Source organism: Polypterus senegalus, chromosome 4 (genome assembly GCF_016835505.1).
Source record: "Polypterus senegalus isolate Bchr_013 chromosome 4, ASM1683550v1, whole genome shotgun sequence".
In the NCBI taxonomy this organism is placed as follows: Eukaryota; Metazoa; Chordata; class Cladistia; order Polypteriformes; family Polypteridae; genus Polypterus; species Polypterus senegalus.
Window position 1 is genome coordinate 223,676,857 of NC_053157.1, and position 72,089 is coordinate 223,748,945.

The following is a 72,089-nucleotide window of genomic DNA, read 5'->3' on the forward strand; positions in this document are numbered from 1 at the left end:
TATATACACATAGTAACCAATAAAATTCTCCAAATCTAATGTATTGTATATTCCGTAGTACAAGATTCCAGTGTTCAGCCAAGAGGACCCAACCCACGCTTACCACGGGGTATAGTACAGTATTCGCATACTGGTTTAATTTACTTCACCATTGTTTTGTTGCTAAATAAAACATGCATGGAAAGTGTAAAGAAGATATTGGCTTACTCTCCCTCTCACTCTCATTTTGGAAAGATTTTTTTTTCCTGATTTCGGAGTGTTTTCCATTATTCTTTCAAGATATTATGTTTAGTTTTCTGTGAGTAAAAATGGAAAATGACGAGGAATACTGTTTAATTAATCTTCTGATTATTCTGTCAGATATCACATGTATTAACCAAACTTGGCAATCAGAAGCCATTACATTTGAAAATGAAGCCAGACAACATGTCGATATTGCTTCAGCTTCAAATAATAGTAAAGCGTTAAAAACGGTTAACGTTGTGTTTTATTTTTGTAATATTCATCTATATACCTCGGCCAATCTGTGCCAATGTGTCCCAACGATCCTGTCTTGCGTTAAGACGGGAAGATGTGTCCATTTACATTTAAATACAATTTCACTGAATACATCGACTGACATTGAAAAATATGTATGTAGCGCCATCTACGGGCTCCCTACGCAAAATACAGCAGCATGTAAGATGAAACAGAAATTGCGAGTAAAGTAGGTTGCGAATGGCCATCAAGCGAGTTAGGGGAAAGAAAACGAATAACATTAGGTGAATAAAGGGAGCAAAGCATCATATTTTGTCCATGCTCTGGAAATATGTGGAAACCTTCCCACATGTCAGAGAAAATATATATTAGGAACACACTGTGCTCAAGACTAGTTAGCAAGCTGGGTCATTACGTGAATTTCATCATTATGTCGAGTGCAGGTAAGGTTCAACCCAGATTTAGAAATGTGCCCCTTCAAGTTGTTGAGACACTTGTGTTGAAATTATAATTATATTATAGGGCTGTATAGTGAGCACATGTCTTCTGTCAGGTCTTTTCGTTTGCCTCTGCCTCTTGGATGTATCCTTTACGTAAACCATGGAAAGAATAAGCCTGGAAAATGAAGCAGCTGGAAAGTTGCAGAGTGTTCTCATGTTCATATCTCTTGTGGTGTAGCCTGTCACGACATAGATGATTATCTTACACTTCCAATTAGAAAATTCAGGTAGTTGGTCTGATAAAATAACGCAGTAAAATTTCGCCAGTCCATTTAAGGACTGCAACACTTCACTATTCAGTGACTGCTTTCCACCTACATACATTTTCACATTTAGTGACATTATATTTGTAAAGCCTCTCAGTTTAACAGTCAATATCTGTAAGACAAACTTCCAACGCACACTGCGTTCAAGCAAGGTTGGAAGTGAAGAACGGGCTGAATCCTATCCCAATAAAGCTTTTCAAAAAAAGTGCAATGCGCATGCGTTGCATTCACGCAGCCGCATACATTTAGGGGAACTTTAAAATTTCTTCTTGTGGTTCCAGATCCAACATCCCGTGGAGTTTCCGTTAGAATGTTCAGTTGGTGAAAAGGTACGACTTGAGAAACTGCAACATAAGGTCGGGCGATTTGTATGCAAGTGGCAAAACGCGAGAAGTGAGGTGCGTAAGGAAAAAGGAATATAAACGATAACGCTTCTAGAAAACTGATCTGTGATCCAGCACAGTAAACAAGAAACGTGAATATAACGATCTGACGATAAGGCCATCATTAATAAGCACTATATGAAAAAGAAAGACGCTTATAATAAAACCTTTACTTTCACTTTTATTTTAAAGAATGAGTAATTTGTATCGTATGCCTGTGTAATCGAATTCAAGCGGTCGCCTATCCCGTCCGGCAGCGCCGGCCAAAAGACAAGGAGCAGCCCCAGTTTGGGCAGTTATCCATTACAAACCCAATGTGAAGTTTCTTATTGACAACCGTCTTTTTTTACGTTTACCGTCCGCAAAGTGGTTGAGCGTGAATGAACACATGGCTGTATGTTGTGCTCACGTGGTGGTTTAGCATCCAATCCGTGTTCTTGTTATTGCTGGTTCTAACCATACTTGTGGTTGGCTGAGAACTGTCAGAAGGGGCGGGCTTCTTGGAGAATAGGCAGCTTTTTTGGGATGGTCTCAGGCGTAGAGTTGATGGATGCGTAATGCTTTCGAGGCTTGTTTTTGATTGTGGTCTGTGTGTGTGTGTGAGAGAGAGAAACGTTTTGATCTTAGAAAAATAATGAGCATATTGAGGCGACTTACATAAATCACAACAGATGTCAACTCGTGACTGCAATAGGAGCGGGTGAATTTGTGCTTGATTACATAGCAGTAAAAGACTAACAATAATCTGCGTACTTATTTTGGGTTTACGTTAATAATGCTGTTTTTGAAATGCTTCATTAATACACACTTGATTCATAATTATGTGGCAACGTTTTCACGTGATGGGATTTGTGTTCTAAAGTTTTCTAGTCAGCGTTTGAACAATGACAGCTCTCAGCAAGGCCAGATTAAGTTCCCCCACGAATCCTTGGATGTTGTCGAAGCCCAAATCCACTCCTCACTACCCCCACCGGACACACCCAGTGAACATAATCAATGGCAATAATATACCAGCTAAACGGACTAAAGATGAGAAATCTCCAAAGCTTTATTCAAGTTAAGCTTTACTTTAGGTTTTTGTTTATTTGTGTATTACAAGGAATGTGTAGTGCATCTTAGCTGTCTTCCTCGGTGTTCCCGGACTGCATGTTGCTGTTAAAGTGCAACTGCAGTTATTTATGGCTTTCTCAATTTATCATTTTGGCTTGTTTTTGAAAATGGCAGGCATCGGTTTTAGAAAAACAGTGTTCTTTGCTTCTCTCTCTCTCTCTCTTTTTAATTTTCTTTTTGCTGCACCAGTTTGTTGCCATTTTGAATGACCTATGTGGACTTTTTTTGCGTTGTGTTAATACCTCAAATGTACGATTTCATAAAAGTGGACCGTGAGACACCTGCTCTGATCGTGTCCCACCCATATAAATCAGTTGGACACAATCTCATAATTGTGAATTGCGAAACCCACTAAAAAAGTTTTTGGGTTTAGAAGGGTTTTTTTGGGGTAGGAAGTGGTTCCCTAAAGCCTCATTCACACTTCCATATTTTGCTGAATTCTTTTCTGCAGCTGTACTAGCCAGATTAGTTCTAGTTTTGCCTCTCATCACTGTATCACTGAGGAGGAGCTTTTTACAAATGCTGTATGCTGCGTATTTTCTACACTAGCATAGTGAAATGCCCTTTTATTAAAATGAGCTTATTGGTACAATGATAAGATCATCTGCTTCGATTGCATCGTGCATATACAACCTTCTGCTCACAAGATATGCCTTAAATTCCTCTTTTTTGTACATCTTCTTGCCTTTTTTCATCAGACATTATAGCCCTTACATCCTTTTTTGTGCTTCTTGTTACCATTTTTTCTTGGGATGATGTGATGCACAGACACACGGTGCACAGTTTGCTATCCGGCACCTGCTACTTGTCTTTGTTAATCGGACATTCCTGCCCTCTTATGGACACTGGACGACGTTACACTGGAGCAAGAGCACCGATACCAGATGGACAGACATGTTATTGCTTTATATCTACTCTCTCTATAAATTGGGCTTAAATATGTTTGGTATTATTCTTTTCAGAATTTATTTAACATTAATGTGATGCTATTAGATGTTCAGATTCTTATTCCGTTTTTAAATTATAAACTAAAATATCAAGAAGGTCGTGGTTTTTATTTTTGATCGAGTAAACTTTCTTTCACAGGAACAAACTATTAAAAAAAATATCTTTTCATAACACCAATGTTTGTATTTAGGTGATTTAGTTAGCTGAAGGTTGAATTAAGATAACCATACCACTGCGATGCATACCACTTTAGTTTTTATGTGAATTTTTACTGTTATTTAAATGAGTAATTTTTTTTTTAAAGTTTTTTTTTTATCTAGTAGAATTTTAGTTAAAACGAATGGAACGTTAATTTAGTCTCGTATAAATACTCACCGATCATAGTGGACCTTAGTTTAACGGGAATACTCCGATCGGTAAGAGAGTACATATTTTATTCTCATTTCATGATTTTTACTCCGTTAAATAATAATTAATTTTTCTTTTATATATTTTTAGAATTTCATGATTTTGAGTCCAATAAATAATCTTTCTTTTGTACATTTACAGATTTTGCTAATGCTGCAACTGGGGGTTGAGCACCGAAGGCACCAGGGGGGCTTGCCCCCCCTAGTGTATGTATGTGTATATATATATATATATATATATATATATATATATATATATACATACATTCGTAGTCTGAATCACAATCTGACTGTATGGGTGGTTACCTATACCAGGTAACGCTTGTGGTTGGTCTGCAAGTCGGCAAACATCCGCCACAGTGCCCTCTTTTAGTTGCGAGAAGCAGATCATACAATGGTTGAAATAGTTTTACTGTCAAATAATGCAAAGAGTACACGACACGTGTTTCACCCTAATTCTGGGCTCATCAGATCTATCTATCTATCTCTCTCTCTATATATATAATATATATTAGAGTCAAAGTAAAAAGTATTTAAACTCCTAGGAATTATCTGTATCCATCCATCCATTATCCAACCCGCTATATCCTAACTACAGGGTCACGGGGTCCCAGCCAGCACAGGGCGCAAGACAAGAACAAACCCCGGGCAGGGCGCCAGCCCACCGCAGGGAATTCTCTCCATTTATGTCTAATTCCCATATAAAACCTGGCCGTATCTTCATGTCAGTCACAATAATGAACAAACACAGTCTCCTATAACTAAAGAGCCACAGATTTTCAGAGTATTTTTGACCATATTGAAGAAATCATTCAAACTGTGATACTGAAAGTTGGAAAAAGTAAGTGGACCCCAAGCTGATGACTTTTTAAAAAGCTCATTGCAGTCAGAGTTTAGCACACCTATGGCCTCATGTATAAACGGTGCGTACGCACAAAAATGTTGCATACAAACATTTCCACATTCAAATCGTGATGTATAAAGCCTAAACTTGGCGTAAAGCCACGCACATTTCCACGGTAGCTCCAAATTCTACGCTCGGTTTTTCAGACTGGCAGCACCCAGCATCAAAGCAGTGCTATTGTTCCTGTGGGTTACCCTTTCTTTTTTAGATCCACATCCCTGACGCGGCTTTATAAATACACTGAAATTAACCGCATATTGTTTATTAGTTTAAGATATCTGATTGTAATTAACCTGTAACAATATAATGGTCCACAGAATGGCCATACTATTCCAAATATCATAACTGCTTTAGCGTTGTTACTCTCACTGCACCTTCTTCTTCTTTCAGCTGGTCCCGTTAGGGGTTGCCACAGCGGATCATCTTTTTCCATATTACTCTCACTGCATCACTCAGAGTATTTATATCACTGTATCTGAGTGTGAATCAGAGCAGCAGCTGATCGGATTGATTGATACGGTAAAGGAGGGGGGGGTGTAAGGCGAGACCTGGGGGAGGAGGGCTGGAGAAGGTGCTAGAAAGTTGTGTTTGGGGTTACGAAGTCAGCGATTGTTCAAGTAAAACTTTTGTGACACTTTATCATGTCAGTCACTACAGTATCAAAGAAACGATAGAAAAGATTGCATTACCGCAAACAAAAGGTGATTAATCATCAGAACCAGGTGTAATTGAAAAAATAGCAGGACAAATCGAGGTCAGAAATAAAAGGCAAAGAGCAGAAAACAAAGTCTTTTCGCATTCACATCATTCAATGCACAAAACATGGATTTACACAAAATACGGACCATAGGCTATGAGAATCTGTGGTCCCAGAACAGTTAAAGCAATGACAAGCTGAATTTCAAAGAATACACAGTTCGGTCAGGTGTATATTTATAATCACGGAGAAGCAAAGCAAATTTTAACAGGCAAAAAGAAAGGTAATGTATACATTCCGGGAATAACATTACACAGGAAAGGAGATCATGATATGCCATTCGTATTAAAATGTTTACAGTTTACCGTGAAAATAGCTTTTGCTATGACAATCAATAAATCACAGGAACAAACATTAGAAAAAGTCGGATTATTTATTAGAGAAACAGAAACAATAGTCACTCACAGGCAGTTATAGGTTGCGTTGTCACAATGGGTCTCCAAAAAATATTGTTTTTCTAATGAAGCTTTAAAGTACAAATGCAAATAATGAAATTGAAACAATTCCAAAAAAAAAAAAAAATTAAATTGTATATCCGATTAACCAAACATAGGGGTTGGCAAGCAAAGCGAGCAGGGGGTGAAGCCCCCTAGTTATTTTACATTTTTCTTTAATTATTAGGTATTTTTGGCCCATAAGGGTTTTATTTTGAAGAATTTTGATTCTGAAATTATTTCATACTTTTTCATTTTGACCAAGTTAATATTTTTTGATGTCTTTTTTGATATTATGTAATGCCAAATTTTATTTTTTTTTTTTGTGGACTTTTGTGTGCAGTTGCTGCTTCATTGCTATTCTTGAACGACTGGAATTGTGCAATGCATGATATCATCGTCATGATAATATAATGATCAAAGATGTGTACTTCCAAGATTGTGAATTCTTAACTAAACTATTGGTTTAGGACAAGGATTTTTTGGCAATGACTTTTAAAATGTACAATTTATCATCCAATCTACCCTATGTTTCACATCCTGGTGGACTTTAACACCTGCCTTCTAAATTCTCTGTTGCTTTCTTGAAACAGAATAGTTCTTAACTTTTCAAAGTAATTATCGCTCTTCTCCTCTCCTAGGTAAAAAGGAGACTGACCCCAAAAAGTAAATGGCCTAATATGTGATCAGAGTCCAGAGACTTCGTGCAGGTTTCACCAGTCTTGTTTAGTGATGCATATTGAAGAGGATTCTTCCAGGGTGAAAATGTTTCCCTGTCTTTAAGGAGACCAAGGCACACAGATCGATTTGTGATAGGAAGCACTGAAATCTGGCAGGTGTCATCGTCATCATCTACATCACTATTTGTCATGGTTAAAGAGGAGTTTTTTGAGCCAGGATTAATGGCCATCAAAGAAGAGGTTAGTGACCCCAGATATGGAATCGATAGAGTCATTAAGGAGGAGATTTATGACCCTGCGTATGAAATCATCACAGCAGGATGTGAAGCAGAGAACATTTCATTTAAAGCGGCTCTTAAGCTCAAGGACTGTCCCGATCTGAAGCACACAGTACATTTGGGAAATGTAATGGTCAAGAAGGAATTGATTGAGGAGCTGGAGGACAACTACAACTGCAGAGGACCAAAAGAGGATGCAGCGTCAACTTCGATCAACAAGTCTTTAATAAGTGAGTTCAACAGAATATAATGTGTTAGAATGAAAGAGAAGAATGCAAGGTTCGTTTAACATCAGGGGGAAACTCTTTGCTTTTTACACTGATATTTAACCTCCGGTCCATTGCTCTTTACACATGTATTCAAGTATGAAAACCCCTTCACTTTTTCACATTGTGTTATGTTGCACTTTAATACTAAAAATCATATAAACTAACCTTTTTCCTTCATCCAGCAAAACTCAATACTCCAGCATGACAAAGTGAAAACAGGAGTTAAAAATTTGCAGATTTGTTAAAAATGTTTAACAAAAAAAAAAACAAAAAAAAACAATTATCCTACTAAAACAAGCATTCAGACCTTTTGCTTCTTACTTAGTTGTGGCAGTGACTCCAGCCGAGAGTCCTCTTAGGTCTGATGTGACAAGCTTTGCTCACCTGGATTTGGGGATTATTTTGCCATTTCTGCCATTCTTCTCTGTAAATCCTTTCAAGCTCTTTCAGGATAGATGGAGACCATCGGTGGACAGCTAGTTTCAGCTCTCTCCAGAAATGTTCACTTCCAGGCTTTGGCTGAGCCACTCAAGGACATTCATAGAGTTGTCCTTAAGACACTCTGAAATTGTGTTTTGAAAGGTGAACTTCCAGCCCAGTCTGAGGTCCAGAGTACCTTGAAGCAGTGTTTTATTAACAATATCACTGTACTTTACTCAGTTCAGTGGTCCCTCTGCTCTGACTAATCTCCCCTGATGCTATTGCCACCATGCTTCGTCATTGGAATGGTACTGCACAAGTGATGAGTGGTATCTGGTTTCCCCCAGATGTGATACTTAGAATTGAGGCCACTCTTAATGTAACCAGACCATACCATGTTTTTTTAGAGTCTGAAAGGCCTCAATGTGCCTTTTTGCAAACCCTAAGCATGTTGTCATGTGTCTTTTACAGAGGAGAGGCTTCCATTTGGTGATTGGTGGAGTATTGGAATGATGGTTGTCCTGGAAATGTCTTCCATCTCCACACAAGTTCTCTTGTACTCAGCCAGTGTAACCATTGTGTTCTTGTTCACCTCTCTTACCAAGGGTCATTTTTCCCGAATTGCTCAGCTCTAGGAGGACTTCTTGTTGTTCTAAACATATTCCTTTTAAGAATGAAGAAGGCTACCTTCTTGGTATCTTGGTAACCTTTGGTACTGTATCCTTCCTTAGATCTGTGCCTTTGCACAATCCTGTCTCCAATCTCTGCATGTAGTTCCGTTGATCTCATGGCTTGGTGTTTGCTCCTTCTGTATACAGTGGGCATCAAGAGAAGAGAGGGAAGGAAAAACAGTGCTTGTTGCACAGTCTACAGAGAGCTAAGAAAAGGAATTAAGATAAGGAAGTTCAGTCAGGACAGATGTAGAAGAGGTGGTAAGGAGAAAGATTTTATTGCATTTTGAAAAGTGAATGATGGGGAGGAGGTACAGTATAACAACAGCAAAAGAAATAGAAAAAGTGGTCTGAGATATGTAACGGAGTGAAGGATGGGGAGGTTGTGACTGAGAGAAGGAAAAAGAAACCAGATAAGCTGTGAGAGTCAAGGTTGATGTTGAGGTCTCCTAGATGGAGAACAGGATCTGATCATAGAAATACAAAAGAGAGAAAGAAATTCAATTCACAAAATTTGCATGTGGGAGGATGATTGATCACAATGAGAAGCAAGTTACAGGGCAAGGTTGCTTGAACAGAATGACATTCAAAAAGTAAAAAATGAGAAGGTGCAGTAAATATCCAGTTTAAAGACAAGAGAAGACTAGTGACACCACCTTTCCCAGAGGCATGTGGAGTGTGAGAAAACCTGTAAGAGTAGTAAAGTGCAGAAGGAGTTACGAGTTGCATGAAGTGATCCACGTTTCTGCCTGAACCAGGAAGTCAAGATTTAATATGAGAGGTTTAAGCAGTGACAAAATCCGCCTTGTTGGAAACTGAGTCCACCAGATATCAAAGGCCTTGAGGGAAGAGAGATTTGGTTAGAACGAATGGAGACCTACCAGCATGAGAGGTGGATATGGCAGCGGGATGAAATATCAGGAATAGGGGTAGTGTAAGGGAGGAAGACCTGCTGGAAAAACAAAATGTCAGAAATAAGAGAGAATTGAAGATAAGCTGGATATTGAGGACTATGACTACTTCACTGAAGGTAACTGAACACTACTGGATCAAAAAGATATCCGACAAAGACGGACAAAATAAACCACTTGACAAACATTTTAGTAGAAGAGCATCCTCAACAGCTGCTTAAATAGGTAAAATCACTCTATTGCTAACTAACCTCACTTAACAGATAGTCACCAACACTGGGCAGCAGGCTAAGTGTCTTGATCATACCTAAATCGGTCATCAACAATACCTTGCTTTGAAGCTAAAGGAGACACAAAACACAGCAAAGACCTTGAACAGTAATGCCACCACAGCAACAAATGCCTGAATCCTAACCAAATTCCTATCATCAGTTTCTGTACAAGCTTCACTTTTATGCACTGGAAGGTGCATTGAAAGGTGTTAATCACATAAGAAATGTACTTTTTACCCTTGTTATATGATAAATGTTAGAATTAGAAAAAAGTATTGCACTACAAGCCAAATAAAACACCCTATCTAAGAGGTGGATCAGCCCAATAGTTTGAACAAAAATTGAATTCAATTGAAGTGAATTGGTAGAACTGACATATGGGCAGCTTCTTAAAGATATATGTAAAGGGCAAAATGTGTGCCAGTGCTGCTGGGATACTGTAAGAGCCTTATCTATCCCATTTCCTAACCCACTTACCCATTGAGGGGTGGCAGGCTAAGCTGGATCAGTCCCATCAGTCATTTGGCGCAAGGTAGGAACAACAGCTGGTCAGGGCAAGCACACACACATACATTCTGATTTTTATTTGTTACTTACACTTGAACTGCGTTATACTTGTAGAGTCTAATAGTCAAAGTAGGAAAAGCTAGAATATTATATCTCATCCTATTGCTACATAATCTTTTAATAAGTTATTTTGAATTATGTATTAATGAACATAAAATTTGTAAAATATTAGTTTGGTCCACATTACATTTTTACTGGTCTCAGACGTTTATATGTGGGGAGTGTCAACCTAGAAGTTTAATTGAATTGTTAAAGCAGGTTTAGGGACTGGTAACCAAACCTGTTAAATATTAATCACCACATGCTACGCCCAGAGGTCTGGAACTGCAGAGTAAACCTTAAGGGCCTTAATGTTGCCACTGCCTCCAGATAATCTCACCCCTTAGCCTAAGGAAGAGAGATGGATAATCTGGGTGTACTCCCTCACCCATGCCCAGTTCTAGCCACTATAAAAGCCAACCACAAATGCACAATTTACACAATTTTAAGCGCAGTTTGACAATAACACTTAATCGTTGTAATTTATAATGCCATTCTGCAGTCTGGAGTGAGCCTGTAGTACATCAGATTTTCCAGGAATGCAATGGTCCTGTCGGCCCTTTATGCTACCCTGTTGCTTTTCCAACCTGCAAAGTTGATAGCCATGTACCAAGATAAACTGGGCAAATGAGGACGCAAATATCCAGCCAACGGGTAGGTGCAAAAGTGACAATGCTTTTATTAAAAACAATCAAACACTACTCAAAAAGTGCAGTGCATTACGTTATTCTTCCATAAATAAATAATCCATAAAATCAGTGAAATGTGGAAGGTTAAAATATCCAGTAAATAAATATTCCATTGAAATGAGGTTAAAATCCAGCAGGAAGCAGTCCTATAAATACTCATGAGCCCTGATGCATCCCTCTGAAATCTGACATCTTCCCGGCTTTCCCTATACAGATCTCGCAGCACGAGGAGAAGTCAACCGTCAGACATGGACAACCCTTTGATTCTGTCCTGTGTTCCACGGGGTGCCTCTGAGCCCAGCTCCCTCCGACTCCCACTGCCATTCCCCAGCCTTGTGGGGAAGAGTCCTCCGGAAGTATTATTGGTTGCTCCTGCTCCTTAGCCGTGCAAGAGCAACCATCAGTCCCTTCTTGAGCGCCGGCCACACAGTGTATCCCCAGGACTCACATTCCCATCTGCCTACTCCTGCCCTTCTCTCCATCCTTTAACCTCCATCTCTCTTTTTGTTTTCTCTTCTGTTCTTTCCTTTAATGTCCCCCTCTCCGCCCTGCAGGCTCCTTATATTGGCTTGATAGGGCACAGGTGTGAGGTGCTGCTACCTCTGAGTCATGAATGAGGCGCCTGACTGATCTGCTTGCTTTTACAGGTGTATGTGCAATCAGCCAGCACACCAATCACCCCCGGAGTGAAGAGTGCTCATGCACACCCGTGCCCAATTCGAGCCTGCACACTATTGGGATGCAATTACTTAAAGTTTGCACAATGCCACGGACCGCTTATTACAAGGAGGCATAAGGGGACATGCAGTGCCATTGAATGTATACAGTGCCTATAGAAAGTATTCATCTCCTTGGAAGTTTTTAGAATTTTTTGTTATTGGTGATACTCTGTTTGATCAGCCACTTTGCTGATTTTCATGCCAAATGACATCAAATCAGTGAAAAGCATCAGTGTTTATAAGTATTATGTAATGTAACTGCATTATTAGTATTAATGCTACTTGAGGAAGCGTGTCGGTATAGTTTTTGTTGTCAGAACATCCTGTAAATGGTGAGCAGGTAGCCTGACTTTAGAAGAGGGAGAATGAACACAGGAATATTGATTTTAGTTTTCATTAAAAAGGCACCTGAGGAAATCTCCTGGGTATAGAGAGGAACAGCAGACATGTATGTTGTCCAGCAGAAAGTCTCAGGTGCACCTGAGGCAAAACTTAGAGAAACTGTTATAAAGGAATACTACACATATTGGTTCAGCAGTGACCAGTTCTGGACAATAGCAAACAATGTGACAAATGTCTGTGGAAAACAGAAAAAACGCTGAAGACAGGATTCCTGGTGAATGAATGAGGGGGAGAGATGGATCTTCTATTCAAATGCACAGTATTTTGGGAATAATTTCTTTCCTTTTGATCTTCAATGCAGTGTTAATAATATATTACCAAAATATGCAAACATTTTGACCGCATGAATGGATAATGGACACGTGAATTATGCAAAATGGGTTATGTGAGATTTTTCTTTTTTCCATGGATGTTTTTCACATTGTTTACCGTTGGTCACCACTGTGTCCCATTCAAGCTGATTCTTCATTATGTCCATTCAACACTAAAACATGAGATTGAAAATTTTTCTCAGCCACCACTGCAAACTATGGAAGCCGAGAGAGGAAGTGTAATATCATTATTTTTTTTAAACTATCTACTCAAGATAACAGACTAGACTAATTTTATTGTGATCTTGAGAAAATGAACTTTGTTTTCTAATGATAATGGAACAATTTTATCATGATCTCGAGAAAACTAAACCTTTGCTCCTGGCATCAGGCTCGCTTACATTGGAACGCCTATACAGCTAAAGCCTTGCTAATCGTCTTCTTAAATGATGGACGCTAACATTAGTACTTTCTAAACTAAGGCATCAACATATTTCAGCCTGCATCAGCCCTTGATTGAACAAAAATGTGATGCACTGATCAATACAGTTCTGCTCTTCTGCCATTTCAAACACGACGTGGCTTCAATAAGCTAAACATTAAACGTTAGATACAATTATTTCATAATTTTGAGAAAACAAGATCTTCGAGATAAAATGAGTCCGTTATATCTCAAGGAAACTATTTTAAAAAAAAAACGATATTGCACGTCCTCTCTCGGCTTCTGTAACAAACTACATGGGATAAGTAACATTAAATTATATATATATATATATATATATATATATATATATATATATATATATAATTTTGGGGTGGCATATTTCTTTACCGAGTTCAGACCTTTTCATTTTATCCTTTAATTAAAATGGACACTGCTTGTCTAAAGGTGGATGGTGAGTGAGCTTGTGTTCAGGCACACTGAATTAGGAAAAACCAGAAGAAGGAGAATACCCCCTCGCTGATTTGGAAACAGTAGGTTTCTTAGCAGTAGAGACAAATGGGTCTGTTTTATGTGTGCCTTCTTAAGCCTGGCAGCCTTGTATCTTCTTGATAAATACCGTATGACCATTTTATTTGAAATGTAAGTCAAGTCAGTAAAAATCATTTATAAAATACCTATATAACAACACAGAACATAATGAAATATCAAATATAAAATACAAGGACAATATAAAAGTCATCAAATCTACCCAAAAGGCTGTCTGAACAGATGCATTTTAAGTTAAATAATTCAACAGATTCCGATTTCAACATCGATAACCTTTAATGTAGAAATGTGCAAAGTGCTACACGTAGGCAAAAGCAACATCAATTAGGAGTACAAGATGGGAGACAACGGAGTTACAGGAAGCAACCTCTGAAAGGATTTAGGGGTTTATGAGGGCACAACATTTTGATCAACTAAGCAATGTACATAAGCAACTAAAAAGGCAAATAAAATGTTAGGTTATATCATAAAAACTGTTGAATTTAAGTCAAGGGACATTATGCTCTATATAATGCGCTAGTGACCCCTGTTCTGGTCACCGCATTACAAGAAAGACATAGCAGCACTTGAAGCTGTGCAGAGGAGAGCAACCAAGTGCATCCCAGGACTTAAGAGACTCAGAGAATTAAACCTGTTTAGTCTCGAGCAGAGGAGACTTCATTGGGACCTAATCCAGGGATTTAAAATTCTCAAAGGGATTGATAAAGTTGATCCAGAATAATTCTTTCAGGTTAAGAGCGAATCATGTAGCCAAGGACACCAGTAGAAATTAATGGGACGTGCATTTAAAACTGAAGCCAGGAAGCACATCTTTACACAAAGAATTATGGGACTCTGGAACAAACTACCACGACATGGAGCTGAAGCAGAAACCTTGACAACCTTTAAGAAAAATCTGGTTGAGATAATGGGGCAGATTAGCTATTAGTTAAACAAATGGGCTTGCTGGATTGAAAGGTCTCTGCTTGTTTGTCAAATTTCTTATGTTCTTAACTTTGGAATAATTGCCTAAGAAAACCTGATCAAAGTACCCCTAATTTCAACTGTGAATCACGTTGGCCTTCCTTTTTTTTGACATTAACAGAAAGACGCTTTAATGTTAAAGTGAAAACAGATCTCTACACAATGATGTAGTTTAATTACAAATATAAATTGGAAAATACCTGATCACAGAAGTGTCCACCCCTTTAATATGACCCCCTAAATCATCATTGGTGCAGTCACCTGTGTGACTTTTCAGTTGACTGTAGTCTAAAGGTATCTGACTATATGTGGAAGGACCAAATTGCAGTGAGTATGTAGACAACCAAGACTATGGAGGAATATTTCGGACAAAATGAAATAAATAAATAAATGCGTAAATAAATAAAAGTACTGTGAAATGTGAGCATAAATAAATAAATGTGTCATGAAATGACAGCCTTAATAAATAAATATGTCATGAAACGAGAGCATAAATAAATAAATTTGTCACGAAATATGTTTTTCGTTGCTTATTTATTTATTTCATTTTGTCCGTAACATTCCTGCAAACCGTCATGAAATACGGCTTGAAATAAAACTGTCACCTTCACTCGTCAAAGTTGAGAGGGTGGGCTCTAACACGCCCTCTAGTTACTGATTGGTGAATCGATAGCACAAGAATTAATTAGAAAAATGCTTACTACTGCCGATGAAATGGATTCTGCCGAAGATATTACGTATTTCAGAGAGAGAATTGAAGATTTATCGGAAGAAATGACAATGTTGGCGGCCCTTTTAGACTCCGATATAGATGAAACTATTTTTGAAATTAGCAAAGAACAGGTGAAACGGACTCTACTACACTCCAGTTCAGGTGACGCAGTTCCCTGCTCTGGACGTCCATCCTTTGACATTCCAGCTGAGTCAATAGAACACCTTCTGTTATGCGGTTTAAAAGTACAACAGATTGCAGATCTATATGGTGTATCGGAGAAGACGATCACAAGACGAATGAGCCAGTTTGATATACAGTAAGCTGCAACGGCTGTATTAGTTTAGGTACCTTGACATGGAATGCCCAAAGCAGCTCCACCTAATATTTTGAACTGAACAACTTTACCACTGATCAGAGCTGTACAGTTGTTTGAAAAAGTAGCTGCGAATATGCAACTGACTTTGTACTCGTAAAACAAGGGTCAAATACTCAGTTCTAAAAGGGCCGCCAACATTGTAATTTCTTCCGATAAATCTTCAATTCTCTCTCTGAAATACGTAATATCTTCGGCAGAATCCATTTCATCGGCAGTAGTAAGCATTTTTCTAATTCATTCTTGTGCTATCGATTCACCAATCAGTAACTAGAGGGCGTGTTAGAGCCCACCCTCTCAACTTTGATGAGTGAAAGTGACAGTTTTATTTCAAGCCGTATTTCATGACGGTTTGCAGGAATGTTACGGACAAAATGAAATAAATAAATAAGCAACGAAAAACATATTTCGTGACACATTTATTTATTTATGCTCTCATTTCATGACATATTTATTTATTAAGGCTGTCATTTCATGACACATATATTTATTTATGCTCACATTTCACAGTACTTTTATTTATTTACGCATTTATTTATTTATTTATTTCATTTTGTCCGAAATATTCCTCCATACAAGACAAAAGAATACACCAAGCAACTCTAATAAAAGGTAGTTGAAAAGCACAAGTCCGGAGATAGAGACAAAAAAAATCTCCAAGTCACTGAGTATCCTGTTTAATCAATCATGAAAAAATGGAAACATGCACAGCTGGAGCAGGTGGTCCACAAAAACTGAAGACGACAAGTGAGGGAGGCCACCAAGAGACCTCTGAGAACACCGAAGTAGTCACAAGCTACATTGGATTATATCGGAGAGACCGTGCAGATAACTGCACAAAGTCACAGATCAACGATAGTGGCAAAGAGAGGACATCTTGGCAGAACGGGGGAGACTCTGGGAGAAAGTTCAGTGGTCTAATGACTCTTATTGACATCAGATTAAAAGCCATGTTACACTGCACATTATCAAAAACCTGCCACCCCCACCGTGAAGCATGATGGGAGTAGCATCAGGCTGTGGGGACGATTCTCAGCATCAGGTCCTGGAAGGGTTGTGAGGTGGGAACTGAATGCCCCAAAATACACAGAAATTCATCTTACAGAAAAAATACTAATTCATTCTTCAAGAAACCTGCACCTTGGGAGAAGATGTGCTTTCCAGCAAGACAATGACCCCAAGCATAAAACCAAAGACACAGAGAAATGGCTTCAGAATAACAATTTTAATGTTCTGGAGTGGCCAAGTCAGAGTCCAGATCTCAATCCAATGGAAAATTTGTGGCTGGACTTGACAAAGGCTGTTCACTCACAATCAGCATGACACCTGACAGAGCTGGAGGAGTTTTGGAAAGAAGAATGGGAAGAAATGGCAGAGCGGATATAAACAGACCTATCCACAAAGACCCCTAAGGCTGTCATTCCTGCCATCTACTAAATATTGACTTGAAGAGGGGTAAGTACTTATGACATTAATTATTTTGTATTTCTGTTGAACTTAAAGCATTTTGCAGAGATTTGGTTTCACTTGGACATTAAAGAGTCTTTTCTGTTGTCTAAAAGCCAAATTAAATCCACTATGATTCAAAATCCGCCTTAATAAACAGATCATGTGTCTGTGTGTGTATGTGCCTGTGTATATGTGTGTCCATCCATTTGCTATGTTTCTGTTATATGCCATTTGATGTGGGGTTTGTAAAAGCAGTGCTAATGTTTGTGAAACGCCATCTGTTGGAATTGAAAAATGCAGTGCATTTTATTAGTACAAGTATTACCAAATACATTCCAGTAGATGGTGTATTGAAAACATTGAATACGCTGAGATCTACATTGATTACTTCAATTTCAACCTGTCTATATTATTATATAGATGTATAATAATAAAATGTGAAAACTTCCAAGGCAGTTACTATAATAGATTTCATACCGAAAATGACTGGTGTGAAAATGGTGGAAGCCATCAAACTGCTAGTGATATTTTGCCACTGATAATACTGAGCACTGAAGACAACAGAAATTATTTTCAAATCACGGACATGTTATTAGCCTGTTTTTTTAAGTATTTTTAATCTTTTATCTGTTTGTTCTTTTTAGACAGGATGTTCTGGAAATATGACAGGGAGGATATGCAAACAATCCAAATTGCATCGTCTGACTTTCCCAGTCTTCCTCTTGTGAAGATGTACATCAATTCAGAAGGTCTAACCCAAGGAAAGTCAAAGAACAGCTCAAGTAAATCAACCAGAGATGCAGAGGAGATTGTTGAACCAACAGCCATAATGATGCTGGAAACAATCCCCAACAATACATCACTTTGTGTATGCACTCACTGTGGAAAAAAGTTCACAACTAAACTAAAACTTGAACAACATCAGAAGAATCACAGCAGACAGAAGCTTTATAAGTGTACCTGCTGTGGAAGGAAGTTCACATCCAAGTTCTCTCTTCAAAAACACGAGTGGCTTCACGCCAGAGAAAAAACTTACAGCTGTACCAAATGTACAATGACATTCGCGAAGAAAGACAAACTTGAGCAACACTTGCAGAAGCACATTGCACTTAACTTTTGTTGTCCCGATTGTGGCGTAAAGTTTATAGATAAAGTTAGTCTTGAGTACCACCAGAAAGGTCACATAAAGACATCTCACCGCTGTACAGAATGCGGTAAAGGATTTACAAATAAGTACTCCCTTAAACGACACAGTATGGTTCACACTGGTGAGAGACCTCATATTTGCGGTGAATGTGGGAAGAACTTTGTCAGGAGACAACATTTACAGATCCATCAGAGAATTCATACCGGTGAAAAGCCATATTGTTGCAGTAAATGTGGAATGAAGTTTGCGTGGAAACATCAGTTTCAGAATCACAACATTTTTCATACTGGAGTGAAGCCACACTGTTGTAAGATATGTGGAAAGAGATTTCGTGAGCAATATCATCTCCAACGCCACTATCAAAATCACATGGGGAAGAAGCGGTTTGAGTGCACTGAATGTGGACAGAGGTTCACCTTAAAGACCAGTCTTCAAAGTCATGAAAAAATTCACTCTGGAGAGAAGCCCTATTGCTGTTCAGAGTGTGGGAAAAGTTTCATACAGAAGAACAGCCTTAGGCGACATCAGATGATTCACACAGAAGACAAGCCCTACTGCTGTGCGGAGTGTGGGAAGCGGTTTATACGCAACAGTCAGCTTGAGGGGCATCAGAAACAGCACACCGGTGTGATTTTAGTTAAAATGAGACATGGCAGCAAGCCTTGAGTGGCAGGCTAAAAATCCAATATGCTTTCATAAATTGGATGGTCACGTAATTGAACCTAAGATAACTCATTTGGACCGTTGTGTCAACAAAGTAAAATTTACTTAAATACTTTACTAATATGGCTGTTCAGCGTATTTGGTTATTACTTTTCAATTCGTTCAAAACAAGGCAATATAAAAGATATGGATGTGGCCAAAAGTGCCCTTTCACAATTTGAAAAAGAATCAGTTTTTCAGTGCAATAAATTGAAACTGGTGGAATTAGTTTGCATTCACCATTCTATAATCCATAAATCAGACACTTATCTTTTGATTTAGGACTTAACATATTGTTTTTAAAAAATAAATATGATTGGGACAACTAGACTTGTACTTTTTAGCACGCCAATAACTGCAATCCAGCATTTTCTATAGCTCTGAATGAGACTTCCCTTGCAAAATAAAGCAAAGGACATGGACAAAATTATTGGGGCCCTTTAGAAGACCTCATTGAATAGTTGTGATCATCTCAAGCAGAACAGTCACTCTTATTAGCATCAAAGGAGACTTCAGTCTTATGATCAGTCACTCAGCTTATTTAAAGGTTTCCAGAAAACACTGGACTTGTAACTCTCCTTCAGGACTTGACCATCTTCTCAGAGGCCAACTGGAGGAAGCAAATAAAATGAAACTTTAAAGTACCAGGAGCAAACGGAACAATGTCAAAGGGCAGGCTCTCAAACCCCCCTGTGAGCCCATTAGGGTGGGCTGACTGGGATTTGTAGGTCACTCACTGTATAAAGCCCAAATGCTCTTGGGCCTCACAGAGGTGAAAAGGAAGGTCATCCAACTATTTTTTTGAAGCTGCAGAAAGCCACTGTGGCTCTGAATTAAGAGGGCAGATCCATGGTCATTTGCTGCTTGGAGGCAATTCAGGATTTGATCAACCTTGGCTGGGTCATCTGGGCTATGAAAGACTCTAAACACCAGATGACCTCAGGTCCCATCACTGAAGATGCACCCCAGAGCATCCATAAGATGTATTTCACAACAATGGAATAAAGTCCTCACTCGACTGTGTTGCGTTATTTTGTGATCATCACATTGAACATGGACAAGTGAATTTGGGTTTGTACTGATAGTTTGAATACTGGAGAAAGGACCAAAGACACATCAAGACAAGAGTAAGAATGACATCCAGGATCAAGCATATAATATTTTCATGTCCCATCATCCATTGCTGTCTGGATAAAAGGGTTCCATAGTAGAAGACCAAACTTCTGACAGAAAAAGCCAGACAGAAGTTTGTAAAAATGCATGTGGACAAACCATAGAATTTGTGAGACAGATGAAACTAAATAAGTGTTTTTGAAAGATGCAACATCTCTATATTCACAGAAGACAACCTGAAGCTTACAAAGAAAAAACAAAGCATGAAACATGGAGGATGCTTATTAATGTTGTGGGGTTGCTGTGCTGCTCTGGCACCAGATGCCTTGAATCTCTGCAGGGCAGAATGAAAGATTATCAAAGCATTCTGGAGTAAACATTCTGCCTAGTGTCAAGAAAGCTACATCTTAGTCACAGGTCCTCCAAAATATTCATCCAAGACCAATTAAGAAGGAGCAGAAGAAAATACTGGAAGTGGTCTGCTATGAGTTCTGATCTGAATCCTATCTGACATGAACTGAAAGAGCTGAATCTCACAGTTAGGAGAAGGCAGCCATCAAACCTGACAGAACTGGAACAGCTTGTTTAAGGAGAGTGAGACACATACAAGTCTCATTCTGAGCTGACAAAAGCACTTGATTGCAGTTGTTGCCTCCAAAGTGTGTGCTAAAAATATTAGGGATAGAAGTCACAATATTTATCAGTGTCATTTTCATTTTTTTCATTTGTTTTTTTAAATAAAATAAGTCTTAAATCCAAAGCAAAGGATCTGCTGAATGAAATAAAGAATGGTGGATACCAAATATCTTTGGCACTTTCAGCTTATTTCATGGGAAATGGTGATTCTTTTTTAAATAGTGGAAGGGTACTAATACTTTTGGCTGCATATGTAACTCGAACTAAGAAATACAATCTTATATAACCCAAGTTGTTAAGTGGCTACACTGGTTTCCAGCAAAGTTTAGAGACAGTTTTAAAATCTTCCATTTCATATATACAGTTACACAACATATTAATGCCTGTATTCCAGTTTTCATAAAACTCCCAGGGTAAATACAAATACAGTAGGAGATGAGCCTTGGATGATGGGGCTTGTACATACTTGAATTGAGCTCTCAACACTAATATTACAGATGCCTCATCGGTCTTGGCATTTTAAATTTGAACATTTCATTTTTATATTAATGTTTCTTAAAATGTGGGTCTGAGTCGGGTCTGCCGACCCTCTGGGACGACGACTGACAGCAATTCCAAATGGGGGATGGATATCCTGCATGATACTTTGTGGCGATTGTGTGTCACAACACAAGAAAGGCAAAACTGGGACACTGATTTATATATTTTTAGAACTGCTTCTGGGCTATCCATGCTGCCGTTTTAAATAAGGGGTGCATCTTTAGGATTGCTGCTTTGTTTTTGTTAGTTTTGTTTTAGTGTCCACTGGTGACCAACAAACCTTATGAATGTAAGAATGTCCTGGGGGCTGAATGACCAGCTGACCAAGATGAAATTTTTGTTCTCTCTTTTACTTAGATTAATACTTAACTATTTAATTATTAAAGATGTGTGTGTATTTTTATACACATTTTCATGGTCGTTGTGTTTTACTACATTTTATTTTAAATATAGATTTACATTTTTTTACTTAGTAGATACTCTTATCCAAAGCAACTTGCGAAACAGGATAAAACAACATCAGTCTGGGGGACTGTGTGAAATGTGTAAGAACAAGATTACAAAATTGATTACCACAAGTAAAAACATCAGAAGAAAGACCACCACAAGACTAGCAATTCACATTAAATCTATTATTACTTATTACTTGGCAATTTAGAACATTTGAGATACAATTGGTTACGTTTTTTGTAGCAGAAGCAGGTCAAGTGACTTGCTGATGGTCACATGGTGTCAGTAGTGGGATTTGAAAGCCCTAGCCCCTACTCCACACTGCCTGTGCATTAGCAATTAGAAGGCTATTCTCAGCACAACAGATTCCTCTTTACACACACTAAGGACATCAGTAGTTTGGAGATCATTCCACCAGTGAGGAGCTACACATGAAGAGTCCGGATTGGGATTTGATACCACCTAGAGGAGGTGCCAGAAGACGCTATTCATCAGCTGACCTGAGTTAGCAAGAAGGAGCACAGGACCTCATGAGTACCTCCATATACAGTGTATTCAGAAAGTCCTCAGATCACTTCACTTTGTGTTGTAGGTTTAATTTGAAATGGATAAATGTACCATTTATCTGAGCATCAATCTACACAATAACCTACAAAGTCAAAATGACATGATTTTAGAATAGTTTGCAAAATACTTGAAAATCAAAAATTACAAGCTCCCATTTCTGTAAGTATTTAGAATCTTTATTCAGTACTTCGTAGAAGCCTCTTTGGCAGGTAATTCCAGCTTCAAGTCTGCTTGGTAAATCTCTACCCTTTGAACATCTGGATGTGTAGTTCATTCCTGAGTGCTCCTCTCAAACATCATTCGATTGGATTGTCTGTAAATTCCCATAATCTAATTTTTATACAGATGTTCTGTGAGGTCTGGGCTTTGGCTAGGCCACTCAGAGCTGGGGATGATCCCATGCTGGTCTGTTCTTATTACGTATTTACGGATATTCAACTAACATTGTGGATTACTACCCTGCTGCAGTGTGCCTCAAAGATGCGGACTAGTAGTGGATCAAGACTAAGTGCAGCTGCAGTGTTGAAGAAGTACAAAGTTTAAAGGGGAGCAAGCTGCATATTAGCTTCCATCCATCCATTATCCAACCCCCTATATCCTAACTACAGGGTCACAGGGGTCTGCTGGAGCCAATCCCAGCCAACACAGGGTGCAAGGCAAAAAACAAACCCTGGGCAGGGAGCCTGCTCACCGCACAGCACGCGCAAACACACGGAACAATTTAGAATTGTCAATGCACCTAACCTGCATGTCTTTGGACTGTGGGAGGAAACCCACACAGACACAGGGAGAACATGCAGACTCCACACAGGGAGGACTCGGGAAGAAAACCCAGGTCTCCTAACTGTGAGGCAGCAGCGCTGCATATTAACTTATAAAATTAATTCCAGGCGCATCAGAGTGTTAAGTACTTGAAAAAGCACAAATATGCCATTAAAAATATTCAAACCATATTTTATATTTGGACTGAAATATAGCATGATATCGAGTCATATTTAACTCAGTGCTACAGAAAAAGACAAGAAATTCATAGAAATAATTTTGTGTTTGAATACAAGAAATAGCAAAATACGGTTCAACATACAATTGAAGTCAGAAGTTTATAAGAATTCACCCCAAGTGTATTTAAACTTCTGACCTCAACTGTACATTTAGCCATTATTAATCTTCAGTAAAAAAAGATGCAGAGTTGGGCTCTCCAATTAAGAATATTGTTCAGCCACTGGTTCAGACAGTGCGGATAAAAAGATGCTGCTCGTTTCCTCCATGCTGAATTCCTTCACAGCGTTGTGCAGTTATCTCCGTGCGTGTTTTTCAGAGATAAGACTTCTCATAATGTTATATAATAAAGTGTTTCAGGGACTGTTGGATTAATTCAGTTATTTGGAAAAGCTGAGTGCATAAATACAATGTATGAACTCTTCACTATTATGTACCTAATTGAGAAAATGAGTTATGCCAATTAAAAACCCAACAAGTCTCCAGAGTGTCATACACATATACTTTATAACATATACTCTATAAACATTACATATAAAAACAAAAACAGCCAGGAGGTGGTCTCCCTCAGAGACTGAAGGGTGGCGCTATAACATACAAACACCTACTGATGTATTATCATGTGGAAGAGTGTAAAGTACTGTGGAAGCAGAAAAATGGCAGTGCTATTACGAGAGGTCAAGATGGCAGAAATTTCATGATGGTAACTGCAACACAGCTATTTTTAGGTAGGAGTGAAATTTCTACGGCATAATCTACAAATCAGTCATTGACAGCAGATAAAATCTGAATTGACACTGACCTACCAGTCTGAAGTTAAGATGTATTATTTTGGCAGGTGTGATATCAACATCCTAATAAATCTGTTACAGCTGCAGTCGAATAATACTGCCTAACACTTAATGCAGTAACAGGAAAAATATAAATAAATGAGATCTTCTAATCACTGTTGGCTATACTATTACAAGTAGTATGACAAAATTAATCAATAGCCCTTACATATTTACCTGAATATAAAACAAAAAAAATCCTTTTGACTTTGCTGACGTGAATGGGGAGGATGGATGTGGGCTGGTGATGCTTTTGGTACAACACCTGTATTACTTTGTTCCTGCAACTACCTAGGCGCACACCCTACAGAGTTACAGAAAGACAATTATAGTTAACTTATGATTCTACTGAAGTTTACTGTTCATCTTCATTAGTCTCGATATACTTTCCATAGATTTCATGGCCTTATCTGATGCGCAACATGAGCATCATTTAGTGTATAGTGATGACAGCAGCACTTACTTTAATCTAATGTAGCTTACAAATTGCAAATATTTTTTATTACTTTTACACAAGGACATACATTTTCTCTATGCCCTGTCCCTTTAAATCAAGTGCAAGTTGCAACACAGCAAGTCATTGATTGACATAAGCAAGCCAAAGAGGACCATAAACAACAAGACTAGCTGCATATTAGTTAAAAACTTACTACTGTTGTTCCACTAGTCACCGAGACTGAAGATCTTCTCTTCGTACCGCACTACTTCGTCTAATCTTGATCCGCAGCTACTACAGTATTATTTCAGATATACTTAAACTAACCCTCAAAAACTTGGTCTGAACAACATTTCTACAGCACATTTTCATACAAAGGATGTAGCTCCAAGTGCTTTACAAGATGTCAAATAAATAGATACAAAAAATTGAAAATAGTATACAACAAAAAATAATGCACACTTACATAAGATAGATATAGGATTAAGAGAATTTAATACACATCAAGCTTGGAATCTTGCCAAAAGAGTTAAGTTTTGCATCATCAGATCAGAGTCTTTTTCCACATGCTGTCAGAGTTAAGGTGGATGGTCTCCATCCTTCCAATAGGTTTCTCCCATCTCAGTAGAGGACTTCAGAAGCTCTGTTTGAGTGACCATTGCATTCTTGGTCACCTCCCTGACCAAGGCTCTTCTTGCCTGGTTACTCAGTTTGGTTGGATTGGCCACGTCTTGGAAGAGTCCAGGTGGATAAACTTCTTCCATTTCATCATTATTGAGGCCACTTTGAATACAATGTAGTGCTAAAGCTGAGGAGCAAAGCTATAGAAATGCTTTCATCCCATTGCCATTATCTATGCCTCACCATAATATGACCACGGAGGTCAACAGAGAGTTCCTTGGCCATCATACCTTGTTTGTTGTCCAGACATGAAGAGAGAATTAAGGACCTTATATACACACACATGTACATGAATGTCTTTTTAAAAACATTGTCCAAAAAAAAAAAAATCAACTTGCCACAGGTGGACTCCAGACAAATTCTAGGCACATCACAAGGAGAACAAAATCAGAAAGGAGGAGTATGAACACAATTTATAGTGCCACAGCAAAGGGTCTGAATACTAGTATAAAAAGAGAGATTTCAGTTTGTGTTTTTTAATAAATCTGCAAACCTTTCTCAAAGCATGTTTTCACTTTGTCATCATGAGCTATTAAGAGCAGACAGATGGGCAAAAATGGCAAATTTACTCCATTTAAAATTAAATCTACAACACACTAAAGTATGTAGAAAGTGAATGGTTCTGAATGTTGTTGGAACAATTTTGGAAACATACCTGCAAAGGTCTGCACTGTGTACTTCACGGTATTGCCAGGGAAATGACAGGTGTCCAGTTGCAAGATAGTTTATGCAGTACCCATATTCCCCTAAAGATTTAAGAACATAAAAAAAAGTTTTGACACAAAAACAAGCTCAATATAGCAGGTAACCATATTCACTTTTCACCCTGTCATCCATTTAAGATCTGAAGGTATCCAAAGCAAAGCGTGTCAGTTTCATCTAATGAAACAAAAACCATTGTGTTATCAGTAGTATATTTTAATGGATGGATGTTCCCATATTAGATACGGGACATTGGGGGCGGGGTAGAGAGAGAGAGAGAGAGGGAGAGAGAGAGATCATCTGTCAACTGCACATGTGTCTTTACAGACATTCACATTCTTTTTCTGCTCTTTCCAGTTTGTAAATGCTCCTCCTACATTTTTGGCCATTGAGGACACGTTGTTGTTAGTCAGACTGGCATCACAACTAACATATGCCAGGCCTGCTGCACATGACTCTGTAGAATGACAGAGTAATGTTAGTTCATTAGCTCATTTTGTCTTGTATGTAGCATTGTAGGTTACATTTACTGAATGTACTGGACTAATGGCTTGGCCTGTAAGCTTGGTTAAATTACGCTGTCTGGTACCTTGTCTAAGCATTTAGTATTGCATTTGGTGGTAAAATCATTAAGGAGATTAGTATGTTAATCCGTCATACATTTGTCAGATCATGCCACTGACATTAAATACGCAAAACAAGTTGAAGAGTTCCCGTTTCAGAAATAATTGTTTCATTATTTTAACCACTGAAAAATAAAAATGGGCAGATTCCACTTCCTTTTTTTTGTTTCATACTTATGGAGCTATACAGGCCAACCCCTCATACTCAATCAATCTTTGTTTATCTCAATCCCAATTACTCAAAGCGCTAACACAATAGGTGCAGAAAAAACACTTTCAGGCGAATGTGAAGATGGATTCCACATAGTATTACTTTTGTGCAGACTTCTTGTAGCCCATCTTTGTGAGCCAAGAAGAATGAGAATCAATGCATAATTTTTGTGCTTCTCAATTTTATTTTCATTACATAAACTTGTTCATTCGCTTAGGTGTGAACTATATAATATCTGGTTACACTTTAGATTAGGCACATACTGCTATGACGAAATGGCAAAAAAAGGGGTAGCAGGATACAAAATTAACAAACGCCAAACTAGTATTTCAGTAGGTCTGGGTCTCTGAAACAGGCCCCACCCTAGGCAGCTTGACCCCACACTCAAAAGATGGACTTTGCAGCCTGCACAGACACAAAATGTGGCTTAGGCTTTTCAAGTTTCAAATATACAATGGAAAGAAGGAAAGAATTGTAAAAATCCAATGACTAAAATACTTACATTTCCTGAATATGTGGAGATTTATATGAAGAAAATGGATAACACTACAAATGCAAAACAAAAATTATATAAAAAAAAATACAAAAACTTATATTTAAATAACAAAGACTAAAACAAGAAATAAAATGGCAACTGTGACTGTATTGCTACATGACCATAAAGATTTCTTTTGGTCTTCAGAATACTTACAAAGCACCAATAAAGTGTTTATTTATCACTGAGTGGTGTGCAAGACCTTCAGATGCACTGGTAATATGACAGCTTCATCTGCACTTACTAATCATTAATTTAAAAAAAAAAAAAAAACACAAACTAACCACAAACAAAGTTATTTTAGTAGGCCACACTGCTCAGACATGAATAACCATGTATTGATGCTTTGTAAATGTTGCCTTTATTAAGGTCTTGTTACACAACAGTATGTGACCAGTAGATACAATTTAGAGATTGCCTAAAGTGTTAGCCATTAAATATTAAAGAGATAATGAAGGGCGGGATCAGGTCAGCTGGGCCCCCAGCTATTTGGGGGGGTGGAGCTTATTTTAAAATATCGTGAGCACAGCAGATAACATTTCAAATTGACTTTTTTATTTATTCAACTGGATTGACAGCAGACCATTTAAGGCTGACATTATACCACACAACTTAAAGACAGACAGCATATTGCACCCTTAATGACTGCAGCCTATTACACAACTATATATCACACAGGATAATGAACGGCACAAATCCCTCAAGACCGAGAAGAGTTTCAGATAACTGCAGCTACAGAAAGGTCAACACATTTTGGCAGCTAATCAATGCAGAGCATTGGTTTTCTTTCTTCACTTTTTTGTAGTACAACAAAGATGAGACATCAAATAGACATGTGAGCTTTTCCCAAAATTCCATGAGGTTCTTCAGTGTTTGTGTGGTCCTGAACACCCGTCTTCTCTGTTCTTCCTCGAGTCGAGTTGATTTGGCTCTTCTGCAATAATGAGGTATCATATGCATTGTACTTCTGCCCATTAAGCAACAGGCTGCTGTGCGTGACAGAAAGTTATCACAACATAAAACATGTTTGATTTGGCTCTGGCAATTTGAAGACCTCTATAACCCATTAACTGAGGATATTACACTACATGACTGTATCCAACAGGGGGTTTACATTGCTTTTACTAAACCAACAATATACACAAAGATATATACAAATTAAAGTATTAATTATCATTCTCTAGTGGAACGGTGGTGATCTAAAACATAAAAAGAATCAACAACACTAAAGGAAGATTACACTAGGTTCTGTTTAACATCGGCATAATACAAGAATATAATAAACGAAGAAGAGCTATACTTGACCAAAGTATGATGCAGTTGGGGTTTCCTGAAGTTTTCCGAACTTCAAGACAGAGTGTGGAAAAGCATTTTGTCCTACGCATAGGCAGGAGTGATGTCTTCCGTCCGTCTGTAGGTGGGCTCTAAGGTCCCACTGCTGTTGTCCCATTTTTATACCTTCTCTTTGAACATATAACCTCCAAAACTATTGGAGAAAAATAGCTTTTCACAAATGGCAGCCTCCACTGTTCTTCTGTAAGAGTGGCCTCCCAGCTGGGTAAGGGAACACACCACATCCCTGCCTTGAATATATTAATGCACACTTTGCAACTGTTTCATCCTTTCAAATAACACCACATATTTTCAGGCTAACAAACTTCTCTTAAAATTGCATTTCATTTACAGAGACCTACCAATTCATGTACTGCGCAACATACTCAAAGTTAGTTTAACTGCTTTTAACACATTTAAACTCGCCCAAGGTTGTGTTTGTTTTTAAGTATTCAGCATTCAACACATTTACAAACAAATTTACTTATCAGGACAAACACCAAACAGCCACTCATGATGCAAGCTGGTGTTAACTTCATCAAATAGGGAGCACAACAATAATGCAACTCAGCTCTATATGAGCTTGATATATAAATTGAGTCAGTGACAACAAGGAAAAATCTTCTGTGATTTTCCGATTCTGTCACAACATGGACAAATCCAACCATCGGGAAACCACACAACACGATTTAAACACAAGAAAGCATTTCCTGAAAAAAGCTACACAGTCACAGAATATACCAACTCGATATAGAACATTTATAAGCTTGAACTTTCACTCCCCATTGCAGGGCATAAGTATTTACCCCTCCTGTACTTTTGCTGCAGTCTATTCAAAAGGTGATTGCTTTTAAATTTGCATTTATTAACAAAAGCATATTTGCTGCTATTTTATTAAAATTACCTGTTTTTTAAAAGCATAATACAAAAATCTGCCTTTTTTTTTTTTTTTTTTACTCGCATGCACAGCCGACACAGAGCCAGATTTAGCATAGGGGTTCACCATATTGAACTGCTAGGCAAGCATTATAATATACTGTAAGACAAGACAGATAGAGACAACTGGGAAATGGGCAGTCAAATTGAGAACAGTTGTATACTATTTTTGTCTGTCAAAGTCAGCATGAAACTGTATCCCCTTTTGCCTTGTTTGGAATGGCATGATTCATCTAAGTGGGGGCCTGCACGTGAAGAAAGAGTATAAAGCCTTGGAACATCGCCCGGCACACCTTAGAATGGACAGATGAGAGAAAACGTCATCAGAACTTGAAAATCCTTCCACTGCAACGGTGAAAATGGCAAACTCTACACATCAGGCGGTTATGCAGCGTAAGCCATCATTAAACAAAGCTAAGTTATTTGTCCTATGTGATTTCTTACTGCCGTATCACTAAGGGAGGGGTATTGCCTTTTTATATCATATCTATATAGTGTCGGGTTATGTAACACGTCACAATCACAAAAGAACTCATTCCAAGGGAGCCAACGACCCCTTTCTTCAGTAAGTTATTATTATTTTTTTTTTTTTTTAAAAATAGTGCCCGAATTTCTTAATCATAACATAAAAAGTATACTTTTTTTGGTTAAATATAAAGCATTCATGCCAAAGTAAAGAGTTTGCCACTGCACACATTTTTGATAACAAAAGCTGCTTACTACTTACTAGGCTTAAGTATCACTTTTAAATTAATCATAAAATAAGGAGGCACGGTTGTGCACTTAGGAGACCAGGGTTCGCTTCCTGGGTCCTCCCTGCGTAGAGTTTGCATGTTCTTCCCGTGTCTGTGTGGGTTTCCTCCGGGTACTCCATTTTCCTCCCACAGTCCAAAGACATGCAGGTTAGTGTGTGCTTGTTGTGTGTCCTGTGGTGGGCTGGCGCCCTGCCCGGGGTTTGTTTCCTGCCTCGTGCCCTGTGTTGGCTGGGACTGGATCTCGTGACCCTGTGTTAGGATATAGTGGGTTGGATAATGGATGGACAATCATAAAATTAACATACTTCGGAAAATAAAACTAATCAAAAGTAATTTTAAAAATGCAGAATTAATCACTTGTGGAAGCATATATGCTTAATTCGTATTGTATTTATGTGGATGTATGACACTCTTTAAAGTATTGTATTTTTGTCTGTTAGCTTTAAATCTTATCACTATCAAAATGAACTTTGATATCTTGCAGTAAATAATGAACTGGGTTTCATGCATGTTAAATAGGTTCATACTGCTTTGTTTTCTTGTCAGTTTTAGCCAAATCTGTATCTTTACAGGTACCTATTAAAGTATATCATACCCACAAAATATTTCTACAGGTTAGTGGTATGTGAAAGTGTGGAGACACATCTTGGAGGTTAAAGATATGCTGTTACTGATAACACAATTATTGTTCTCTTAAGCAATAAAGCTGATAATGTTTGCCAAGGGTGACCAAAAAATCACCACACACAACCCAACTAGTTTGTTTTAAAAAGTATGAACTAAGCAGTTTGAGATTGAAAAATACAAAAAGGGGGGCTGACTTTCAAGCTATATAGTGTGTGCATTGTGTTAATTGAGCATTCAGGATTTCAATGTTAAAGCATTAATGCTAATAAGGATTTCCTTTTGATTATTACAATATTGTGGCTTATTTTCCTTCCATATACTGCAGATGTTTATCATAGTTTAATTATAGAAGCTATTTCATTATCCAATGGAACATTTCCATCAGGGATTAACCACATTTAACACGAGTCAAAATTCAAATGTGGTTTCTCTCCATATTCAACAAGTCAGCAGAAAAGGCAAAAGAATTGTGTTGGGTGGTGGCAGCAGTCAGGTAAGCCACAGAAGAGCAGCCAGCCCTGTTACATGTGCAGGTTTAAAAAGTGAGCACAGTGGAAGATATACTGTCAAGTGACCAACTCCTTCATGAGACTGTCACATCTTTGGCATCATGATAAAGCACTAAAGTTCTTTATACCAGTGTAGTATGTCACCTGCTCTTCATTTTCTATTTTATCTACATGTTAGCATCTGTAATGAGTTGTAATATGCAGATTAATGTGAATGGACACTGGAGATGCATTTTAATGTTGGGTATAAATATGAACTTGTAAATGTAGATCTGGATACTATCTATATACAGTTTGGGGAAAAAAAAAAAAGTTGAAGGAAGTCTTTAAGAAAACTGTCAGTCATTGCATGCCGTAACTTATGATATTGATGAAGCGGATTGCTTTAAAAAGTTTAACATCCCTATTCCATGTTGCATTTTAGAGATTTGCCCATTTTGCCATTTTATAATTATTTTCAACCAGCGGTCCCTTGCAGCTCCGCCCGCATAGTAGTGAAACAGGACAAACTTTACAAAGTTCGGCCTCCCCCTCCTCTCAGTCCGCAGCCTCTCTCTCAGATTCACACAAATAAATTGGTGCCGCAAACTGAACCATGATACTTAGCACGATGACAGAAGTTGCCAAATCAACTGGAATGTTCAAGCAAATTATAGAAAGAAAAACCCAATCTACAGTGGTGCCTGAAAGTTTGTGAACCCTTTAGAATTTTCTATATTTCTGCATAAATATGACCTAAAACATCATCAGATTTTCACTCAAGTCCTAAAAGTAGATAAAGAGAAACCAGTTAAACAAATGAGACAAAAATATTATACTTGGTCATTTATTTATTGAGGAAAATGATCGAAAATTACATTTTGTGAGTGGCAAAAGTATGTGACCCTCTAGGATTAGCAGTAAGTTTGAAGGTGAAATTCGAGTCCGGTGTTTTCAATCAATGAGATGACAATCAGGTGTGAGTGGGCACCCTGTGTTAAAGAACAGGATCTATCAAAGTCTGTTCTTCACAACATATGTTTGTGGAAGTGTATCATGGCAAGAACAAAGGAGATTTCTGAGGACCTCAGATAAAGAGTTGTTGATGCTCATCAGGCTGGAAAAGGTTACAAAACCATATCTAAAGAGTTTGGACTCCACCAATCCACAGTCAGCCAGATTGTGTACAAATGGAGGAAATTCAAGACCACTGATACCCTCCCCAGGAGTGATCGACCAACAAAGGTCACAAAGGACCCCAGGGTAACTTCTAAGCAACTGAAGGCCTCTCTCACATTGGCTAATGTTCATGTTCATGAATCCACCATCAGGAGAACACTGAACATCAATGGTGTTCATGGCAGGGTTGCAAGGAGAAAGTTACTGCTCTCCCAAAAAAAAAAAAAAAAAAAAAAAAACAAAACACATTGCTACTCATCTGCAGTTTGCTAAAGATCACGTGGACAAACCAGAAGGCTATTTTGTGGATGGATGAGACCAAAATAGAACTTTTTGGTTTAAATAAAAAGCGTCATGTTTGGAGAAAGGAAAACATTGCATTCCAGTATAAGAACCTTATCCCATCTGTGAAACATAGTGGTGGTAGTATCATGGTTTGGGCTTGTTTTGCTGCATCTGGACCAGGACGGCTTGCCTTCATTGATGGAACAATGAATTCTGAAATAGAGAATTCTAAAGGAAAATGTCAGGACATCTGTCCATGAACTGAACCTCAAGAGAAGGTGGGTTATGCAGCAAGACAACGACCCTAAGCACACAATTTGTTCTACCAAAGAATGGTTAAAGAAGAATAAAGTTAATGTTTTGGAATGGCCAAGTCAAAGTCCTGACCTTAATCCAATCGAAATGTTGTGGAAGGACCTGAAGCAAGCAGTTAATGTGAGGAAACCCACCAACATCCCAGAGCTGAAGCTGTTCTGTATGGAGGAATGGGCTCAAATTCCTCCAAGCCGGTGTGCAGGAATGATCAAAAGTTACCGGAAGTGTTTAGTTACAGTTATTGCTGTAAAGGGGGGTCACACCAGATACTGAAAGCAAAGGTTCACATACTTTTGCCACTCAAATATGTACTATTCAATCACTTTCCTTAATAAATAAATGACCAAGTATAATATTTTGTCTAATTTATTAAACTGGTTTCTCTTTATCTACTTTTAGGACTGGAGTGAAAATCTGATGATGTTTAAGGTCATTTATGCAGAAATACAGAAAATTCTAAAGGGTTCACAAAATTTCAAGCACCACTGTAAATCCGTTAAGTAGTTCTCTCATGAAAAGCAGCCCCTGTTGACAACCACTGGTGTACTGCTTGTGGTGAAACATATTGATTGAAGATGCTTGAAATTTTATTCAGTTTTGAACATTCAAACTAATATATATTTCAATATGCACCATACAGAAAATTTAAATATGAAAGCTGCAGACCTAGTTTTGTAGTGTACCATGGCATTTATCATATGATAATGCTCACAAATCTCACATTTTTACATTAAGCACCCCTTCATCAGTAATATTGGTAAATATTGGTAGAATAATTTACAATGCAAAAATTGAAAGGAGTGTGCATTTTTGAATCAGAACCTCTAAAATCCATAGCAAAGTTAGCAGTTGTCATTTCTCTTCTAAAACAGATAAAAATATTTTCATACTCACAGGACAGAACAATTCTTCATTGCGGTATCTGAGGAACTTTAGAAGCACTGCATTATGTTACACAAGTAATGGAATGGATATAAAATTCATAACCTAAAACAACAAAAAATAAAATCCCAATACTTGCCATCAGTGTAAAATATAAAACAAACACTGCCACACTTTCAATTTAACTTTTATAAAGCTGTAATTATCAGATCCAAAATTTTCATCCAGTGAATCCTTGAAGGGTAACAGGAAACCCAGCTTCAGTTTTATCTTTTCAGTTTGTTATGTATGGTTTCAAATCTTCAGACCAATGGTATAATTCATATAACCTTCTCAGAAATGCAAGAAAAAAAAAAAAAGTGTACAAAAAGTGTTTAGAGAATTCAAATGTGCACATCTGGATCTTTTGCCTATACTTTTCTCAAAATTGTGTTGGGTTCTCTGTAGTGTGCATGATCATCATGTGCCGTTTCAGATTGTTACTCCTAGTGAAGAGTTTCCCACATTCACTGCACCAATATGGTTTCTCTCCAGTATGAATCCTTTGGTGTTGTTGAAGGGCAATTTTCTGGGTAAAACGTTTTCCACAATCGTTGCAGCAATGCTGCTTCTCCCCCGTATGAATTTTCAAGTGCTGCTGAAGAGTTTTCCTTGCTGCGAATCTCTTTCCACATTCACTACAGGAGAATGGCTTCTCTCCAGAATGAATCCGCCGGTGGTAAACAAGATTATTTTTTCCTGTGAACCTTTTCCCACATTCAGTACAACAATACGGTTTTTCACCTGTATGAATCCTCTGGTGGTGTTTCAGTGTTCCTTCCTGTGTAAACTTTTTGCCACAGTCAGTACAGCAAAATGGCTTTTCACCTGTGTGAATCCTCTGGTGCTGTTTAAGATGGATTTCCCGAGAAAACCTTTTACCGCATATAATGCAAAAATATGGCTTCTCTCCTGTGTGGATCCTCTGGTGCTGCTGAAGAGTATTTTTCTGTATGAATCTAATTCCACAGTCAGAACAGCAGTAAGGCTTTTCTCCAGTGTGAATTCTGGTGTGCAGCTGAAGTCCATGTTTCTTTGTGAATTTTTTACCACATTCATTACACTCAAACATCCTTTTACCCATATGAACCTTCAAGTGGACTTTAAGCTGAATCCTCTTTGTAAATCTCTTTTCACACACATTGCAGCCATAAGGCTGCTCTCCTGTGTGAACTATCTGATGACGCTGAAGATTATTTTTCTTTGTGAAACGCTTTCCACACTCTGTGCAGCCATAAGGTTTCTCTCCAGTGTGAATTCTATAATGTCGCTGAAGATTATTTCTCATTGAAAAATACTTCCCACATCTATCGCAGCAATATGGCTTCTCTCCAGTGTGAACTCTTAGGTGCCTCTGCAGATAATCTTTCTTAATAAACATCTTTCCACATTCAGTGCAGCAGAATGGTTTCTCTCCCGTGTGAATTCTTATATGACAGTTCAGATGAAACTTCCTTGTAAATGTTTTCTCACAACCAGTACAACTGAAAGGCCTCTTTTTGGCTTGGACTTTCCGAGGACCCTTCGTAGATGATGTCTGCCCAGTTACATTTTTCTCCACCACGGACTTGCCATCTCCCAAGTTACTAGAATGAGCATCTTTGTAGAGCTTTCCTGGTCTTTTTTCATTAAATACTTTCAGGTTTTCTGAATTTTGACAGGTGGTTTTTGAGATGCAGTTCCTCTGGATATTCTTAACAGCAGCTCCACTGGATGTTTTCACTAGGAATTGAGACAGAAAGTGATGTTAAAAATTTACTAAAGCAAAGTAGAAAAAAAAAATAAAAACAGAGCTGTCATTTTAAAAACAAACACTTGTGTATCTTGTATGACCTTAATGTTTATAATGCAAATTTGTAAACTGGAAAAACAAACATGTTCCCAACATACCTTGGATTCAGAAAATAGTTAGACCTTTTCACTTTCTGCACACTTTGTGTTATATAATATTAAATGGACACATTTACAATTTTTGTCCATCGACCTGCACTAAATAACCCATAATTACAATTACAAAGTGTAAACTTGTTTTGAGGAATGTTTGCAAGCGTATTAAAATAAAAAACTGAAATCTCCCTTTTATATCAGTATTCAGACCATTTGCTGTGGCACACCAAATTGTGCTCAGGTGCATCCTGTTTGTTTTCATTATATTGGATATGTGTTGAGAACTTGGGAGGCCACAAGAGGCAAATTGAATTGATGGAACGTTGTTTAGGAAGTCATGTGTGAACCTTATGTATAGAATGCCCACAATTCACCCTGCATCTCAGGACAAAAAACAAGCCATGAAGTCCAAAGAACTCTCTGTAGATCTCCATTATCAAATTGTGTTGAGGCAGAGATCAGAGCAAGAGGAAAAAACATAACTAAAGCTAGGAGCACCTAGGAGATCCGTGGCCTCAATAATTGTGAAATGGAAGAAGCTTAAAACCACCAGTCCACTTCATAGACTTGGTCGTCTAGCTAAACTAAGTAACCAGGCAAGAAGGATCTTGGTCACAGAGGGTGACCTAATGGCCAATATAACAGAGATGAGAGAACCTGTCAGGAGGACAATCATCTCTGCAGTACTCCATCAATCAGGTGTTTATCACAAATGGGCTAGACAGAAGACACTCTTGATTAAGAAGAAATTGATGACATGTAAAGGTGCACAAGGGAAAAAAAAGATTTTCTGGTTTGTTGAAACAAAAATGAATCTATTTGTGCAGAATTCCATGCAATATGTCTGGTCAAGTCGAAGTACTGCTCATCACATGCCTAATAACATGCCAACAATAAAGCCTGTTGATAGTTCTGTCTAGTCTCCCTGTCACTGAGAAGCATCCGTACAGTATGATTATACTAAGCGAAGGATGAAGGCAGCTGAATACAGGGAGGTCCTTGGAGAAAACCTGTTTCAGTGTTCACACCACCTCAGACTGGGGTGATGGTTCACCCAGCAATGACTAGAGGCAAACAGCCAAGACACTTCTGGAATGGCTTTAAAACAAGTCTCTTACTGTTTCTCAGTGGCCTATATAAATCCCAGATGTAAACCCCACTGAAAACACCCAAGGAGAGAAACCTGAAGATGGCAGTTCACAAGCACATCAAATCAAATAGAGCTTGAGAGGATCTGCTAGGAATAAATGAGATAAACTGCCCATATCCATTTGTTAAAAAATGCCTAAGTGTTCGCTCCCTTACCATACTCTTCATTTTCATTTCACGTCATCTATAAGAGAAGAAACAACCTGGGAATGGAAGTCAGTCTTTTTTTTTTTTCTGCTACTTGGGCTGAATGACACCTTAACATACCCAGGTTGCATGAATTTTTGTGTAACCTCTTCTTCTTCTTACTGTTACTGTTACTGTTAGGGGTTGCCACAGCGGATCATCTTTTTCCAAATATTCCTGTCCTCTGCATCTTGTTCCGTTATACCCATCACCTGCATGTCCTTTCTCACCACATCCATAAACTTCTCTTAGGCCTTCCTCTTTTCCTCTTCCCTGGCAGCTTTATCCTTAACATCCTTCTCCCAATATACTGAGGATCTCTCCTCTGCACATGTTCAAACCAACATAATCTGTCCTCTCTGACTTGGTCTCCCAACCTGAGGTAACCCTCTAATATATTTGTTTCTAATCCTGTCCATTTTCGTCACACCCAATGCAAATCTTAGCATTTTTAACTCTGCTACCTCCAGCTCTGTCTACTGCTTTCTGGCCAGTGCCACCATCTACAATCCATAAAACATAGCTGATCTCCCTGCCATCCTGTAGACCTTCCTTTCACTAATGCTGATACCGGTCTGTGACAAGTCACTCCTGACACTCTTCTGCACCCATTCCACCCTACCTGCACTCTCTTTTTCACCTCTCTTCCACACTCCCCATTACTCTGTACTGTTGATCCCAAGTATTTAAATTCGCCAATCTTTGCCAACTCTACTCCCTGCACCCTCACTATTCCACTGACCCCCCCTCATTTACACACATGTATTCTGTCTTGTTCCTACTGACCTTCATTCCTCTCCTCTCTAGAGCATATATCCAACCTCTCCAGGGTCTACTCAACGTGCTGCCTACCATCGCTACAGATCACAATGTCATCAGCAAACATCATAGTCCATGGGGACTCCTGCCTAATCTCATCCATCAACCTGTTCATCACCATTGCAAGTAAGAAAGGGCTCAGAGCTGATCCCTGATGTAATCCCACCTCCATGCTGAATACAATACAGTTTATTTTTGTATAGCCCAAAATCACACAGGTAGTGCCGCAATGGGCTTTAACAGGCCCTGCCTCTTGACAGCCCCCCAGCCTTGACTCTCTGAGATGACAAGGAAAAACTCCCAAAAAACCTTGTAGGGAAAAATGGAAGAAACCTTGAGAAAGGCAGTTCAAAGAGAGACCCCTTTCCAGGTAGGTTGGGCGTGCAGTGGGCGTCAAAAGAAGGGGGTCAATACAATACAATTAAATACACAGAACAGAACAAATCCTTAATACAGCATAATAAAAATTTTAGAAGTACGGAGCAGAATTTAACAGCAGATGATATCACATAATGAATGCATCCATCACTCCTAACATATACTTCCCAACTGTCACACTTCCTTCATACATATCCTGTACCACTCTTAGATACTTCTCTGCCACACCCAAGTTCCTCATACAATACCACAACTCATCTCAAGGCACCCCTGTCATATGCTTTCTCCAGGTCCCCAAAGACACAATGCAACTCCTTCTGGCCTTCTCTATACTTCTCCATCAACACCATCAGAGCAAACATTGCATCTGTGGTGCTCTTTCTTGGCATGAAACCATACTGTTGCTCACTAATCATCACCTCCCTTCTTAACCTAGCTTCCACTACTCTTTACCATAACATCTGTTTTTTCAACTTTGGTTCAAAATTTCTTAAACACAATATTTTTGAAACACATACAATAAATGTGATGAATTTTCAAGGTAAAATATTGCCCACGATGGAGGGCAGTTCTAGAGTTTTGCTGCTAAATGAAAGTGTCAGAGAAATATTAGGTAATTATAATGTGTAGATAATGCTGCTGTGAGGTTGTGTTGGATATAAATGCTGAGGACAATTATACTTACAGATCTCCTGCTTACAGAGCTCCTTCCCTCATACATTTTAACATAAGTGACTTTTACAGTGCCTCTCCTAGCGTTTGGCTAGCTTGTACTGGGGGGGATCAGTTTTGATGTCAGGAGTGGCTGTTGGATAATTTGAAGAGGAAAATGTACAAGTTGAAGTGATCTTTCTCAAGGGACTGTTGAAACAGCAAACTAATACAGTATGTAATTGAAGGTGCATGGAATGTTTCTCTATTTTTACGATCAAAATCTCACTTTGAAAAATTGTTTAAATTTCAAAACTTTGCACAGCATGTTTTTTTTTTTGAAGATATCTCAACAAAACCTTAAGTTTCCAAGTAAAATTTCCTTAAAAAAAATAAGTTTGCCAGATTTCAACAAAATCAGTCCACTGGGAGTCAAGTTGTTTCCTGTCGACAGATTGGGCAATTAAAGTAGGTGTTTTTTGCAACTAAAGAAAGTATATGAACGACATATTGAAACATCTTAGCTATTAGCCAAACAAGAAGCAAGCTTAATGAACTGAATGGTCTTCTCTCGTTTTGTCAAACTTCTTATGTTAAACGGAGTTTAAACTCAGGGGTTTTAACTTTTTACAGAGGACAAGGGGCACATATCCATACAGTTTGACAAGATTAAACAGCACAAAAACACACCTAATGCAGGTGATGCATTTAAAATAAGTGCTTCACTGGCATCTACAGTTTCTTTATCGCAACCATAAAGCAAGATAGATAGCTGTGACCAAAACAAAAATTAACCAAAGTCATGCTTGATGTCTTATGCAAAATGTTAAGGTTAGGGCTGATACGTAGTGGTACGTATAAAGGCACACTTACACAACTAAAGCTAAAGTCACACAAAGGTCTATTTATAAATGTGATTAGCAAACTAGTAACACATTTTATGTATGGAGGAAAAACTGCATTACGGTCTAGTAATTGAAGAAAGAAAAAAAAGAAAGTGTCTGCATCACTTACTTTTTCCAGATGGATTGGTAGTATGGGGTGCTGCCTCTTCCTCCTGAGGCCTACCGATAATGGTCTCCACTATAATTCCTTTCTCATGCTGCAGTAACTCAGGTTGCTGAGGACAGGAGAAATTCTGCCTGTTTACAGAGGACCTCAGTAAAGTGACTTGACCTAAAACAGTCAAAGGATCCAAGCCTTGTTTTAAAACAAAGTCATACCCATGTTCAGAAACTTCTTCTTTAATACAGACAGAACTCAAATCACACAACTCAACTTTTGGTGCCGATGTGGAGGTGGAAATGCCAGCTTTAAACTGGAAAGAGCCAGGGTGACAATTCTCATCTTCAACAAGTACACAGTGCCTTTCACAGTGTTCCTCTTTAACCCAGACAGGTCTCCCCTCATGGCTTTGCAGCATAGAAGAGGCAAGATCTACTCTTGCCTCCCCTCTGTCAGTATACAGCATAATCTCCTCATCATTCTCCTGAATGCCAGAAGACCTCCGTGCAGAATTACAAGTCTGGTCTTCCATATCAACCAGTCAGTTCTTCAGTTCATGTCTATATAAAAAAGGAATAAAAGGATAATGTTCAGTTTTCAAAGGGAAAAAAAAAAAAAAAATGGGATATACATGATTTTTTACTAGACAATGCCTAAAAAGTATTCACCCCTTGGAAGTTTTCATAACATATTTTTATATATTATTGAGTCACAGTGGATTTTGTTTTTTTGACACTAATTAACAGAAAAGGACCCTATAATATGACACTCCTATATAATCACTGGTGCAGTCAATTAGTTTTAGAAATCATATCAGGAGTTGCATGGAGAACACCTGTCTGGCATGTCAGTTGATTGTAGTCTAAATGAACCCGACTGTACGTAGAATGGACAACTTGTGGGGAAGTCGGTATGGTGAACTAATCTACGCAGTGAAAAGTAAAGGACACTCCAAGCAAGCACATGAAGAGCACAAGTAAATGCATAGTGTGTGTCTCATTGTGTCTCATTATTGTTTGGCTGCTAATTAAGGAAAAAGAAACAAAGGGGCCAGAGTCAAGTTAATTAAAACTAAGACAAGGGTTAGAATGAAAACCTGCCGACACTGTGGCCCTCCAGGACTGGAGTTCAACACCCCTGCCTAAGAGCCTTCATTTATTGCCAAGCTTCTCGCACCAACAAAGGGAAGGAGCCAATAGCCCTGCAGAGAGGTGAACCCACTGCCTCATAATAAATAACGACAGCCAGACTTCTGCATAGGCAAACAAGGACTGTAGCCAAGGGCTGCAAAATTAAGATGTACAAAAAATTGTAATTTCATTGCTTTTCTAAAAAATAATCCTGCCACTAGAGTCCTCTTTAACGTTACCCCTGAGATAACTCATCTGTCACTAGTCATACACACATCCACATCATCATCATCATCCCCATGTAGTGAAAGAGGGCTGCTGTTGGTTGGCCATTTGTGAACAGTAGAGCTGAATAAAGCACAAGCAGAAGAAAGCAATTTGTCATGTTATAATAGTGATAGAATGACAGATTCCAGTTCGATTTTGCTCAAACGGTAACTTAAGATGCCAGTGACTTCTGAAATGTGTAGTGTAATAAGAATGCTGAGAAACTTCACCAATGTCTAGGGTGCATGGTAGATTTATCAGGTACAGATGACCCTTTACAGAATGTCAGTAAGTTTATAAGAGATGTTACATTTAATTGTGACTAAGCCCAATATATGGGCACAGCAAGTGATCCAGCACTGTACACTGAAAATTACAAGGAACTCATGTAGCATGAAGTCAGTTATGACAAGCTGCTGGCTTTGTTTGCACTTGTATACATTAGAAGGCCTCTGATGCTGCTTAGCTCGTTTGTCTCTGCTATTGTTTAAAACTTTTTAAAGGATTTATTTGTTTATTGATTGATTGATTGGCTGGCTGTATTATCCATCCTGTAAGTCTGTATTCTTGTTTTTTAATGTTTCTGCTGCTGTATACATTTGAATTTCCCCATGGGATTAATAAAGTTTACCTAATCTAATAAAGTACTGTAATTCAAAAGCCTGATGTTGAAATGTTATGATAAACAACATAGCTTGACAAAACTGCCTACAGTCTGCAAAATGAAGAAAAATGAAACCTGCTAATGTGATTTTATTTGAACTTAATTCAATTTTTTTCCTAGTTTCACCTCAACAGATTAAAACACCGGATATTGTGAAAATGGTTAGGTGCCAGAAAAATGTTTTTAAATATCTTTTCCTCCCATACTTCTTCTGTCTGAAAATAGATAGATAGACAATGCAGTCTTATAAATGATTCTTTAATGGTCCTTTACTTAGTTGTTTGGTTGCTCGAATAACCACTGCTTAACAGACAACCATTTCATTTCGAGATCAGTTCGGTCCATATAAAAATTGGTCCTATTGGCTTTGCAAAGGTTCTTAACATGTGCACAAAACAGAAATATTTAATGTATAGCACGATACTAGGAAATCAAAAAAATACTTGACCATATTATTATTATTAGTCTCAGTATATGCAGCAAAAGTCCCTTTGAAATCGTGAGCCCATTGGCATTTCACAAATCTGTTGCCATTATTTCATGGCTATTTGTGGAGCCTTTTATGATTTAAATAAATATGGTTTCTTTGGATGATTCTTTTGGGAACCAAAATTGGTTTCCCTATGGCATCGCTGGGAAGATCCAGTTTGGCACCTTTATGTTTAAGAGTGGCCTGCCTTTGTTTTTAACATTCAACACAGAATATTGTGCGTAGTAGTACATATAGATAGTTAGTGTCAAAAGAGGTGTGAATTTGATTGATGACTTTAAGCCCCGCCCCAAATATGATGGATGACATTAAGCCCGCCCCAAATATAATTTATGTAAATATGAAATATGAAAATATGAACATATGAAAATATAATTTATGTAAATATGAAACTATAAAAGTATGAAAATGTATTTATAATCTTAGGACACGTGGGTTTATTTTATAAACATTAGGTTCAAAATTAATACTGTGAAATTAAATATACACTTATCTTGCAGTCATAGCTATGCTTATGTGTAACTTTCTGAAAATATTCACAGACCGCTAAGATATAAACTCACGACCTCATTTTATAAACATTAGATTCAAAATTAAATATTAATTAATTAAATACAAACATGTCTTGCCGTCATAGCTATGTGTAAACTTTCTGAAAATATTCACAGGCCCGCTAAGATATAAAACGGACACATTTTATAAGCATTAGATTCAAAACTAATATTATAAAATTAAATATACACTTATCCCGCGTGCAAAGCCACGCATATGTACGGCTACATAAAAACGCTATAAAATATTCACACAACCGCTCTAAGTTATAAACTAATTGCAAGAAAATAAATATACTGTAATATCCCTTCCCAGACGGGCAAGTGTTAGTAAATTATCAAATAAAAGAACTAATCAATGGTTTATATTCACTTTCCTTCTTACTTCAACAAGCTGACAACCACAACGTAGGCAGGACAAAGAAAAACGCGCACCACTAAAAATCCTACACCCATACAAGAAAATAAAATTTTCTAAAAACGATTTTCACTCCACCTCCAAGTTTTAAGTTCACGACACGCGTCTTTATCTTTCCTTCACCCCATAACTGAAATGATGTTCACCCCACAGCCAACTCAAACCAAACTAACTGAAAACGAACGCATATGCATGACTACATAAAATATTCACACAACCGCTCTAAGTTGTAAGAAAATAAATATACTGTAATATCCCTTCCCAGACGGGCAAGTGGTAGTAAATTATCAAATAAAAGAAGTAATCAATGGTTTATATTCACTTTCCTTCTTACTTCAACAAGCTGACAACCACAACGTAGGCAGGACAAAGAAAACGCGCGCCACTAAAAACCCTACTCCCATACAAGAAAATAAAATTTTCTAAAATCGATTTTCACTCCACCTCCAAGTTATAAGTTCACGACAAGAGTCTTTCCTTCATAGCCAACTCAAACCAAACTAAGCTCACGGCACACCCTTAAATAAAACGATTTTCACTCCGCCTCCAAGTTTTGAATTCACGACACGCGTCTTTATCTTTCATTCACCCCATAACTGAAATGATGTTCACCCCCTCAAACCAGACTAACTAAAAACGAACGCATATGCATGACTACATAAAAACGCTATAAAATATTCACACAACCGCTCTAAGTTGTAAACTAATAGTAAGAAAATAAATATACAAATTTCTAAAACGGTATAAGCTGCATTAGAATCAAAAGCACGAAAATACATGGCCACTCCAAATGCCTGAACGCCTCTTTGTAAACTTCACCGGTTCAAAAAACTTAAGCTAAAAGACTCGTTTTTCAATTACGTACCTCCCCCCATCGGAATGCACCAAACATGATCGATCAAGGCCTGTCTCTTAATTTAATTACCAGGGCCTTTCTGATAACCGGCTGTTTTAGGCATTAGCCAGACGTTACAGCAATTAGGTCCCCTTCATGTTATCAATTAACAAAAGTCTTAATCTAATTTAAACGTGTTCTATTTTTATATCATAAAGTAAAATACTTATTCTCACCCGAATCAAAGCGATTAAGAATATATACACTCCTTCTGATTTTTACTAAAATTCTTAACACGCTTTTCAGCACTGTCTCTGAACACCCCACTAAAATTAAATATACAATTTTCTAAAAACGATAGGGACTCTCTGCTCTAAGTTATAAGTTAACGACACGCGTCTTTATTTGATAAGCACTAGATTCAAAACTAATATTAAATATACAGTACACTTATCCTGCATGCAAAGCCACGCATATGTGTGATTTTCTAAAAAATGTTCACTCCTAAAGTTCTAAGTTATAAACCACCTTACTATTTAACACATTAATTTAAACTTTTCCACTTCAACATCTGACAATCGTCCTTAGCAACACATCCATTAAACATCGTCAGGTCACAGCATGCGAACTTTCACGACCCTCATTAACGACCATCCGAAATCTTGCCAAGATAACAACTTGATACTATAATGTCCGTCGAAACACTTATAATGCCCCTTAACAAATCTTTTTGCGCAATTGGGAGCCCTTTCGATTCTGGGCCTAACTTCCAATAAATTCCCATTCACAAACAAACATTCATTTAAATTAGATTACTTAGCCTACCACGTTAAACGTTTCAACAATAAATGTCACCTAAATTATTGACAAATTGCTTTCAGAATTCAAACAATCGTAAACCGCGTACAGTTAACCCGCCTAACACCGTTGTTTACCTTAGCTTGACTGACATCTTCACCTTTACGGCTTCCTAGCAGCGTTCGTTAACCAAACTTCTTAACTAGCCACATCCTTAATACAATCGTAAACACCGTATTAACGAAACAACCCTATAAATCCCCACCATGTCATCGCGATCTTCTCGCCTTTGTTAACCTAACTTGCTCACTCTTCCTCCCATTTCAAGAACACGTATGGTTAGTTCGATTCGCCAGCTAAAGTGACATTCTATTTATTGAAATTAATCCATTAATGCACCGATCACATCTCAAACTTAATGAATTTAACGTATCCATGCATTCCTGGTAAGCAAGCCTTTATCCAGAATGCTAAGAACCTTCGTACATCCAGCTTTGATTCAAGACAACCAGACATGCTTCAGCTTTAGCGCTTAAAGTCATTTAAACCCATCAGCGTACCGTTTCATCATCACACTTTCGTACGTAGTCGCCTCAAGCATTTGTCCCAAAACTACTCTTATTTGACCTACGAATCCACCGTCATCAGGATTCCCACCATTCTAATATTCGATCGCACCCACCCGTATTTGAAAATCACCATTCGGTTTCAATACCTATGCCTGTCCATTAATCCAGGGCTAAATGCTGCGCTTTCCATCATGCTCTCGCACCTCGTTAAACCAGACCGTTAAATAACGCATGTTAGACACAACCCACGCATCAGGATTGTTCCTATCGACCGTTGCTCTATTCAGCCTTACTTTACAAATTTCTCACTTACAGTTCGTTCTCACCATTCACAAACACTGTTCCCACCGGAACCGCATGTGATGGCAGCTAAATACTCAGCAATAGTTCAACGCCCTTGCTTCCACCCTGATCCTGTAAACATTTCCATCCTCTAATTCACCCGGAACGGGCCCCTTTTGTTCCAACCATTTCTAACCCGTGGGCCCATTTTTGCCTCCAAGCGGCAACGGATCTCCTCATTGCGAAACTCGTAAAAACCAAACCTTTGTACCCATTTCCCATTAAAACTAAGGCCGCAACTGCAATCCGCTCCGACACTCAAAGTTTCCCGCGAAACCCCCAACGCCCAAAAGCAAAGCTGGGCCCCCACCGTTATCCCCGGAAACGTGAACCCCTAGCCGGGCCTCACTGAAGTTTTCGCCAAACTTTATTTTGTGCTTTTACCCGGGGGGGGTACCCGCCCAAACTTTTTTGGAAAACAGTTTTGGTTTTGTTTTTCGTTTCCCTTAAAAAAGTTTTCCCCCACGGGAAAAAAAGGGCCCACCCCAAAAATGAAAACCCCTTTTTTCGTTTTTTCCCTTTTTTTTCCCCCCTTTTTTCCCCAAATTTGGGAAAATTTAAAATGCTCCAAAAAGGTTTTCCCCCTCCCGAATGGGAAAGCGGAAAAAAATCCCCCCAAAAGGGGCCCCCCCCAGGTTCTTTTCGCCCACCAAAAGGGTTGCCCCCGGGAAACCCTTTACGGGCCCGGGGGCCCCTTCATCGTTGCTTTTGTTTTCATAAATTTTTGAAACTTTTACCAGTTAACAGTACACCGGCTTTTTGTAACTTCTTTTCCAAAGCTAATGCCTTCAACGTTACGGCGCATGACTGTGTTAACCCAATCGAAGTTACCGACGTTGATTCAGCCCCGTGATACCGGTCATTCAATAACCCCTCCCTTGTCGGATAATTTTCCCCCGCCGGTACAGACCGAAAAAAGGGGATGGGATGCGAAAAATTTGTTTTGGACACCTCCGGCTCCCCGTTCAGCCGGCAGGCTTGCAACCCAATCGCCTTTGGGCCCCGGGGCCGACCCCAAAAACCCCCGGGACAAGCCGTTACCCCCCCCCCAAACCCTTTAACGCCAGCCCGCCAACCGTAAATTCGATTTAGTAAGACGTCAAACCCGGGGCCCCCCCGGGGAAAGCTGCACATTTGGGGGCCCCAAGAACCCAGCGGGGGCCGCCTTTCCTTTCGTTTCCTTCGCCGACATTTTAATTGGGGGAAATCCGGGGGAAAAGCCGCAAACCCCGGGCACCGGGATCCGCCCCTCTCCAGCAAGCGGAATGCCCCGAGAGCGCCAGCGCGGTGAGACATTGCCGCCGGGCCCAACCGGCAGCCCCCTTAACAGCCCGTCGGCCCCTCGGGGCCCCCAAACCCCCTACTTGCCCCAAAAGCTCATTTCCACCCATAACAAAAACCCTCCCCGATCCCCTTCCCCACTGCCGCGCCCTCTTCACACCAACGCGCCCGCGGAGCAAGGGGGCCTTTTGGCTTTGGCCAAAAAAAAATTGGGGGTTTTTACACCCGGACCCACCAGAAACCCGAAAATACACAACCGCTTTCACTTTTTGGCATTCTTCAAATCAGTTCAGAACCGAATAAAACCCCATCCGTAGGGTTTTCCAGCTTTCCGCCGGACCACGTAGTCTTTGCACTGTAAATATAAACGGTAAAGGGTATCCGCGAATGGGGGGAGGAGTACGTTACCCTGCTCAATGTTGACGGCAATTTGTCAAAGATAATTTTTTCACCCTTGCAAATCACATTCGTAACTGTACTACTTGACAGTAACATCATTTTACCAAACATTCTGCCGAGTATCTTTTCCACCGCTGGTCTACATAGTACCCTCGCTCTAAATGGTACAACTGTAGGATTGTAAACTACAAATAGAGGGTGCCATATCTCTTGAGGTGTAGTGCCAGAGCCGCTAATCTGATACACAGACTGGGATGGGTATGTTACTGTACTCATTGACTATTTGTGAAATTAGCTCACAGGTTCTGAAAAGAAATGCACTCAATATATGTATAAAAGAAAACATCGCTGAACTTCGCTATTCAAGTGTCGATTTCAGGCCCAGCTGCCGCGGTGGTGTGGCTTTTTTTAATTTATGTCACGACAAATCTATCTAAAAAGGGGCCAGCACTGCTTTTAAAATTTACAGATTATTTTCCTGCTCTGTTGTTATGCATGCAGTTGCTCCATCATGCTCTCACCTCCACCCAACCAGATTGTTCGTAACGGGCCCCCTCTCATGCAGGCGAGCAGAAACCGCGATGGTGACCTTCATTTGGAACAGAGGGAAAAGAACCAGCGGGGGAGGGAGAAGGGATTTTCGTTTCCCGGAACAGCAGAGGGGAGGGAAATCCCCATTTAAAAGGAAGGCTCGTTTGCAGGAAAAAATGCAAGAAGGCCAAAAAAAAAGACCACCGACCGCCTGCAGTCTGGCAACCTTGTGCGAGGGTTGGGAAAGGCCGGTGATGTCAAAAGGACGCAGCAGCATTTATTTAAGACTGGGGCAGCACCGGGGCAAATGCATCACCTTTCAGCAGGCAAACGGGCCCTGTTTTATCCTCCTCCAAACCCCCGATAAAATTAAACTCCCCCTTTTTCCCGAAAACATGGGGGGGAATGTGGGGAAAAGCCTCCCCCGGGAAAAGGAAAAAGGAGGCCCGGGGGCCGGGTGTTCCCCCCCGCAAAAATCCGACCCCCCGGAACAAACCCCCCCCGGGGGGGGCTTCTGAGAAAATTTTAAAAAACTTTGGGGCCCCCCAAAATGTTTTCCCAAGTGAGGGGAAAATTTCCCCCTCCATCGCATTTTTCCCACCTCGCTTGGCCCCATGTTTTCGCCCCCCAAAAGGGGGTTCAGGGGAATTTTGGTTTGGGAAGGGGGACATTTGATGGAGGAAATGGGTAAAACCGGCGGAAAATAATCTTTTTTAAAACAGTGCTGGGTTTTGGCGAAAAATTTAAAAGCAACACACGCAAAGGCCTGAAATAAATTGAATAAAAAGTTCATTTTTTTTTTTTTATTATATTGAGGCATTTTTTTTCAGAACCGAGGGCAATTTCAAAAATATAAGAGTACAGTAAATCCCCACCCCTCGTGTTTGAACCCCTTGGATACCCCTAAAATATACCTTTTTGTAGTTTAAAATTTTTTAATTTGAATATAGAAAGCGGTAAAAAAAATTTGCAAAAGGGAAAATGATTTATGTCAAGGCCCGTTACCCTCAATAAATTCTGCGGGCAATTTTGTCGAAAATATTTTCTCACCCTGAAATCAAATTCGAATGTCTACTTGACGAAAATTCATTTTCAAACATTCTCCAAAGTATTTTTTACCCTTATTTATACCCCGTCTAAATACAACTTAGGAGTAAAAAAAATAGATTATATTTTTATGAAAAGGCCCGAAATTTGCACGCGGGAGGGATGTTACTGTATTTTGACTATTTTTTTGGCCAACTGAAAAAAAAATCCCTCAAATATGTATAAAAAAAAAACACGTGGTAAAGGGGGACCCCTTGCGGGGGGGGATTTTTTTACAGTTTTTGGGCCGCCTGAAAAATTTCAAACCCCCGGGGCGCGGGTTTAAAGGATTTTTCCCCCCCCCGGGGAAATTTTTTTGCAACAAAAACCCGGGGAAACCTCCCCTTTTTTGGCGGGCGAAGAACCCGCGGGTAGGGAAGGATTTTGCCGTGGAACGCAGAGGAAGGAAAACGTAAAAGGATGTCTCAGTTGAGGGAGTGAAATGTTAATGGAAAGAAAAAGCACTCCGGGCTGACGGAACTGGCTGGAGAAGTTGAAGGCCGCGTGTTATTGCAGAGCAGGAGGGCAGCAGGGCATGTGGCTGATATGGGCTGGGAGCAGACCCTCATCAAGGGGTTTTATCACTTTCAGAGAGCCAAGGTCCCTGCTTCATCATCCTCCTTCACGATACTTTCTAACTCTCTCGGATGAACATGGATGGCAAGCCGGAAAAAGAGGCCGCTGGTGTTCCCGCGAGAACGACCACACCTGCCCTGAGAGCCCGCGCAATGCCGGGAGATCAAGCTTTTCTTGGCAAACCCCCAGGAAAAAGCACTATAGTGAAGCAGATGAAGATAATCCCAATGGTGGCTTTTAAATGAGGCCTGCATGGGTCAACCCTTTACTCTGACAAGAATCACAAGAGCCTGGCACCCTAAATTTGAGATTCACACCCGACAAGCCTATGGGGGTTTTTTGCACTGAAACTAGTCTTGCTGAGGAAAGGTTCATGAAGAGGCCTGGGTGACCAGGGTTTTCCCAAAAGTGTTCGTTGCCCAATGAATGCCACTTGGAGGATAACACTTACCATTTAAACCCTTTATCGATTTCTGGTTGACTATATCCCAACATTGAAGACATTTTCCGTCCTGGGGCATACAACCCGACAGAAAATTTCTCCTTTGGTGAATTCAAAATGGGAAAGTGGGGGGATGGGGCTCTGAACAAAAAAATGGGTTCACTGTTTTGAAGGGGTCAGTGGCTACACCTTGTATGCCGATAATCAAAAGGGGTAAATGGCTTTCAGAAAACCCGGGGTCTCACCAACTTTCCCCCTGACAAAAAACCGACTGCTTAAAGTTTCCAGAAAAGGTGTTTTGTGGGGGCCCACAGTGGCAAAACTTTAGGACAGGGCTTTTATATTTTTTCCCCGACTTTACATGATACATAGAACTTCTCATTCCCCAGATACTTTTGGCATGCTCATAATGCAGAAGGAAAAAATCTGATTAGCATCAAATTTTTTTAAACCAAGAGATTTAGCTGGATTGATTAACCGAAAGGAAATTTTGGCTTGCCGACTGAATCTGTAAAATTTAAAAAAGTATTAATAAACAGTGGTTGGTTTTTTTATCAGGATCATTTGAATGTCACAACCACCATACTTTTGGGGTGTGGTATCGAACCCGTTCCTGCAGTTTTGGGGGCCAAATCAGACTTAATTTATAAACATAACCAAATGTGGGGGGACCAACCTTTAATACATGCTCATTTGAACATGATTTAACCAAGGCCAACCATGGTAAGTCTGGATGTAACACTGTATTTGGCAGTTGAGGAACGGCCTTTGGGATCAGAGTCTTTTGGAAGTCGCAGAAGCCTGTGTGAAGGAACATGTAAAATTTACAAATGGGGCAGTATGCTACTTCGTCTCAACCCATGGTAAAGTAAATAGCTAATCAACAAGTTTAAGGGACCCAAATTTAAATCCCCTCTGTTTGGTAATGTTATCAGCACATGACCTTTTGGAAATTTAATTTTAGTTTGATGGGCCTTTTAATTCTGGGTTTCTAAATTCCCTTTTTTGGATTCCCTTTAAAGCATGCAATACATGACGATCCACATTTAAAGTTTTAAAATGGCATGAATGGAACTTGTTACATTTGATGGTCTTGATGTCGGCCGTAGGAATGTGCTACAAAGATGGTATGGGTAAAGGGGAATTAGATGATTTCAACAAAATTTAAATTATTAAACATCATTGACATACCTTTTGAACAAAAATGCTATAAAGAAAGGTTAGTAAATAATGTTGCAGGCCCAAATGTGATACAACAGCCATTAAACTTGGACTGATAATGAAATGACATCATTGGGTATGATGAATGAGCATTACAACCCCCCCACACCAACAGACTAACCCAAGAAAAGGGGGGTCATCTGGTCACGCTTCTGAATTTTGATACAGTTTTGATGTCTTGTATTTTTTGGGTTTGGCAGATAGACAATTAAGGGATGTAAAAACCGAATGCTATACAAGGGTATTGAGAAGGGGCTGGTTTCGTTAAGGTCTTTGTGCCTTTAACATTCCACACTTTTTAATGTGGGCACCCCTTAATGCATGGCAAAAATTACAACCAGGATCCTGTAGCATTTGAAAGTGTTACTACATCTGTAGTGGCCATAATTTGTAATACCTTGTTGACCTGAATATGGCATTCTCTCAGATCTATTCGGTGGTTTGCCAGAATTGTGCTAATTAGGGATATTATCAGGATAATGCAGGAAAAGTTAAGATGATAATTACAACCAAAAATATAGTGTACTTTAAACATAACATTTAGGACATATCTTCTTAGAGACAGAAAATGCTATGTTAAAGAAAGGTTAAATGTAAATAAAGTGTTAAAGCTTAGGCACCAAAATGTGACCATAACATACAATCCAACAAAAGGCTGGAGTGATAATAGCTTGAATCTAAATGACAATGCATTTAGGGTTAAATTGTTATTTACTAACAATGAGGCTGGCATTTCGCTAAAGCCTGACCACACCAACAGAGAGACACGTCACGGTAATGTAGAAAAGGGCGTGGCTTTACAGTCGGGGTGCACACGTTCTGTACATTTTTTGTTTTAACATTTCGCTTTATGTCTCTAGTGATTTTTGTGACTTCAGCATTATAGGGCCAAGTTGAATATGAATGATATCAATTGGAAAGGGCTTAAATCGTGTAAACGTTATGTTTTACCGAGAGATCGTTTCTTAGGTAGCCACGTGTATTTTAAAGTTGATGTAAATGGGTATACATGCAAACCATATGAAACTAGATCAATTTTGATATTTACAAGATTAAAGCGGCTGAAATACAGTATCAGAAAGAGCTGTGTTTGTACTCGGCATATAAATAACTTTTTATCAAGTGCCATAGACAGCGAGAAACCGCTGTGCTCAAAATCATGTAAACGTTATGTTTTACCGAGATCGTTTCTTAGGTAGCCACGTGTATTTTAAAGTTGATGTAAATGGGTATACATGCAAACCATATGAAACTAGATCAATTTTGATATTTACAAGATTAAAGCGCCTGAAATACAGTATCAGAAAGAGCTGTGTTTGTACTCGGCATATAAATAACTTTTATCAGTGCCATAGACAGCAGAAACCGCTGTGCTCAAAATCATGTAAACGTTATGTTTTACCGAGAGATCGTTTCTTAGGTAGCCACGTGTATTTTCAAGTTGATGTAAATGGGTATACATGCAATCCATATGAAACTAGATCAATTTTGATATTTACAAGATTAAAGCGGCTGAAATACAGTATCAGAAAGAGCTGTGTTTGTACTCGGCATATAAATAACTTTTTATCAAGTGCCATAGACAGCGAGAAACCGCTGTGTTCAACGCGGATGTTTTTAATAACTTTTCTCGCGAGCTTTTAAAGTTCATTGTGCATTTTGGTATATAAGAGAGAATCGTTAGTAGGAAGTAGTTCGTCTAATAATATTGTTCTTAGACCATAGGTATGTAAAAAGGCTTTGACATTTAACCGATTAACGAGTTAACAAAGAGCAGGGTCTTATGAATTTTAAAGGCAACTTATATTCTCAAACCCCTTTGAATGGTGTGGGTTGGTTTAATAATCGCACGATTTTCCGATTTCATTAAATAAAAGCATGAATTGTTACAATAAATATTTTAACACTAAAGTTTGTTCCCAAGCGCTTAAAATTGGCGGTCAAATGTGTTCGCCTTTGCATGGGGGCTTCGTGGTTCTCGCTATTGATCAACTGAAGTTTAATACCAGAGGTATCCATGTTCTGTGAAAGAAAGTTTGTTTCCATTTAAAATTCACGCCAAATGTGTTCTCATGGCGGTGAAAGAAAATTTATTTCCAATTTATAAAAGGAGGCACACTTATGGTAATTGAATATTTCACTTTATAGAGTTTTTAAGACAGTTACAGCTACGCAGAACTATACATGACTAAAAAGCATGAAAAGTGTTTATAAAATGAGGTCGTGTGTCGTGAGTTTATATCTTACCGCGGGTCTGTGAATATTTTCAGAAGGTTACACATAGCTACAGTATAACGGCAAGACGTGTATATACTGTATTTAATTTCTTAATGTTTATAAAATGAGGCCGTGTATGGTGAGTTTATAACTTAGAACTTTAGGAGTGAACATTTTTTAGAAAATCACACATATGCGTGGCTTTGCATGCAGGATAAGTGTACTGTATATTTAATATTAGTTTTGAATCTAGTGCTTATCAAATAAAGACGCGTGTCGTTAACTTATAACTTAGAGCAGAGAGTCCCTATCGTTTTTAGAAAATTGTATATTTAATTTTAGTGGGGTGTTCGCAGAGACAGTGCTGAAAAGCTGTTAAGAATTTTAGTAAAAATCAGAAGGAGTGTATATATTCTTAATCGCTTTGATTCGGTGAGAATAAGTATTTTACTTTATGATATAAAAATAGAACACGTTTAAATTAGATTAAGACTTTTGTTAATTGATAACATGAAGGGGACCTAATTGCTGTAACGCCTGGCTAATGCCTAAAACAGCCGGTTATCAGAAAGGCCCTGGTAATTAAATTAAGAGACAGGCCTTGATCGATCATGTTTGGTGCATTCCGATGGGGGGAGGTACGTAATTGAAAAACGAGTCTTTTAGCTTAAGTTTTTTGAACCGGTGAAGTTTACAAAGAGGCGTTCAGGCATTTGGAGTGGCCATGTATTTTCGTGCTTTTGATTCTAATGCAGCTTATACCGTTTTAGAAATTTGTATATTTATTTTCTTACTATTAGTTTACAACTTAGAGCGGTTGTGTGAATATTTTATAGCGTTTTTATGTAGTCATGCATATGCGTTCGTTTTAGTTAGTCTGGTTTGAGGGGTGAACATCATTTCAGTTATGGGGTGAATGAAAGATAAAGACGCGTGTCGTGAATTCAAAACTTGGAGGCGGAGTGAAAATCGTTTTTATTTAAGGGTGTGCCGTGAGCTTAGTTTGGTTTGAGTTGGCTATGAAGGAAAGACTCTTGTCGTGAACTTATAACTTGGAGGTGGAGTGAAAATCGATTTTAGAAAATTTTATTTTCTTGTATGGGAGTAGGGTTTTTAGTGCGCTGCTTTTCTTTGTCCTGCCTACGTTGTGGTTGTCAGCTTGTTGAAGTAAGAAGGAAAGTGAATATAAACCATTGATTACTTCTTTTATTTGATAATTTACTACCACTTGCCCGTCTGGGAAGGGATATTACAGTATATTTATTTTCTTACAACTTAGAGCGGTTGTGTGAATATTTTATGTAGTCATGCATATGCGCTCGTTTTAGTTAGTTTGGTTTGAGTTGGCTGTGGGGTGAACATCATTTCAGTTATGGGGTGAAGGAAAGATAAAGACGCGTGTCGTGAACTTAAAACTTGGAGGTGGAGTGAAAATCGTTTTAGAAAATTTTATTTTCTTGTATGGGTGTAGGATTTTAGTGGTGCGTTTTTCTTTGTCCTGCCTACGTGGTTGTCAGCTTGTTGAAGTAAGAAGGAAAGTGATTATAAACCATTGATTAGTTCTTTTATTTGATAATTTACTAACACTTGCCCGCCTGGGAAGGGATATTACAGTATATTTATTTTCTTGCAATTAGTTTATAACTTAGAGCGGTTGTGTGAATATTTTATAGCGTTTTTATGTAGTACATATGCGTGGCTTTGCACGCTGGATAAGTGTATATTTAATTTTATAATATTAGTTTTGAATCTAATGCTTATAAAATGTGTCCGTATGCTTATATCTTAGCTGGCCTGTGAATATTTTCAGAAAGTTTACACATAGCTATGACGGCAAGACATGTTTGTATTTAATTAATTAATATTTAATTTTGAATCTAATGTTTATAAAATGAGGTCGTGAGTTTATATCTTAGCTGGTCTGTGAATATTTTCAGAAAGTTACACATAAGCATAGCTATGACTGCAAGATAAGTGTATATTTAATTTCACAGTATTAATTTTGAACCTAATGTTTATAAAATAAACCCACGTGTCCTAAGATTATAAATACATTTTCATACTTTTATAGTTTCATATTTACATAAATTATATTTTCATAGTTCATATTTTCATATTTCCATATTTTCATAATTTTCATATTTTCATATTTTCATATTTGGGGCGGGGCTTAATGTCATCCATCATATTTGGGGCGGGGCTTAAAGTCATCAATCAAATTCACACCTCTTTTGACACTAACTATCTATATGTACTACTATTGTGCTCTGATGACTATCAAGTTTAACATTAAGCTTTGAAAATGAATATTTGGACTCTATATGTGTGTTTATATCTACCACCCATAATCTCAGATGCCGTTTCTGAGGTTTTTCTGGCCATTTGTGCACCTATTGCACACTCTCACACAACTTCTTCTTTCGGCTGCTCCTGTGAGGAGTTGCCACAGCAGATCATCTCTTATAACACCGAAGCGGGGCCTGAACAATGGTCCAAGCCAAGTGGCCCATCCTTACAGGGGCCTGAACAATGGTCCAAGCCAAGTGGCCCTTCCTTACAGGGGCCTGAACAATGGTCCAAGCCAAGTGGCCCTTCCTTACAGGGGCCTGAACAATGGTCCAAGCCAAGTGGCCCATCCTTTCAAAGTCTGACCTGGTAAATAACATACTAAATGAAGAGGATAGCAAATCCATCCAATTTATGAGCCTTCCATCAGCAATATAAAGGTTGCACGGAGGCAGTGGAATTTCAGGAGCATCTTACTAGTATACAGTATGCTTTTATCTTTATATATATTAAAGGGAATTATGTTTTGTATAAAGCACATTGAACTGCACTTCATGTGAAAAGTGTGCTATATAAAATGAATAAATATATTATTTGGGCATGAAGCAGTACCTGGGCACCTACCTCAGCAGAGTCCTAATTATTACCAATCAATCAAACGTATCTCTTAGAGCTTATGGAATTGTTTTAGTTTTCTTTGCATTCTGGGAACGAGCTGATATCAGACACACGTATCTGTTGTATTCTCAGCCGATCAGCACCCGCTGGGGTTCTGCCAGTGTGCGGCCAGCTAACTGCAAGGGGGGCACCAGGAAACAATAAGCCCCGCTGGGGTTGCTTGGTTGCTCAAACACCATTGCTTCATTCTGTGACCGGTTCGGTCCATATAAAAAAACTGGTTCTTTCAGAGAAGGTTCTTAATATGTGCACAATACACACATATTTAATGTATACGAGGCCACCTAGCAGATACTAGCACATCAGAAAGTGGCTCGTAATGTGCACACTAGCGAATTAGCCCGCTAGTTTTCAGCTATCGTTTTATACAGATAAAATTGGAAAATCTGATTTTTATTAATCATCGACCCTGGATGAAATCCTGCTACTTGGTTTTACAGGCACTATAGGTTTATATGTATGTCCACATCTGAAAAATATATACAATGTCCCTTTCATGTATGTTTAGGTAAATTGCCAGTAAAGGTTATCCTTTTATCTCGGTGATAAAAAGCAATGAAAGGAAGGAAAAAAGGAATCAACTCACCGGCAGGGAGGCGGAGATCCACACGAGCGCATTTGACAAAAGAAAATGAAAGCACAACAAAACGCCAACCTGCATCCGTCTTCCTAGAACTGGGCAAAAACGATTCATCTCGCGATTGCGTAATTAAACGTGACCGCGACGGCATCTGCACACAATAAACAAACAAACAAACAACATTTTTAAAATTCCCGGGAATCCTCAGAGGCTGCGCAGCCCTGCAAAAGCCACACGGCGCCATATTGGAGACCGGCGCCTGCGCAGTCAAAGATGATCGGGACGCCGGCATTCATAGAAGAGCGCGGGGAGGACTGGAAACATCACCGAAGGAGGCCTTGTGTGAATATAATGTGTTAGACGAATATGTATAAAGGGCGCTGATGACGTGAACAGTGAGCCGAGCCTTCCTCAAATGTTGGTACAGTCGAAAGATATGCGTAGGAACGGGTGGGGACAGAGTGAAGAGATTGTGTGTTAATAAAGTTTATTTTTAGTAAAACGTATATCAATACATATTTGCATATCTACATATTTAATTAGTGACGTATTCACATGTTTTAATTAACAACCATGATTCTAATAAAATATACTTAAGGATTATCTAGGTTAATTACGTAACTGTGCGAATCATCTGTTAATAACATAAATACAGGTTATGTTATTTTTGGTATTTTTTTACGATCATAAAACATGCTCCACAGATACAATAAAATAAGGCAAGAAACAAAAATGACATCCATTGTTAACAGTGCATCGGAACCTCAGGTAGTCCAAAAATTACATAACCTCTTACGAGAATCATTGCAATAAACCATACACCAAAATTAATTTACTAAGCCAGTATTACAATCAAACAAAATTCCAGGAGACAGACACCTGAGATCATTGTCTATTTTTTAAATTCCTTAAATTTTCTTAAAGTGAAGACCATTGCTCATGACTTGTAAATCAGAATTTAGCTGTTCTTTCCAACATACACAAAATTTTAAAAATGGACATTAATTTACTTTCTCTCAATATATTGTCTTTGGTTTTTATTTATTTATTTTTTTTTTATGTAGCTTTATTCAGTTCTTTTTGCCCAAAAATGGAAACAAACAAGTAAAATAAGGCCTAAGCATTTCCCTTATAAGGTACTTAAATGTGAACAAAATGCACAAAAGGAACAAGGCAATAAATAGAAAAAAATTGTAATTACTTCAGTATTCAGTTCTTACAGTTCAAAATATAGCAATCAACCAAATAAAGCACAATATTGTGTAATCACTTTCCTCGCCTTTTATCTGATAGAAAAAACAAAATAAATGTAGCCAATTGTATCTTAAATGTTGTAAGTCACCTTAGATAAAGGAGTCAACCAAATAATAATAATAATAATAATAATAATAACAATAATATCTGCAGGCTAGACCTGCAACAGACAATGAGGCATTTGTGGGCTGTCAGAAGGGGCAAATATGGCTGGAGCACTCCATTATAAATTTGGCCTGAGTGGTGTGACACAGGGAGTACTTGGGGTTGGCTTAGGAATGATAATTTGTGTGGCTGTATATTTGGAAGCATCTTCTTTTTACAGATTTCTTTTTTTACATGTATCTGTGACCTTTACATAATACTGTACATGTAACAGTTGTTTTAAACAGTGTAAGAGATGGCATCCAGGGACGGTCATCCCAGCCAACATTTTACAAGGATCCATACCCGGCCTGGAGGCCAGTTTAATGGAAGGACAGGGAAGACAGCCAAATTGGGTCATATTTTTCCCTAGAACGCTACGTGGCAGTGCCCCTGGGTCACAGTATCTTTACGGATACCCACAGGGAATGTTGGGAATTGTAGTCCCATGGAATAGCCCTGTTGGGACGCCAGAGGACACTGAAGGGATTTGTGATCCGTTATTTTTGGGACTTCTGCTGGACCTGGAAGTGCTTCATTCAGGCTATGCCTTGGCATTGATAGTACTCCCAGGTCTGTCATAAAAGGGAGCCTTATAGTCTCTTCCGATGAGTCAGAACTGAGAGGAAGGAAAGCAACACTTGCTGGATTGAGGTGGATGGACAAAGAAAGGAGAAAAGAGAGAAGAAAAAAGAGAAGGAAGAACCATATTTTGATTGTGCAACTTTGTATGACCTGGCAAGGTATTTTGTATAAAAATTCAAGTATTTGAACCCTGGACTTGTGTTTGTGCATTTGTGTTTGGCGTTTGGGTCTCTGTGGTGCCCCCTATAGTTTACAAAACTTAATTGAAGGACTGTCAGAACATAAGGTTGTAGCGTTTTAAGTAATGGGATCACAGAGATGTGAGTTTTCACATTTTATTGTTACACAACATTGAATCACTGACTTTTTTTTTTACATTGATCAATAGAAAAGGACTGTTTAATGTCAAAATTAAAAAATGGACAAAATTAATTAAAAATATAAAACACAAAAGAAATGATCACATCATGATTCACCCCTTTCAAGTCAGCATTTAGTAGATAGTGGGTATGACAGCTTTGACTATGTGTGCACAGGTCCCCATCTGCTTTGCACATTGGGACCCTGTCATATTCCTTCATTCTTCTTTGCAAAAACTTCTCAGACTCTGTCAGGTGTCATGGAAGTTGTGAGTGAACAGCTTTTGCTAAGTCCAGGTGCAAATTCTCCACTGGCTAGAGATCTGGACTCAGACTTGGTCAATCCTCAGGCATCAGAACTGTGAGCACAGGGACCCCTCAGGTTGTTTGTTGAGTCATTTTTTATATACTCTTATTAATTTTGGCTGTGTGGCTTCCCAGACTAATACCAGCATCATAAAGTTTGCAGATGTCACCACAGTTATGGGACTAATCACTGGGAGAAAGGAGACCACATACAGAAGAGAGGTGGCAGGACTGGTCGCCTGGTGTCATGAAAATAATCTCTCCTTAAATGCAGATAAGACCAAAGAGACGATTATTGATCCTAGGAGGAGGTGGAAGGAGCAGCTTACCTCAATATACATCGGTAAGACAAAGGTAGAGAGGGTGAAAATCTTTGAATTCCTTGGAACTTACATCAGTGAGGATCTCACCTGGTCCCACAACACTCACCGGCTTCTAAAGAAATCACAGCAGAGACTGTACGTCTAAAGAAGGCTGAGGAAATTTGGCATGTCAACCAAAATCCTCAGCAACTTTTACAGATGTACAGTTATTGCTAGTTCAATCACAGTGTGGTGTGGATGCTGCTCCACACAGGACAGGAAGGATCTCCAGTGTGAAATAAAAATTGTACAGTTCCTCTCTAGAACAGTCTTCCCATCACTCCCAGGGTCTTCAGAAGGGTGCACAATATTATTAAATACAGTACACACCCTCAACATAGTATCTTCACACTTCTGCCATCAAGGAGACGCTACAGGAGTGTGATATCAAGGACAACAAGACTCACAAATAGCTTCTACCCACAGGCCATCAGACTCATGAATAATACATTCATCACCACTTCCTCCACTTTCCATCAGTTCCATTGATTGTTACCTTGTCTGTAGCACGAGGCACAGAGTAATTTATTTCTTGTATTTTTTTTTCTGATAGTTTTCTGATTTCTGCCTATTTATTACCTTTAGATTCACTTGTGTCTAATTTATTGTTTGGTATAAGGGAGACTGGCAAAGTAAGAAATTCATTGCATGGTTTGAACCACTGTGTTTTTTTTTACTGTGCATATGACAGTAAACTTCTTGAATCCTGAATCTTCTTGAATTTAACATTGTTGTTTTGAAGCCTTGGCTTTATGCTTGGGCTTGTTGCCTTACTGGAAAACAAATCTTCTCCCAGGACACAGATTTCTTACAGATTGGCTTTTCCTCCAGGATGTTCCCTGTAATTTGCTGCATTCGTTTTCCCCTTCCAGTGTCTGCTACAGAGAAGCATCTCCACAGCCTGAGGCTACAATCACCATGCTTCATGTGTGTTTTGATGCAGTGTTCAAATATAGCATTTAGTCTGATGACCAGAAAGCTCATTTTCTGTCTGATTACACCATAGAACTTTCTTCCAGCTCAATTTCGAATTTCTGATTTGCCTTCTGTATACTTGTCCTGCGTGTTTTTTCTATTCACCTCATTTCCTTAAAGCTGTGGGTGGTGAAGCACCTGGGCAACAGTTGTTGTCTGGACAGTTTCACCAATCTGACCCACTCTAGTTTGTAACTCAGAGTTCTCAAAGGTCTCTTGGTGGCCTTCTTTATTCATCTTCTTCAGTTTTTGTGGAGAGCCTACTCTATCCTGATTTACAGCTGTGCCATACTCTTTCAGTTTCTTTATGATTGATTTAACTGAATACTCAGTGACTTGAATATTTTCTTGTCCACATCTCTCATTTTTTTTACTTTTTAATCACCATTTTCACAGAGCTGCTTGGAGTATTCATTTGTGTAGGTTAGTCCACCATACTGATGCACCACTGATATTTCGGGCTTCTTCTCTCTGACATTGTGTTCAGCAATACAGGGGCGCCGCAGTGGACTGTACTTTCTCTGGTCCTGTTCAATCTATATACATCAGACTTCCAATATGACTCGGAGTCCTGCCACGTGCAAAAGTTCGCTGATGACACTGCTATTGTGGGCTGCATCAGGTGTGGGCAGGAGGAGGAGTACAGAAAGTTAATCAAAGACTTTGTTAAATGGTGCGACTCAAACCACTTACACCTTAACACCAGCAAGACCAAGGAGCTGGTGGTGGATTTTAGGAGGCCCAGGCCCCTCATGGACCCTGTGATCATCAGAGGTGACTGTGTGCAGAGGGTGCAGACCTTTAAATATCTGGGAGTGCAGCTGGATGACAAATTGGATTGGACTGCCAATACTGATGCTCTATGTAAGAAAGGTCAGAGCAGACTATACTTTCTGAGAAGGTTGGCATCCTTCAACATCTGCAGTAAGATGCTGTAGATGTTCTACCAGACGGTTGTGGCGAGTGCCCTCTTCTACGCGGTGGTGTGCTGGGGTGGCAGCATAAAGATGAAAGACACCTCACGCCTGGACAAACTTGTTAAGAAGGCAGGCTCTATTGTAGGATTAAAGTTGGACAGTTTAACATCTGTGGCAGAGAGCCGGGCATTAAGCAAACTCCTGTCAATCATGAAAAATCCACTGCATCCACTTAACAGTGTCATCTCCAGACAGAGGAGTAGCTTCAGTGACAGACTTTTGTCACTGTCCTGTTCCAGTGACAGACTGAGGAGATTGGGATTAATAAAGTATCTATCTATCTATCTATCTATCTATCTATCTATCTATCTATCTATCTATCTATCTATCTATCTATCTATCTATCTATCTATCTATCTATCTATCTATCTATCTATCTATCTAAATGTCTTTTTTTGTGTCAATTTTGTTAATTATTTATTTTAACATTATTGACTATTTAGTTTCTTCATGTCTGAATATTTTTTGCTATGTGCCATCTGCTTTGTGGGTGATTCTCCAAGATGAAAATGCTAGGGAAACCCACAGTCCCTTGCGTTTCATTCTGAATATATTCATTTTGCGGCTAGTTCCCTTGAGTTTATTCCACGCTTTTTGTGATTTTCTTGATATTTTGAACCTTTGCTGTTTTTTGACCTTGCCTCTTGGATTTCATATTGGGACTGAGATTGCTGTTTGAATTATATGTTTTGAAGGCATTGCCCCCTGTCTTTTTGCCTTGTGCCCCTCTGAGCATAGTTTTGCTTTACAAAACATTTTTACAACATAAATCTTTATTTACAAAGCTTCGTTTTTGCTCTTTTGGTATAACTGCCTGGGTTGAGGATTTCCCCCTCTAGTTCGCACTTTGAGAAATTATTGACAGTTTTGTGTTTGAGAACTCTCAAGTTCACAATAAACACATGTTGGCCCTTCCAAACACAGTCAGGTGCATTTATGCTACAATCAATTTAAACCCCAGACAGGTGATCATCATTGAATCAGTCTGTGAATTCTAAAACAACCAGTGATGATTTAGGCATGTCATATTAAAAGATCTGAATAATTATGCCATCATTTGTTTGTGTTTTCCATCCATCCATTATCCAAACCACTACATCCTAACTACAGGGTCACGGGGGGTCTGCTTGAGCCAATCCCAGCCAACACAGGGCGCAAGGCAGGAAACAAACCCCAGGCAGGGCACAAGCCCACCATTGGGCGCGCGTGCACACACACACAAACGGGACAATTTAGGATTGCCAATGCACCTAACCTGCATGTCTTTGGAAGGAAACCCACGCAGACACGGGGAGAACATGCAAACTCCACGAAGAGAGGACCCGGGAAGCGAACCCAGGTCTCCTAACTGGGAGGCAGCAGTGCTACCCACTGTGTCACTGTGCCGCCCTGTTTGTGTTTTATATTTGTAAATGGTTTAGAAAAATAAGCTTTGACATTTAAGATTAGTTTTCTGTTGATCAATCTCGAAAAAGCCAAATCACATCCACTGTGATTCAAAGTTGTATAACAAGAAAATATGAAAATTCCAATTAGTGAAAGATTTTCAGGCACTGTATAATAGGATAGTTACCATGTATCTTTTTTCCTGAATAAATTTCAGTGTTACTACTGTTTCGTTTAATTCATTAGCCGTCCCCTGTGGCTCTGTGGCTTGAAGCAGTGAAAAAGGACAGACTTTAAAAATCAATGAACAAACAGGTATCACTAGCTAGTGGGGGGGGAGCTACACTTTAACATGTGGTGAGAGGTAGATTGACTCGAACCGAGGCTGGCACGTGATTAAGGAGGGCCCTGCTCGGCTCCCCACTCGTGACGTCACACTTCCCCCTCCCCTGAGCCCACCGCCTCTATCTTGGATTAGCACAAATAAATCACTCCTGCAAGTGGAATGTTGAAGAAAATTATAGAAAAAAAGCTGATCTAAATCCGTTAATTAGTTCTCTCGTGAAAAGTGGACGGACAGAAAGACAGACATTGGATTTTATGTATAGAGAAATTAATATAAGCACTGACTGCTTATAAGGACACAATTGACATGGAAGACCAGAGTTGTAATTCTGAGGTCTTCTGGATTTCAGGGGAATGAAGAGGCGAGTATGTTATATACTGACAGAGGGGAAGCAAAAGTAGAGCATGTCTCCTCTGTACCTCAAAGGCAGACCTGTCTGGGTTAAGAGAAAAACTGCGAAAGGCATTGTGTACTTGTTGAAGAGGAGAATTGTCACCCTGGCTCTTTCCAGTTTAACGCTGGCATTTCCACCTCTACATCGGCACCAAAAGTTAAGTTGTGTGATTTGAGCTCTCTCTGAGTTAAAGACACTGGTATGAATTTGTTATGTTCAAGGGGGTGAATACTTTTTAGAAGCACCGCATGTCAACCAAAGTGACTTACAAAAGAGTAAAGCAACTTACAAAAGAGTGTTTCATAATGTTGCACTCGACATTTTCCCTAGTCTTAAATTCAAAACATTTCATATGTCCTGAGCGAATTATTTTTTGGCAAACAGTACTCATCTTAAAACTATCTCTGTTTTCCTCTCAGTTAAAGGCAAGGAAACACATTAGTTAACAAATAAAGGTAAACAAGGAGTTAAAAAAGCCAAGACCTTGAAGGTTTTGTCTAGAGAATTCTATATTGAGTAAGGGGGACGAGGAGTACGGTGAATAAACATATATGTCACAAGAAAACAATGTTTGAATTGAAAGTCAGATAACTCAATACAATTCATGATTTTGACAGTCCCCATTTAAATTTGTTTTTTTTCCAACAGAGTGTCCCTCAACTGAAGAAGACCACAGACTTAACATTTTATTCCCCCATGCCTGAAATGGTAGTGACCAAATGAAATTTATTCCGGATGTCCTCTCACCCAATCACATGGACTCAAAATGCAATGTTGTTGGAAGGTTGAATTATTTAAATGAGGCAAAGCTGTGAGAAGAGGCTTAGTGCTGGAACTTGAGGCCGACTAGCTGTGACTATATCAAAGACAAGTGAGGAGGATCAGCTATGGGTGAGCATATTTTACAGTGAAGCTTTGGGCTGCCTTCATCTAGCCGGATTAGCTTCTGACATTATAAAGTAGAAACTGCCTGAAAAGCCACACAAACTTCCCCGTTTGAAGAAAAAAACAACATTCCCTCTTTTGCCATTGATGAAAACCAGTGTAAAATCCTCAGAGACTGGCCAAAAATATTTTTTTATGAAAGTCAGTCTTTATTTAGTATGTCATGTGGAAAAAGGATGCTTTCATATATATAAGTACAAGTACAACCCCTGCTTTACGTCAGCAAAGGCTAATCATGAAACTGATTGAATGTAAAATGACTGTCTAGGAGAGATGGTTTTGATGTAGGTCAAGAATTAACAGAAACCCAAGAGCGACCTATTTCCACGTGTCTGTGTGGACTTTCTCCAGTGTACTCGGTTTTTCTATCAAAGTACATTTATTTGTTTGAAGAAGGCATCTGAGAGGAGTGCAGAATGGTGATGTAGGGAACGTAAGTTTAGATATTGACAATGGAGTTGTTTCAGAGAAAGTGAAGATGATGTTGAGTGAAGAAGGAGGTGTGTGCACAACAAGTGATAACAAGGGTGAAAGGTCTGTGGAAGAAAGTTAGGGATGTGGCTGCCTTTTGGACATCTAAAGGAGCTTCTCTGGCATTGAAAGAAAAAGTTTATGAAAGCTTTGTGAAAAGCAGCATGGGAGTTAAGACATGTCAGATGAACATGATGGAAAGCTGGAAAGAACTGAGATGAGAATGATCAAGTGGGTTATGTTAAGTAAGACATGACTGACAGAAGTGGAACCTGAAAAGAAAGACAGAAAAAAACACAGACATGAAAACGATCAATTGTGTTTGTGGAGTGTTATGCAGTGAGAGGAAGAGGATTGCTAATTTAAGAGAAATGCTTAGTGTGGAGGATTTAAGAGAAACAGACTAAGGTGGTTTGGACATGTCAAGAATGACTGGGTGAAGAGGTAGAGAAGATGGGGTTGAGTATGAAACCAGAAAGGACAATGTTGGAGGTAGTTGCATCAGATGCCATAAAAAGAAAAGGTCTCACTTGAAAGAATGGCTGGCAAAGAAAAAGTAATTTGGTGGGCAACCAGCTACATTGTTTGGGGAAAGGATCTCGTTCTGGTTTTTGCTTATCTCTCAAATTCCCAAGTTAGGTTTTTCCAATAGATGTAAATTGCTCTGGACCCCCTTTTGCCTTCAGAACTGCCCTAATTCTTCATGGCATAGATTCATCAATGTGCTGGAAACATTACTTACGGATTCTGGTTCATATTGATGTGATAGCTGAGAGCTGAGATTGGTGTGTGCATGAAGAAGGTTTGTATTTCTTATCTTGGGCTTGTTGATGCTAGCCCAGACGTAGGCCTCTAGAATTGAAAATTGATGGATGTTGTAATTTTCCAATGTACTATTTCTGCTTTTGAATTCTGCACATTACTGCAAATTTGTGCTTTCACAGTGTAAATTTCTTTAAATTCTTAGTGTCATTCAATGGTCCAGTCTTCTGTACGAGAAGCTGAGAGGCAGAGGCTGAACGGGAGACGAGTTTAGAGTGGAGTGGAATTGCCAGGAGAACAAAAGGAGGTTGAGAATTCCAATAGGGAGAATGAAGCAGTTGCAGTTTTGGAGAGGAAGCAGCTCCAGATATAATAAATATAATGTTCAGATTATAATACTGGAAACAATCAATTGTTCATCCTCCCTTATTCCCTTCACATCGTAATATACACTCACTGGCCACTTTATTAGGTACAACCTGTTCAACTGCTTATTAAAACAAATATTTAATCCGCTTATCACATGGCAGCAAATCAATACATTTCAGCCTGTAGACATTGTTAAGCCAACCTGCTGAAGTTTAAACCAGACATCAGAATGGGGAAGGAAGGTGGTTGAAATGACTTTGAACATGGCATGGTTGTTGGTTACAGACAGACTGGTCTGAGTATTTCAGAAACTGCTGATCTACTGGGATTTTCATGCACAGCCATCTCTCGGGTTTACAGAGAATGGTCTGAAAAAGGAAAATATCCAGTGAGTGGCAGTTCTCAAGGCACACATGCCTTGTTAATAGCAGAAGTCACAGGAAAATGGCCAGACTCGTTCAAGCTGATAGAAACGCAACAGTAATTCAAATAAGCACTTGTTACAACCAAGATATGCCAAAGAGAGCCTCTGAACACTCAACACGTCAAACCTTGAAGCAGATGGACTACAGCAGCAGAAGACCACACCGGGTGCCACCCCTGTCAGCTAAAAACAGGCAAGTAAGGTTGCAATTTGCATGGGCTCACCAAAATTGGACAACAGAAGATTGCAAAAAAAAAACGTTGCCAGAACTCAATCCAATAGAACACCTTCAGGATGTGGTGGAATGGGAGATTTGCATCATGGATGTGCAGCCAACAAATCTGCAGCAACTGTGTGATGCTATCACGTCAATATGAACCAAAATCCTGGAGGAATGTTTCCAGCACCTTGATGAATCTATGCCATGAAGAATTAGGGCAGTTCTGAAGGCAAAAGGGGGTCCAGCCCAGTACTAGCAAGGTGTACATATTAAAGTAGCGAGTGAGTGTATATGTTTCTTCTAAGTCTTACTTACTAGAGAGTCTCCTCTCAAAATTAAAAAGTTCTGCTGTGTAGATAAGAAAAGTCAAGCCTGCTGCAGTCATGTGACTGAAGGGAGGGAAATGTGCTTTATGACACATTCATAGCTCAGTGTTTCTAGATTTGTTTAAATGTTTTATGATTTTTGGTTGGCCATTTGTTTGTCTCTGCTCTAAAGAAGTCAAAAGGTCTGTTTTCACTTTCATTGTTGACTTTGGCTTAGTGATTTTGTATGAGACATGACAATAATGGGGCAGCAAGGCTGAAAAGAAAAGCACTTGCCACTTGAAGATGCATTAAAGGTCCACCTGCTCAAACAAAGCACAGAGAGTACTCTTTATAATAATGAAATACGTTTAAAATATATGTAAAAATACATTGGTATGACCCACCCATCCATCCATCCTTTCATTTCCTAACCCTGCCTATTCTGAGCAGGTTTGCAGAGAAGCTAGAGCATATACCAGCAAGCGTTGGGCACAAGGCAGGACTAGCCCCTGGCCAGGGCACCAGTCAATCACAGGGTGAATACAGACACACACACACCCTTACTGACACCCAACCACACACACACACCCAGGCCAATTTACCATCACCAGTGCACCAGACCCTGCAAGTCCTTGAACTGTTGGCAGGAAACCAGAGCACTTAGGCATTAATATATTTTAAAAAGTGTTACAATATACTTTAAGTATATGACAATATTATGTAGTCTAGTAAAATATATTGTAAAATATGTAAATTATTGCCATTTTTGTATTGTCATTGAAGGCAAGGTCAGGCTGGCATCCTGGCTGGGATGGATGGTGGTTCCTTACCTGGCCAGAAGGCCATCATAATGGGTAGATAGTGGGAGACAGCCCTATGGAGACAAATGTTCCCAGAGCATGCTGGGAAACAGCATCCTTCTCATGGTGCTTCTATCTGGACATCTGCAGGGCTACATGGGAGGGGTAGTGCCAAAGAGGAGCTCGCAGGGGTGGGCAGATTCAGTCCTGGAGGGCCCCAGTGGCTGCAGGTTTTTGCTCCAACCCAATTGCTTAATAAGAAGCACATATTGCTCAAGTGACACTTCTGCTTCATTTTATTGGTTTTGTTTGTTAAGATTTTGAATGCTATTTGCTTATGTTAGTCTTAAACAGCTGTAGTCAAATTTAGCTTGTTTCCATTTACACCTATTTACACTATTGGGTTTAATGAAATACTTGGAAGGAAAGTGAAGAAAAAAATCATCTGAATGATATCCTTAGAAAGGAAAATAATCTAGGATATGTGAATGACCTGATGTGGCAGAGTTAACACACTAACAATCCATGAAATTAAATAATTGGCAAGGATTGGTTTTTAATTAAGCATATGGGTTGGAACAAAAACCTGCAGTCACTGTGGCCCTCCAGGACTGAATCTGCCCACCCATGACTAGAGAGTCTGTCTGACTCAGATGTGCTTCCTGAAAGTAATATTATTTCACTGGAAGTGCTCCCAGGTCCAGCTGAAATGGAGCTCCTCCACCCTTGCCAGAAGAGTTGGAAGAGCAGGAGGACAAAGCTTGCCTGGGAAAGGAAAGAGAAAAAAATCATTGCGTTTATTGTGGAGTAAAAAAATCTGTATGATGGTTTTTTTAAAAATAAAATATCCCTTGAACCCAAGACTTGTGTGTTTATCGTAGTGTCAAGGGTTTGGGGCCTTGAGATGGCCCCTAGTGGCCATGATATTTTTTTATGTTTATCTTCCAGAATATAAAAATATATTTCTTCTCTTAAAGTAGTAGAAGTAGTATACTGTAATACATGTTTGAAAAATTATATTTAAATACATTTTAAAATATATTGTAAATTCTAGTTATACTATACAATATATCGTAGAGTATATAGATATTTCAATTTATTTTAAATCTATTTGTTTTTATTGCACAGTGCCATTCATAGTGTTTGGGTCAATGACACATTTTGTCTTGATTTGCCCCGTCCGCCACAATTTGTACACAGAATTTATAATTCTGGAGTTAAAATGTGATTAAAGTAGGCATTCTTGAAGTTTTATTAAAGGGTTTTTTATGGATTTTAGTTTCGCCATGTAGAAATAACAGCAATTTTTATACATAGCCCTCATATTTCTGGGCATCATAGTGTATGGGACATAGCAATGGTACTGTTGAGGCCAAAATTTTCCATCTACCTCAATTAAAGCCTTTCAGACTCAATAATTTCACACCGAATCCATTTCATGTCCCAGTGTTAATTGAAATAAGGCACCTACTTTATTTTCATAAGTGGTTATGTTCTAACAATACCTAAGAGACAGATTGATTTTAGCCTGTATTTACTAGATATTTTCACTGGGTCAAAAGTTGACATCCACTTTCTTAAAATTTTGGTGGGATTACATTTTAATTGCTTAACTTAAATCAAATACTGAGGTATACCTTCAACAAGTTCCTCAAAATACATGGCAGGACATTTTGCCCATTGGTGTAAGTGAGGTTTGCTTAACAAAATTCCTACCAAGTTTGAACTTTCTGGTTGATGCCTTGAGGTGTTGCTTCAGAATTTCTAAATTTCTACATCATCATTCCTAACGATGCTCTTTATTTTCTGAACTGGCCCAGTTCTTCAACCCTTGCAATATAATACTGCCACCATCATGCTTCACAGGTGGGTTAGTGTTCTTTAGCTTAAAAGTCTCACACTCCTTCCTTCACACATAGAGGTGATCATTATGGCCAAACAGTTTCATTTGTTTTTCATCTAACCATGGGACATACCTCCAAAAGGTTAGATCTTTGACCTGGTGATCACCTGTAAATAGTTTTTTTTTTATGTTTGTCTTGGAGTAGAGGCTTCTTCCTTGTGCAACAGTTGTTTAATGATGAAGGACTCTCTTAATAATGAATCTATTTACTTTACCATCTGATGCCTACAGCTCCTTTGACAGTTCCTTTGTTGTTGTCTTGGGGTTTAGTTGAATTTTTCTCAACAAAGCTTGTTTACTCCTGGGAGTAAATTGGTGTCTCCCTCTTAAACGATACAGTGTCTGTGTGGTCCCATCATATTTGAGTTTTTATATACAGCTGCTTTTGATACTTTCAGTTGTTTAGTAATTGCTCCTAAGGAGGAACCAGGCATGCAGAAGTCCATTTTTTTCATGAGGCCTTGCTTGGATTGCTTGGATTTTTCCAAAGGTTACAAGACATTGGCCCTAAAGGTATACCCTTCAATACAGCCACAGGTTCACCAATAATTAACTCAAAGAAAGCATTCACAGGCTTCTACACATCAGGACATCAGTTTCTTGGATCAATGAGGGTGTTCAAACAGACATTCAGCTTGGTGCATGCAAACGTTTGACCCCCTGAAAGTTTGATCTAGTACAGGGGTCGGGAACCTATGGCTCGCGAGCCAGATGTGGCTCTTTTGATGGCTTCATCTGGCTCACAGACAAATCTTTAACAAAAAAATAAAAAATAATAACGTTAAAAATATAAAACATTCTCATGTATTTTCAATCCATTCATTTCCTACCGTTCATGTTCATGGTTGCGGGTGGCTGGAGCCAATAACAGCTGTCCTCCGGGACAACACCAAATTTTTATTGAATAATGCGTAACGTACACGGGTCGTTGTGAGGTCAGGAAGTAAACTTCCCTCCTTTTGATGAAGTAGTCAGCTATCTAATTGCAGAAACCCCTTTATCGAAGAAGATGGCTAAAAAGAAAAAAAGATGAGGAGTATCATACTTTTCAGCAGGAATGGACAGAGAAATTCGCCTTTGTGGAGAGAGCAGGTTCTGCAGTGTGTCTAATATGCAATGATAAAATTGCATATCTGAGCAAAATCCGGACTTTTCTTGAAATGAAAAACGTCGAGCATCCTGAGTTAGCTAACACTGAGTGTCTCCTGAAGCTCTGCTATCTCGTGGACATGACTGAACATCTGAACCAGCTCAATGTGAAAATGCAAGGCGTTGGAAATACAGTCTTATCCCTTCAACAAGCAGTGTTTGCATTTGAAAACAAGCTAGAACTCTTCATCGCCGACATTGAAACAGGTCGTTTACTACACTTTGAAAAACTGGGAGAGTTTAAAGATGCATGCACAGCAAGTGACCCTGCTCAACATCTTGATCTTCTTCAGCAGCTA

The 72,089-nt window shown here is 38.9% G+C and overlaps 2 protein-coding genes across 5 annotated transcripts; one reads left to right on the forward strand and one right to left on the reverse strand.

Moving 5' to 3' along the window:
• The first annotated feature begins 1,466 nt into the window (after positions 1–1,466).
• On the forward strand, positions 1,467–21,452 carry LOC120528065 (gastrula zinc finger protein XlCGF26.1-like). Its single transcript, XM_039752056.1, has 3 exons — positions 1,467–1,641; positions 6,828–7,374; positions 17,550–21,452. The coding sequence occupies exons 2-3, from the start codon at positions 7,056–7,058 to the stop codon at positions 18,716–18,718; spliced, it is 1,488 nt and encodes a 495-aa protein (XP_039607990.1). The 5' UTR covers positions 1,467–1,641; positions 6,828–7,055; the 3' UTR covers positions 18,719–21,452.
• Positions 21,453–23,614: 2,162 nt separating this feature from the next.
• Positions 23,615–57,662, reverse strand: LOC120528066 (gastrula zinc finger protein XlCGF26.1-like). 4 transcript variants are annotated; one of them, XR_005633458.1, is made up of 6 exons: positions 57,358–57,662; positions 40,000–40,550; positions 33,889–35,637; positions 27,045–27,088; positions 25,662–25,752; positions 23,615–25,367 (listed from the first exon to the last, which is right to left on the reverse strand). XR_005633458.1 is itself a non-coding variant. In XM_039752057.1 (3 exons), exons 2-3 carry the CDS (start codon positions 40,520–40,522, stop codon positions 34,298–34,300), a joined length of 1,863 nt encoding a protein of 620 aa, XP_039607991.1. In that variant the 5' UTR covers positions 40,523–40,550; positions 57,358–57,662; the 3' UTR covers positions 33,461–34,297. The 4 variants fall into 4 exon arrangements, 1 of the variants encoding a protein (XP_039607991.1); XR_005633457.1 differs by having other exon boundaries at positions 23,615–25,448; XR_005633456.1 differs by lacking the exon at positions 23,615–25,367 and having other exon boundaries at positions 25,530–25,752.
• Between the last annotated feature and the right edge of the window lie 14,427 nt (positions 57,663–72,089).

Bases quoted from the DNA above. Each gene is read 5' to 3' on its own strand.
- LOC120528066 (XM_039752057.1), bottom strand. From the start codon at position 40,522: ATGGAAGACCAGACTTGTAATTCTGCACGGAGGTCTTCTGGCATTCAG. The intron at 35,638-39,999 runs GTAAGTGATGCA...CTCAATTCCTAG, and splicing joins TACCAATCCATCTGGAAAAA to TGAAAACATCCAGTGGAGCT.
- LOC120528065 (XM_039752056.1), top strand. From the start codon at position 7,056: ATGGTTAAAGAGGAGTTTTTTGAGCCAGGATTAATGGCCATCAAAGAA. The intron at 7,375-17,549 runs GTGAGTTCAACA...TGTTCTTTTTAG, and splicing joins GATCAACAAGTCTTTAATAA to ACAGGATGTTCTGGAAATAT.